The sequence below is a fragment of the Callospermophilus lateralis genome, chromosome 13 (assembly GCF_048772815.1).
Source record: "Callospermophilus lateralis isolate mCalLat2 chromosome 13, mCalLat2.hap1, whole genome shotgun sequence".
Taxonomy (NCBI): domain Eukaryota; kingdom Metazoa; phylum Chordata; class Mammalia; order Rodentia; family Sciuridae; genus Callospermophilus; species Callospermophilus lateralis.
Genome location: NC_135317.1, coordinates 48648342 through 48720430, shown reverse-complemented (window position 1 = coordinate 48720430; position 72089 = coordinate 48648342). Strand labels below are relative to the sequence as shown.

At 37.9% G+C, this 72089-nt stretch overlaps 1 protein-coding gene across 1 annotated transcript; it reads right to left on the bottom strand.

Annotated features, from left to right (window-relative positions):
• Positions 1–45638: 45638 nt before the first annotated feature.
• Positions 45639–66335, bottom strand: Ptchd3 (patched domain containing 3). Its single transcript, XM_076872896.1, has 4 exons — positions 65037–66335; positions 62884–63005; positions 49612–49757; positions 45639–47131 (listed from the first exon to the last, which is right to left on the bottom strand). The coding sequence occupies exons 1-4, from the start codon at positions 66333–66335 to the stop codon at positions 45639–45641; spliced, it is 3060 nt and encodes a 1019-aa protein (XP_076729011.1).
• Positions 66336–72089: the final 5754 nt, after the last annotated feature.

Sequence of the window (72089 nt, the reverse complement as noted above, 5' to 3'; positions counted from 1 at the left end):
TGGCTTTGTTGTTTGGTGGCATGTGGTGAGGCAGTATACCATGGGAGGAATGATCTCTTCACCTTATACTGGCTGGAAGAAGAGAGCCGAGGAGGACCAGAGACCCAATTTCCTCTTGAGGGGCATAACTCCTATGTCCTAATTTCCTTCCACCAGGACTCACTTCTTAAAGTTTTTACCACCTCCAATACTGCCTTGGGCTGGGGACCAAGGTTTCAACACATGAGCCTTTGGGGGATAATTAAGATAAAAATCCACCAGTTTTTTAGTTTGAATATAAATTATGAAAATTACTCTATTGATTCATGCTAAGAGGTCCTGTCTGCTAGTATAAATGCAACTCACCCAAACACATTGCCTTATGGGGAAATCCTTTAATCTTCGTGAGCTGATCTACCCATGGAGTTACCAGGCTTCTTCTATGACATAGAGAAAGGCCTGCTTCTGCTTTTTCAATGTGTACTCATAGTAAGGATGCCTATAAGTCAGCTGTTGGCATTTTCCTTTGGTCTAGTTTGCATTTGTTCTTTATATAGTAGAATTTCTATAAAATGGAAAGAATTTTGGGTGACATCTTGGCTCTCGCTCATCTTGGCTTATGTCTTTGTTAATCCAGCAATTTCTAAGAAGAATATATTTGACACCTCCCCTCTCACAGCACTGTGCTTTCTGGAAGCCAACCTACATGATGATTCTAATATTCTGGACCATCTCTCAAAGACATTTTCTGATTACCTTGTTGATTCCTAAAAAATGTTTTGAGCCTTTTACATGAATATTCTACCTTAGTGTTTGGAATTAAGATTTATCTCAGATCCAAAAATCAAGGTATAATCATGAAAAGCATTTTCTCAGGGAATTGAAACTTCTAATCTAAAACAACAGTACATGTGATTATGAGGGGAAGGTGTCTATAATTTAACAATATTCTGAGGGAGGAATAAAGAGACTATTTGGGTATTTCAGAACACTGAATGAAATGATTGCTTGGAGTGGGTCTGATTTGGGCATGATTTTTTTACATGACAGGAGTTGAATTTTTATTTTTACTTCTTTATAACCACAAGATGGCACTAATTTCCCATTTAAAAGTATGATACACTGTTTTTCATTTTTTTCAAGATTATAAACTGTTGGGTGAAATTTGGTTATAATTCTCCCTTAGTCACTGCATTAAATAAGAATCTATAACAGGAATAAGATATGTGGCTTGCATTTTTTCTATCATAGGTTAAATGTGGGGAGAATAACTCTAATGAGTAAGGTGGAATGCTTAGTAATTTTGTTCACAAATAAGTTACAAAGTAAGTTTCAAATTTAAAGCGACATACTAGCAATTTTATGAGGCCTCTCTCTTACAAATTCATTAGATTTATTTTATTTTATTACAAAAAGAAATAGCTAGGTAACTGCAGTTATTCATGAGTCAGTCAATAAAAATCAATAAATACTCTGGATATCTACTTGCTCTTCAGGATCAGGTTATTTGTCTTGCCTTTCTTGTATGATTTCTAATGCATTTGTGAGTTTTGATGGCCAAGACCAATAATCAAAGCAAACTGAAACTCATTTCTTTCCTGCTAGTTATTCTTGATTATTCTATAAATGAAATAGAATTTGGATAAACATCCTATGATTACATTTTCTGTGATGTTGGTTTTGAATTTGTAACTGTGGTTCACTTCACCCTTTGAATATATCCCTCCTTGCTCTGAGGCTTATTTTTAAAAGGACACTTTTTTCTCTCTCCTTCCCTCCCCCATTCCATAACAAGTTTAGGAAGATACTGTTATCTTTTCCTTCCTCTAGTTAATTGTCCTTGAACACACCCACCACAAGAAGGAGACGTTTGTCAGGGGATCTAGGAAGCAAATATCTCCCAAATTGAAGCAAATATCTCCCAAATTAACAAGTGAATCCTAACACACTGTCAGGGTGCACTGGGACCCCCTCCCAGAGCACACCTGGAATGCAACCCTTGAACAGCTTCTTTACAAACCCTGGGTTTTCCCTGATGTGCAGAACCACAGCCTCAGGGACAGGAGTCCCCTGTGTTTCTCCTTTGATTGCAAAGCAATAAACCTTCTTTTTCCTTTTTCTCAAAACCATCTCTTCATTATTAAATGGCATAAATTGGCATAAGGGACGAGGACCAAGCTTTCAGTAACAAACTGACTTGAAATTGTGAAATCCCGCTGTGTCAGTTTTATAGTTCTGAGACTCTAACCCCTGGTGAGTTTGGGACAGGGCCTGGAAATGAGATGGCATCAGACTAAGCATGTCTGTTATAATGATTTTTTTCTGCATTCATTTACAAATGTCAGAACATCTGCCCAAAGAACTTAAGGTAAAGATGGAATTTATTTTCTCATTTAACTGAAAAAGTTCACAGGTAATCTGACTACCAGTACAGTTGGATTCCAAACTCAAAAAAAATATTATTAGTGCTTGTTTTTTTTTTTTTTTTTCTCTCTCCATTTCTCCTCTTTGCCTCCCACTGATTTGGCTTTATGTACAAGCTCCTCATTAGAACTCCTGGAACTTTGAAGATCTCTGTGATTTAATGGCAAATAACTACAGAGGTTATGGTCTCAGAGATGTCTGAATCAAGCCCAGTGGGAAATAGTGAGTCCTTTCACTCACACTTGCACACCCTTGAACCAACATCCATAGCCAGGAGAGTGCTATGTGCTCATGGGCTGGGGCCTGAGACATGTGCTTCACCCTTGGAGCAGCTGTGTAGCCTACAAGAACATATGGACTAGAATGAAGGAGTAATCACAAAGTTAAAATATGGATGCTGATAAGAGAATGGGTGTATCAAAGGAATCTTGCCCCAGAAAACTTTAGCATGGCCTTGAGCCTCTGAATAAAGACTACTGGATTCAGAGGGTCTCTCTGCACTTGTGAAATGTTTCTTTTCTTCTTTTCTTTTTTGAATGTGTGTTTAAAAAGCTTCGGAAAATGACAAAGCGAACTGGTTTGTGACTAGGTTTCAACATGCCTTCTTAGGAAAACACTGATAAAATTATGAAGGCAGAATTCCCTGTGGTGCCCTCTCCCATATATTTTTCTTATCTTCTCTGTTAAGACCCTAGGGCTAAAAAAAAAAAAAAAAAGACCCTAGGGCTTCAGTTTTTCTCCTTTATTCTTATGTGTTCCAGAACTTTCTTATACTCTGCCTCAAAACTCACCTTTTTTGAATATCATTTTGCTTTTTGTAATTGAAGAGCTTGATATTACCTATTGAATTTTCAATCCTTTAATTCAAAGAATAACTGCAAAATTGATTGATTCTATGTCTACCCATGTAATGTATTATGCTATGGACGTATTGAGCACATTCAATGTGTTGTATTCATCTCTATGAATGATACTTAGCTCTTGATGGATATTGTTAAAATAAGGGGATGAATAGTAAAAATTTGAAACTTAACATATGTAATAATCTTTTCAGAGCTTATAAGCATTTGCCTATTCTGACAAAGATTCCTAATGTTCCTTCCTAATCATAGCTCTTAAAATATAAAGTACTTTATGTCATTTACAGTACTCTACCTGAAATGCAGTTGAAATTTTTAGACCCTTTATGTATAGAATTATACTTGTTGGGACTTTTTACTATTAGTAACCTTGTTTTCAGTGATGACCCAAAACAATTTTAAACTTTTTTTCCCATTTATCAATTTATGAAAACACCAATAATATTTAAGTATGTAATTCAAGTAGTTAAGAGTAGTTGATATTATATTGGACAATTACCATTTTAACTTTGTAAATTAATCAGATGTCTCTAACAAACATACCTATGATTAATCCCATATATATTAAATCTAATTTACTTATTTTCAAAAACCAAGATATCAGACAAGTATATTGAACAGCATTAGCCATCTCTTCCTTGTTAAAGAAAAGTCATAGAAACAATGGATATTAGACATTTTATAGACATTAACATTTTATTAGTTGTTTGACCATCTAGAAAAATTGTGAATTAGTAATTTTAAAAACATCTTTACTTTAATTTGTTTACCTAATTTAAATTGAACCTTTTAAATCATATGAATTAAAGGTATTTGGGTCCATAATATTTTTGATTTTTGAGTGCTCATTTACCTATATGTTAATTTTGATACCAAACACATTTAGACATGACAATATACCAGTGTATACACATACATAAAACAAATACAGTTTTTGTAGCTTTTAAAAACCTATTAGATTGAGAGCTAACTGTTGCAAATTGGCCTCTGAATGAAGCAGAATGTAAAAAAAAAAAAAAAAAAAAAAAAAACCACCTCTCTATAGTTGAATAAAAATAGGACTGATCAGAAAAAGTTTAACCAAGGTGCACAGGATTAAAATCATGAGCTCAAAAAAATATTTTAGTAAAGCACCATACAGTTTATTTCTGGCTCAGTCAAGTATGAGTTCAGGTAAAAGGCACTTTTTCTTTTTTTACCTAGGGTCTCAGACAGGTCCCCTGCTGAGCCTGATGGTGAGAAAGGAACTAAGGGAAATTGCTGTTGTGAGCAAAAGCCTTATGCCTAGGGAATTTTAAACATTTTTTTTTTTTTCTTTTCAATTGGTAATCAGAGAGGGTTAGACTTGGAACATTAGGAGATCTTATTTTCCATTACTTTTGATGAAGCTACTATGACAAGCTCCTTACTGAGATATGCCATTGACTGTTGAGCTGATCTGTCTACAGCTTGATAAGCTCGAGTTTGGGACCCCCAAAAGACCACCAGAGACCAAGATCGATATAAGCAGCAAAGAAGTGTTTATTGCGAGCTAGCTCAGTCCTCTGCACACACAGCAACTGGTGACGCTGAGAGGCTCCAAGCCCAGGGTGTGCAGCAGTTTTATACACTATTTGGGGACTTCACTTACATCATAGCATCTGTTAGAAATTCATCACACACCGGGGGAAAATCAAACAACAACTCTTAACATTGATTAGCACATTCACTGGCAGGAACAAGTTGGGTAGGGGTGATGGGTTAGTACAAGAGGGGGATTCCTTTGAACTGATTGGTTTAAGCCACAAGGGGAGTACTGCTGAACTACATGGTTTCCCAATAGGTTATCAACCACCATAAACTACTGAGGGGTCATCTGGCATCCCAGGTATTTTCCCTGTCTCATGCTGATTGGTGGCTGCTAGGGGGTTGCTTTGGGTCCTCACCTAACCTGAGTCAGGGACACATGGCGCTGCAGATCTCTCCTGTTATTTACAGACAAACAACTCAGCAGGTTGGCTATCTGCCTAGAAGTGCTCTGTGGGTGTTTCCAAAGACAAGGGCCACGCCCCCTTTCCTTGGACAGGCTTTGCTCTGAGGTAGAGGCTGGTTTCTCAAAAATGGAGTTACATCAGTTTCTCCAGCTGTCTGTCCAAAAGACATTCGTTGCTCCATTGACTACCTTGACACTCAGGACAGGACTTTGGAAGTGGCCATTTGGCCTGTGGGCATTCCTGTTTGAAATGTTTCTCCTCTCCACAACAAAAACAAGTCCCTTTTATGGCTTGGGGTACATGCCATTTGTTTTCTTTTTTTTTTTTAATCCAAGAAGCTTACTCCTCTTAGAACTATGACCAGTGCTTTAGCCTTTCCTGTCTCTACACTCCCTTTCCTTCTTTTCCTTCTGATCTCTGTTATAAAAGGTGGAGGTTGCTGGGGAAGTGGCTTAGTGGTTAAGTGTCCTGGGTTCAATCCCTAATTCAAAAAAAAAAAAAAAAAAAAGATGGAGGTTGCAAGCTAGAGGGTATCATCTAAGGATTGATCAGGGCTCTATGCCTTCAAATGTCTGGGGCTGACTGAATGATAAATGTCCTTTAAAAGTAGGTGGCCCTCTATGGATTCAGGATCCAGGGTGGAGTGTGTTCTTATTGCCTCCCTAAGTCTCTCCTTGAAAATAGCAGAACTTTCCTGAGGACCCAATGGGCTTTTGTTTGATTTTCCCGAGAGCCTCAAGGATTAATGTCTGGAAATGTCTAATTTTCGAGGCATCTTGTCCATCATTCAGATCTCAGGCAGGATCATTTCTGAGAATCACCTGTGGTCTAGATGGATAATTAGGTTTGCTTCCAGTTTGTGCTGCTGGGGCATGGGCAAGATGTAGGTCATCCCCAAACTGTTTGGTTACTGTTTAATTACTTCTAGGATGGCCTCCTTCTCATTGGAGGTTAAAGTTTGGTTAAGTAATAGCATAATGTCTTGCCAGGTGAGATCAAACACCTGGCATAGATTCTGAAATACCTCAATATATTTATCTGGATCCTCTGAAAATCTCCCTAAGTCCATCTTTATCTGTTTTAAGTCTTGGAGGGAGAAAGGGGCATGAACTTTAACTGGTCCAAATTCTTCCCTTGGCATTTCTTGGAGCATCCTGCCCCTTTTATGTATATTTGATTTGTTTGTTGATGCAGATGAAGGGGGGAAAGGGTATGGAGGACAGGACTGCTGATGGATACATATCAGCAGGAGATGGGCATCTGGGGGTCCCCCTGATTTTTTTTCCCTTGGTAGGTGATTCATTGACCTACTCCTCTCATGCAATGATTACTGAGGACAGGCCTGGCAGCATAAGAAAAGGGAGCACTTTTTCTTGATCATATGAGGGTCAAACTTATCTTAACTTCACAGTATGCAGGCTAGTGGTGAACCTGGCAACGCTGTTGAGAATGAAGCTCCTGCCCATCTGGGTCCTTGGAGACGTCTCCATGAGATTCTGGTGTTCCAGCATATCACCTCTCATCTCCTGGATCTTCCAATCCTAATGCTGACTGGACGGGCATGTGCTAAAGCCTCATTTTGGTTGTTGTTGTTGTTTGTTTTTGTTTTTAATATTTTTTAGTTATACATGGATGCAGTATTTTTATTTTGTTTATTTACGTTTATGTGGTTCTGAGGATCCAACCCAGTGCCTCACAGGTGGGAGGCAGGCACTCTATCGCTGAGCCAAGTCCCAGCTGCCTAAACTCTCAGTTTTTGCCCTGTGCCAAAGACCCTAGAGAAATCAGACTTAAGGACATTAATGATCTTTCTCCTTGCCACTATAAATTTCAAACTAAGACCCACCCACAAACAAAAGGGAAAAACAAAATAAAAACCTTTTTCTGCCTGTGAGCTACTAAAGGAATCTCCAGAAGGTAAGGGAACATCTAGTGGTCATTAGGCACATAACACTCTTTCCTGAAGGAGTTTATGTAAGGGGTTAATTTTCAAAATGCCTCCCTTTTGCAACTTAAAAAAACAAAAAACAAAAAACCCTACATTGAGCACATGAGCACATCTGAACACAAAAACAGTAATGAGGAGATCCTAAAGAACCTGTTCCCTTTTACTAACAGTTCTTAGCCCTAGAGTCTTAATTGCTAGTGTCAGATCGGTGAGGGAAGGGGAGCATCCAGGAGGGAATGGATGTGGGGGAGTGTTGCCTGGCCCAGACAAAGGTGAGTTGTTATTGGCCCTTTCCCTCAGTGCTGCTTACCAACTGGTCACACTAGATTCCCACTGGGGCAGTTGGGAAGGGGGTCCAGGATACGGACCTGAGTGGTTTGCCTGAGTGTAGCCCAAGCCAGAACCTTGTTGTGGTTCTAACCCTTTTATTCTCTTCCACACATCAAGGCAGATGGGAACTAGAGACACTGTCAATTGCTCTCCAGGCCTGGACAGAAGTGGGGGGCATGTAGGGGAGATTACCTTGATGTAGATCTCAGTGAGACCTCTAATTACAATACTGCCAATTATCAGTGATGAATTCTGCTTTCTCAAATGTTGAAGTTTGAATATTAGAGAAGTGCACTAAGGTCACTGTAGAAAGTTTTATTTTAAAAATAGTAACACAGACTTCTCCCAGGAGGGAGAAAGGGGCCATAGCTGGTGTTCTGGTCATCCCAAGAGGTGGGAGCATCCTGTCCCTTTTATGTATTTTAGATTTTCTTTGTTCTCCTGCTCTCTTCCCACTTACCTCTCTCCTTCCTGCATATAGGACTAGGCCCAGGAGAAGATGCCTGGGATAGCCAAAAGGTGAGAAGCAAATGGGCAGGAGGAGGGGCCAAATGGAGTGATCCAGCCAGGAAGCAGCCCAGGGGCCATTAATTATCAGCTCCCTGTCTGCTCAGTGGGTGCTTAATCAACAACCTTCTGGGAGGAGGAGTAGCAGCAGGCAATCTTGGTAATCAGGGCTCTGGAGGCATTAACATTTCAATTTCCCAGTGGTGTTCCCCAAATTTTTGGACCCAAACCAGCCTCCATCTTCATGATCCAACCCAATTGCCCATCTACACTGACTGCCTGTCTTTAATCCGTGTTTCAATATCATGGTTAAGGTCAATGCTGTAGCCCCTCTGAGGTAGGTAGTTCTGAAAGTATTGTGTTGTTGCTTATCAAGTTGTATCTCCTTATCTGATTCTTGATAAGCCTTGGTGAGTCTTCTATTTATTTTTTAGAGGTAGTTGGGGACAGACAGCTTTAGTAGTTCACAAAAATAATCTGACACAGAGCAATATGTGGTGATATTTGCATTTGCTTTTCTCTGAAATAGAATGCCAATTAATAGCTTTTATTGCATAAAGAGAAAGGGGCTGCATAGGTGAAAATTCATTAACTGGGATTATTAGCAAATGTGGGCAGTAAGTGGCCACTGCCTGATAAAGAAAACAGAGTTACTCAAGTAAAGTATGATTGGTTCTAAAAGACATATGACTGAGCTTCCTATTATGAATGCTGTTTTAAGGCTTGGTACTCTACATCCATGAGAACTTTCTCTGTGCACCTTCTGTGTATCACCTGCCTTCCTATTGGTCAGATTTCTTTTGGTTCCAAGTGACTCACTCAGGAAAAACTAGCTGAAGCAATTTATGAATTAATGAACTCACATGACCTAAAAGTTCAATGTTGGGATGACTTCAAATAACTGCATATAGATGGTCTACTCTTTTCCTCTGTGGTTTTTCATCCTCACCCACATCTGTTCATGTGGTAGGAAAAATTGCCCCAGAAGATTTTTATAATCATCAGTCTTAAAATTCATCATTCTCTCTGGAAAAGGCCTTAATTGCTTGGTCTGGTTACATAACCGTGTAACTCATGCCTGGCTCCATAAGCATCAGTGAATGTGTTAATCATGTTTTAGAGTTGTTATTTGATTTTCCCATGGTGTGTGATGATTTGCTAAGAGATGCTATGATGTATGTGGGGGTTCCTGCCTTCTCCAAAGAATGTATAAAACTGCTGCAAACCCTGGACTCAGGGCCTCTCAGTGTCACAAGTTGCTGTGTGTGTACATGGAGGACCAAGCTTGCTCGCAATAAACACCTCTTTGCTGTTTACATTCATCTTGGTCTCTGGTGGTCTTTTGGGGGTCCCGAATTTGAGCATAACACTGACAGGTATTGGAAGCTGCTGTAGAGCTCAACAGAATTCTGCAAATTTTACTTATATACTTATATATTTCAGTATTTCCAAATGTATTTTTTAAAAGATTAAGCCCACCAATATGATTCTATAACATGCACACTCAGAAAAATTCGAAATTTTATCCCATCCATGTAGGATATACCATGTATTCTACTATATGTATAACTAATTAAAACAAATCTTTAAAAAAAAATTTTAAAAAGAATAACAACCACAAAAAAAATTAAGCCCATTGTATTGACAGAGTGATTGTTCTTCTCTTTAGAAATAATTGGGAAATAGACTAATGATAGATCTGCTCCAGCCACTTTGTAAACATTTTTTGTTTTAGTTTTTAGAGAATCCAATCTGCTCCAGCCACTTTGTAAACATTTTTTTTTTTTTAGTTTTTAGAGAATACAACCTTGCATTTACATTTCGTAACCTATTTTAGACACCATTCTCAAGAATTTTAATATTTTCCCTCCATCAATAAAGATGTGGAAAGAAAAAGCTCTATCTGATTAAGTGGTTTGAACCTAGTATCAGATAAGAATCCTGACTTTTTTGGCATAATTTCTGTCCTGTTGATTCTTTTGTGGGGAAATCATGTAGAAACTAATTGTTATTTTATGTATTTGTTGGTACTAGGGATTGAGCCCAGGGGCACTCTACCATTCCTGCATCCCCAGCCCTTTGTATTTTTTTTTTCAATTTGAAACAAAATCTTGCTAAGTTGCACAGGCTAGCCTCAAACTTGTGCTCCTCAGCCTCCCTTATAGATGGGATTGCAGAAGTATGCTACTGTACCTGCTTAAAGCATTACATTCTCCTTTTTTTCCCCACATTTTCAATTGGTGCATTACAATTGTACGTAATGGTGGAATTTGTTGTTACATATTCTTATCTGCACACAATATGACAATATAATTTGGCCAATATTATTCCCCAATATTCCCCCCTTCTCTTCTCCTGGTCCCTTTTCTTTAATCTACTGATTTCCCTTAAATTTTCATGAGACTGCTCCTCTCAACATTTCTTTTTATTTTTCACCACTAGATTTCACATATGAGAGAAAATATATGACCCTTCTGAGTTTGACTTATTTCATTTAACATGTTTTCAAGTGTCATCCACCTTCCCATAATGACATTTTAGTTTTAATTATGGCTGAATAAAACTCTATTGTGTATATATACCACATTTTTTATCCATGAATCCATTGATTGACACCTAGGCTGGTTCTGTAGTCATGCATCACTATAGTATGATGACTAATTCTTCAGGATGAATACTGAGGAGTGATATAGCGATATCATATGGTGGTTCCATTCCTGGGCTTTTGAAGAACCTCCATACTGATTTCCAAAGTTGTTGTATTAATTTACAGTCCCATCAATGGTGTAAAGTGTTCCTTTTTCTCTACAGCCTTTCAATCATTTATTATTGTGTTCTTGATGACTTCCATTCTCACTAGTATGAGATAAAATCTCAGAGTAGTTTTATATATACATACATACATACATATATATGTATGTATGTATATATATATATTTGGTTGTAGTTGGACACAATCAATACCTTTATTTTATTTATTCATTTTTATGTAGCACTGAGGATCAAACCTAGGCAAGCACTCTACCACTGAGCCACAACCACAGGCCCTCAGAGTAGTTTTAGTTTGTGTTTTCCTAATGAGTAATCCATTGTTATTTGGAGAGGAGGAGAGCTATCTGAAGAGTTAGTACCATCATTGTAAATTTAAGTTTTCATTTCATATGATTAGAACAGAACAGACTAATACAAAAACAACTATGAACATTAGAAAAAGGAATGTTCCTTAAAAAGCATATTAGTAAAATATTTTTTTTAAGAGAGAGTGAGAGAGGAGAGAGCAAGAGAGAGAGAATTTTTTTTTTTAATATTTATTTTTTAGTTCTTGGCGGACACAACATCTTTGTTTGTACGTGGTGCTGAGAATCGAACCCTGGCCGCACGCATGCCAGGCGAGCGCGCTACCACTTGAGCCACATCCCCAGCCCCAGTAAAATATTTTTTATCGGTGCATTATAGTTGTGCATAATAGTCAGATTTTCTTGTTACATATTTGTTCCTGTACATAATACAACAATATTTGTCCTTCACAGTACTTGTAGTCACTGGCAGGATTACACCTTGCACCCTGCCACCATCCATAATGTTACCCTCAAGGTCACAAAAGTCAGCATTCTACCCCCTGACCACAACTTAACAACTTGTCACAGATGACATGACTATCACTTTATGCCATTTTCAACTCCACTAGTACTGGCAGGCTCCAGTGGTCTGGCCTCTCCTCTGTTTGCCATTCCCAGCTTAGAGTTTGCTTTTCCTTAATGGTCAGTTCTTCTATTTAGATTCTAGTTCCCCCTTTCCTTTTCCTTCCTCAGTATTTTACAATAATGATATCCCTTCTCTCTTTTGTAACTTTATCTGTACTAGTGCCTGGATCTTTCCATTAGTTTTTGAACATATTCAAGACTGTCTCATTAAAAATACCTGTACTCTGGCTGTCATATCCTGCCCTAGCTATACTTCTGTATTTTTCTTCTCCACATCTAAACTCCTTGTGAAATTATATGGACATAGCTCCATTTCCCTATCTCCCACTTGTTGCCTGACTCATTGCCATTGAGCCTTTGCCTATTCTCAACACTGTTCACTAAAGTTACCTTACTTCCAAGTGGTTAAATCCAATGCACTCTCCCTAATCATGCTTGAACCCTGAGTGTCATCCAATGTGGCAGACGACTCACTCCCTTTGAATCATCCTCTTTTCCTTGACTTCTGTGACCTAACCTTCTTATTCCCTTCCTTTTTCTCTGTCATTTCTCAATCTCATTTGAAGATTTATTTCCCTACTCAGTCCATGAATTGGCATTTTCCATTGATTGAATTTGCTCATCTCCTGAATAAATTCACTGATGTTTAAAGTTTCAATAACCACCTATGTTAGTTAAGATGCTTACAGATATAGGTCCTCTTCAGTCCTCTGAAACCTGACCTATATATCAGTTGCTATATTGACATTTGTACTTGGATGTCTCAGTGATATCTTGAGATTGGAAGTTTTAAAATGTATCCTTCAACTCCTAATCCATTTATACTTCTTTGATCCCTTAATCACTGACTTGCACTAATACTCATCTATATATATCAGCTTACTCCTCTTACAGTCCATCTATGAATTCCATTGACTTTTACCTCCTTACTATCTTTTTAATTATTGTAGTCTCTCAGTTTTCATACTACTCCAAGACAGTGTTACTTCACCTGCGATATAGTATATACCAGTATTAAAAAGGGGTCTTCCTGGGCTGGGGTTGTGGCTCAGAGGTAGAGCACTTGCCTTGCATGTATGAGGCACTGGATTCAATACTCTGCACCACATAAAAATAAAATAAAGGTACTGTGTCCACCTACAACTAAAAAATAAGTTGAATAGGGGGTCTTCCTATATCTGATCTGAATTCTAGGGAGAATTACACTTCCAAATAAATCTGATCATGCTATCCCTCAGACAAAACACTTCAATGATTCCCTCTACACACAGAATAAAGACAAAAATTCTAAACTTGATGATACCAGGCCTGTCCACTCTAGTTCTTACCTAAGACTCTGGTGCTCTCCTGCACCCTCACCTCTTTACACCACCCTCACCTCTACACTGGCCAAGCACTGAGACCAGGACAAAAGACAAGTCGCTGCATATTAAAGAAAAGGAAATGGGTATATTGCACTACCCCATTATTCAGTTGCTAACAGACTCCAGGGGAGGGGAAAAATTGCACTTCCCAACACAAGCAATCACCCCCTGGACAACTGCCTTCCTGCATTTTGGTTATTTTTGGTTACACAGGCGTGAAATAAAAGGAAAGCTAAAATATATAAAGGGGCAAGACACCCCCACTCCCTCAGGCACCAGGTCTGGTCCCCCTCCTCTCCAGAGGAGTCTCTCTTTCTCCTCTCTCTCTTTCTCTCTCTCTCTCTCTCTCTCTCTCTCTCTCTCTCTCTCTCTTTCTCCCCCACCCGCCCCGGCTGTGTGCATGTGTGTTCTGTTTTTTAAATAAAATTTACTCTCTGTTCTTGCCTCAGTATTTCTTGGATGTTTAATCTTCAACATTGGGGAAATGAGGACCCAATCTTGATTTTCAAGACCAGTATCAGCTGGGGCCTTATCCCAGATCATCACTGAAGTAAGCTCCACATCTTTCCGAGGTATGCTCCTCTGTCCATTTCTTTCTGGAGGATAATTGATACCCATTGGCTAATTAAAATCAGTTAGTTCAAGCTGCCATTCTATAAAACTCGGGTGAGAGGATTCATGATCTCAGCAGCTCCTAATCATCTGTCCTATAGGTCAGGCATATTGGGTTCTGCCAAAATCATTCCTCACTGTCCTATCCAGGATTGTAGCATTCTGGTATCAGTAGATAATGACCCTTTATCTTGGTTTGTCTTTGGATGTATGAAGAGGAACAAAGGGTTGAAACAACTGCAAGATTCTGGCTGGGGCCACTTCTGGGTAAATCTCAAAGGTTTCTGCCCAGACCTCCTCTCCTAACAGAACTAATAGGATATCCTGTGGTAACTGGTTGATCAAATGGTGCTGAGCAAAAGCCCCAGTGATATATACTTCTGGATGAGCTGAACTGCACTTTCCTGCATTTGCTCTCCCCAAGCACTCCTCTCCCCTCACCGATCAGACTCTAGCCATTGTGAGAGGAACATTTTACATGGAGTGGTTCATAAGGAAGTGCCTGGGTTCCCTTTGTTCACATATTAAACCTTTATAAGCCTGTAGGGAGTCTTGTCATTGTTGTTTCTGTGCTCCTGTGTGTTCCTCTAGCTTCTCTACTGCAAAAAGGGAGATTTATACCCACAGCCTTTCAATTCACCTTTGGCTTAGATTCCAAAGGGGAATAAGCTAAACATTCAGCAATCACTAGATGTCTTCCTTGCCCTCTGGAGATTCCTTTGGCCCATATTGAGCACAAACTTTTTTCTAGGCTTTAGTCCTAATGTTCTGCTGCCAAACATGTTTTAATACAAACTCTCTGGTAGAGAATCATGGCCATCAGATGAATATATAAATTTGAGTACCGTTCTACATTTAGCCTGTTCTGTAAAAAAGAAGCAAATAGCCTGAAATTCCTATGTGCAGGCTAAGGACTTCTTAGACCTTGCTTAAAAAAAATTGTGGCAAAAATATAATTAGAATCATTCTAAGTAAGGCTCAACCTCCTGTCCCAAAGTTCATTAGCTACTCAACAAAGACATATCATGATTCATTACAAAAAAGGTTCCATGTTCTCCCAGGGTTACAAGTCACATGTAAGTGTGGATAATCCAGAGGCTTGTATCTTTTTCATAGACACCCATGAAAAAGCAGAAGGGTTATGACCACACTGGTAATGTAGCAGTTAAATCCAGAATTCACATGTGGGAGAAGGTGCAAAAAGTGCTGGCATTAGAGGCTCCAGGAGGTAGAGACTCCAACATTGGGAAGACATTCCCTAGCCAGAGATAGTTCCTTGGTGCTTCTGTTCTCTTTTATTTGTGTCTTTTGTTGTTGTTGTTGTTCAGAGGGGAGGCTCATCCTCAAAAGTATTAATGGAGATGGTGTCTCATAATTTTCTGTATCCAAACCTGGCCTGATTACCAACTAAGGTAATAAAAAAAAATGGTCTCCAAAGGAAACATAAACTATAACACCACACCTTAAGAGACTGATTTTACAAAAGGAAAAAATGATTAAAATGCCCTATGTATGAAATATATTTTAGTATGGAAAAGAGAAGGAAAAAGAAATGTTTCTGGATGAGAATGTCTTTGTATGGTAAAGAAAAAAGTCACAGAATGTCTAAGTAAGTTGCAGAAGGTTGGTGGAGGGTAAATTTCAAAAAGTTTGTATATTACCAAATTGGCTATAATTAACACAATCAGTTAGTTATTTGAGATTTTTTTCCTAAGGTCAAATATTAATATACTTATATAAACCAAAATGTAATCCTCTATCTGTTGAAGTAATAAGAGTTTCTTAAAATATTAATCTGCTCTTATCTATCAAGATGATTTCTTATATCTGCCAAGTTCTATTATTTAGAAAAACTAGTCTAAAAGGAAACAGGGTTCATACAACTCTGGTTAAACAAAAACTGTTATTACACTACACTACATATTCTAAATTTCTCTTTAAAAGTTAACTTGGTTAATACAAGGACATAAGTGTAATTGTGGTGCTGTTACTGGCTTCTTTGTATACTAGATGTATTAATATCTTCCAAGTTTATAATTATTTAAAATATAAGGTTTGAAAGAACATTTTACCAAGTTAATGTTCTTCAACATTAAGTAAGATTTGGGATTTAAGAAATTATGTTTCTTGGTTCATAGCTACTATACGAATTCAGTATATTTTTACTCTAGTTAATTTCATTTTATATTTTTCTTGTAAACTTTATAAGTATTGTCTGTTAGTGCCTTATAAAATTGCAACTTCTAACATAATGACCCAAGTTAATTTGAGATAACAGGCCATCACCCATAGGACAGAGAAGATATAAAGCTAACTTCCAGTACTAATACTGACTCCAATTAATTGGAAGGGATAAATAACTGTAAAGTTATAGGCATTAAAATTAAAACCCAGTAATCCTACTTTAACACTGGTAAAATTGGTTGCAGAATGTTTAAGACCAAAACTTAGAGACTAAAGTTAAAGAAATAAAAGGGCCAAGAAAGAAAATAGCCAATATTTGGCTCTTATCCCTGAGGTCAGCTTGAACCCAGGGAATTAGGATACTTCTCTAAGGGCTTTGCAACTCTGGACCACATGACCTCCCAATAAGGGGGATCAATGAGACCCTAGAGAACAGAAAGGCCACCAGTGCACATGGTGCAAAGAGGAAGGTTGTTAGGGAATTGTCCCTGATGCTTCCAAGGGAAGACATATGGTCAACAATTCCTGTCATATCCTGGGAAGATGGCACTAGAGGAGCTAAGAGGCATGTCTTAAGTTCCCAAGAGTGACATCCTGAAGAACCTCAGCTGACTCTTAATAATAAATAGGAACAAGGTCAATTTGACTTGCTTGGTCTTAAACACCTAGCCAAAAAAAAGTTATGACAAAAACAGAGCCATACCTGGGCATTTAAAAGGAAAAAAGACAATAATTCTTTTAATGTAACTTAAGATGTACACTTCTGTCACACTTGATCTCTTTGCTAGTATAAATTTCATTCCAGTACTCATGTCTTTTGCTTTTCTCATAGAAGTACCCACCTCCCAGATAACTTTATAACCTGTTATTTCTAAACCATATTTCAAAACAGAACCCTCCACCAATCCAAAACTTTTCTCAAAGGGAAACATAAACTTCTTACCCCAATTTGCCTTTCCTCTCTCAACCTGAAACAGCCAGGGCAATCATTGCCCATTTACTCTTATAGCAGTAATGGTTTCCTTAATCAGAGGAAGGAATGAGACTGGAGCAAGGGACAGGTAGCTGATTACCAAAGAAAATGAAATGGATAGATAACACTTCCCCATTACCTGGTTGTTAACAGCCTCTTGGTGAGGAAAAGAATTGCACTTTTCAACATAAGCAATCACCTGATGGATAGTTCTTTTTCTGCCTTTTAGTCACTTTTGCTTATGCAGGCATGAGAAGAAAAATTAAAATCTATAAAGGAAAAGACACCCATACTCAACTCTGGACCCATTCCTCTCAGGAGGAATCTCTCTCTCTCTCTCTCTCTCTCTCTCTTTCTCTCTCTCTCTCTCTCTCTCCCCCCTCCCTCCCTCCCCCTACCGTGTGTGTGTGCATGTGTGTGTGTGTGTGTGTGTGTGTGTGTGTGTGTGTGTTTAATCTTCTATCTTCTACACCATGAGAATGAGGATCCAATCCTGATTTTCAAGACCAGTATCAGCACTCTAACCTCTATCACTGTTCTTTCTCTTTGGTACACATTCTGCCCCTAGTACTTACTAGGGTTGCTCAATATAAGCTTAAACTGCCCTTTCTCAGATTATCCTTCCCTGATCTCCATTGCATCTCTTTCTTGGAACTTACTACTGTTATAATTTACATTGGCATTTGTTAATATTGGCTAATATCTCTCTTTCTTAATGGTACAAGCCCCATGAGATCATGGATTATGTCATTTTTGCTAATAATTAAACTTTAATGCCAAGTCAAGGAACATAGTAAAGGCCCTATAAATATTTATTAACTGAAATGTTGCTTATATTGCTTTAGGGCCATTTTACAATATAAAGAAAATCCATACACTGTTACTTTTATACTTGGGAGTCATTGTGAAGTAGCTGGCAGAAACTCCTGCATTCAAAGAAGGGAGCATAGGGAGTCAATGTGTGTGTTCTATTAGAGGGGGTTTTGAAGACAACAGTCTAATTTCCCAGAATAGACAGACAGTTGTTTTTACTTCCTTTACTCTATAAAAAAAATTAAAATAAGATTAAGTGAAATAAATCTAGATCATTTTAAGGTAGAATGTCACACTGGACAGGGAACCAGGATAGCATTAGAGGATGGTTTAAATAATATAAGATTAACAGTGAATAAAAATAGTTGATATTGTTCCATACACACTGGAAAGCATACAGAAGTTTCAGTGTTACTAGGTTGGACTTTTAAGGAATTATTGGATCATAAATGTTCTAACCTTTTCAGTGGACTTGTCCACCAAGTGGATTGGTAACTGAAGGGATACTGGTGGGTGTGACCTAGTTGAAGGAAAAAGGTTACTGAGGGCATGTCCATGGTTACTAAGGGCATGCCCTGGAAGAGTGTGTCTTCTCTCCAGTCCCATCCTCTTTCTCTGCTTCTGTTTTCCATAGGATACGTAGCTTTACTCTACCATGCCCTCCTACCATGGGGTTTCTGCCTTGGACCCAGTTGACCATGGACTTAACCTCTGAAACCATGAACCAAAATAAGGCTTTCTTCCTCTCAGTTGTCTGTATCAGGCATCTTGATCACAGAAATGAAAAGCTGACTGACACAGAATGCCTCAGTCCATGTGAGGAGGGAGGTATTCGGGAAGCTTTCAGGTCACAACAGCAGATCCTCTACACACTTGTGGTTTGGGAGAGGTGACAAGGCCCATTGTAGAATGCTGCAGGTAGCAGCTTTCCACCCAGCCCTGACCCAGCCCACTTCTACTTGCTGTCATCCTTGCTCCTTATCACAGAGTTCAGATCACAAATTTCAAAGGCAGTCACCCTTAACTATTCTCTCTACAGACTGGGCAGCTGTGGCTCACATCAGTGCCCAGCACTTCCCCTAAATGTGTTAGTCTCACTCCTGGGCTTATATTGACTCATTGTTTAGGCATCCACCGGTCCACTAAAAAGCAAAATTTAAGTGGCTGTTGGGTCTTGAGAACACAAAAAGAAAGCCAACAAAGAACAAGATGTGGTAGAACAGGGAGTGGAGGAAAAGGAAAAATTAGTAGATTTCTAATCTACTTGGAAAACCCAAACAAAGCATGTTTCTTGGCTTGAACCTCTTCCCCACTCTCACTAAATCCACTGAGAAGTCCCAGGACTCTCTTAACGCCTTGGCTCACTTCATAGTATCTGTTTTTTTCTCCTCAAATTCTGAATTTGCTGGGCAGAAGAGCCTGGCTTCCCTGTACTCACTGAGAAACTTTCTTCCTGGTTATTGAAGGGGATTTTCTCACCACCCGCTGAGTCTCCACCTGTCTGGTGCTGCCACAGTCTCTTCCTTTTATTAATTTTCTCTCTATTTTACAAACTGTATTTCTGGCTCTCACCTGGTTGATAGCTCTCTAAGTTGCCTTCAGCCTTATCATGGCACTGCAGAACTGTTGTTTGGATTCATTCTCGGAGAGCAGCAACTACACAGTGGGTTCCTCTAGTCCACCATTTTTTCCTATGATGGAAATGTCCTGTTGAATATGGTAGCCACTAGCCACATGTAGTAATTGAACACTGAGCCACAAAAGGGGTCTTTGATTCATTTAATTGAAACTACTTCAAATTCCAAACCAACTGTGGCTTGTGGTTACCCTTTTCAGCACTTTTGAAATATTGGGTGCCTGGTGGTCAGGGACCACCAGTTTGGGTACAACCTGTGTTTTATCCCCTAAAGTGCAAATTCCCTCCCCCAGTTTCGCATTGGCTAAGTACTATAGGGTGCCCAATTTTCCCAAATGTCACTTAAGTTTTACTGTCTCTTATTGGGTTATTTAAAGAAATATAGCTTGAGTTGGCCCTATCTCCTTTTGCTCTCCTGTGGCAGGAAAGTCTCCTTGGCTTGAGTGCCTTTTGACACATACACAGATTATCTCTGTGGGTCAGGTAGGGGTGTGAGGGACCTCCTTCCCATCTCCTGTTTGTCAAGGGGTTGTGAATTTTTATACTCCAGTGCTAACTGCTTGTAACTTTTCATTCTTTTCTCCCTGTTAGCTGCCTTCCTTATATCCCAAGTCATTTTTATATTTAAAGATAAATACCTGATTCCAAAAATGGACCACTGAGATTTTCTATTTCTCACAGTGCCTCCTCACTTCTAACTAAGGGTCAAGATGAGGTTGATGGAGGAACCAGATCTGATTATAAAATGAAATTATAATAAAGAACAAATGCCTGGGGAAAGGGTTAATCTTTTCCCCTCCCTTTTGTCAGCCTTTCTTCAGGGAACCTAATTAACCAAGGGTCCCTATCAATTAGGTTACAAATAGCTGTCTCCAGGAGTCTCCCTTTTGAAATATAAACATGTCTGTGACAGGCTTTCAAGACCCGAGATTCAACAAGGTGCCTATAAAAAGAGTCCTTCTTCTTATACTTTCAAACTTTCTGAACTCTGTAGAAATGTAGCTACATCACTTAATTGCTATGCCAATTAACTTTTGTTTAAACTATAACCTCATTGACTTAGTTTTTAGAAACAGAGCTTAGGGAGATACACTCAGGTCATCTTAAGTTATTGCTGTCTGTGGTGAATGCCACTTCACAATAACACTCTTGAATTACTTGTCATAAATTCCCTGTGCATGGTCTTTGGTCAAGTAGGCCAAGAATTCAAACCCACCAATGTTGTCATGGTTAAGAAATGATGTCAAATTTCCTATAAAAGCCCCAGGTAACCTCAGCTTGGGCCCCAGAACTTCAGAGCACTAGCTTTTCTGGGTCCAAGGCATAAATAAACTTGAGTTCACCAACCCTCAGATTGGTCCTTGGTCTCTTGCTGACTGCAATTTCCATAACAAAGTCACAGAAACCTTGATGGTTTTCAAGTGAAGATCCTGGTGCCTTACTCCTTAACTGGATGCTGGCCAGGAGATGTACAAACTTGGTGGGTCTTCCCCATGCTGCTACCGGAGCTGAGGTAGAGCAGAGCCTTGAATCTGACTCATTAACCAAACTAAAGCATGATTGATGCCTAAAGAATTTAGAAGGCAGAACTTTTATGGGAATTATTCACTATCAAGGCCAAGAGGAAAGGCACCAGAAGGATTTATTTAAACCATTTGGGAGGTAAAAATACATTATCTCATGGATCAAGTAAATATTTCCAAGAGGATTCAGGTTTAAATGAACTGGACTTATCCAATTCTAGTGGGCAAGGGGACCTCAATAGAAAGAGGTTGTGTGGGGTGAGCCACAAAAGTGATCTTAAAGAAGTCAGTTGGATACTGTTGATGTTAGCAAAATTGCCCTATCTGATCACAGACCCTGGAGATCCCAAGAGCAGGCCCTACCAGTTAGCTCCCAGAATCCTAGGCTGGGCTGACCAGTGAGATAAATGTGATATGTACATACAATGTAATGTTATTCAGTATTTCAAAAAAGACAGAAATCCAGTTGTACTCAGTATGATGTGCACTAAGTTGATCTTTGATTTTACATACACACCCTTCTGTGTTGCCAACTGTAAGGGCCTTGCTTAGCATGTGGATGGCCATCTTAAGTAACAGCCACCATTTTAAGAAAAATTTAGCTTACCCACCCAAAGGAGTATCACCACTCCCTCATACCAACCTCACTCTTAACCCCTGCATTAGGACCCACCTGGCTCTAATCCTTGATCCTGCCTCATAAAAGTCCCAAACCCCTAAGCCTGTTTTGCCTCTCTCCGTCTATGGAGAGATGTGCCTTTATTTGTCAGCTCTGACAAATAAACTCCCCTGTGTATCTCTGCCTGGTCTGTCTTTCATCTCTCGCTCCTTGTTTTCCTTTCACCAACCATGGATGATTTGAAGATTTCTTCTTTTGGTCAGTTGAGGATGACTTATCCAAACTAAGGCAAATAGCCATTGTTAATTAGTAAATTTCAAAATTGCCCTTTCCTTCAGCCAGAGGCAAAGGGAACCGAGTGAGAAAAACGGGTGTGGAATACTGAGCTTTCCCCTAAGAAGCAATCTGATGAAAAGCTTTTGGTCCCAGAATGCTGTTATAAAGATGAATGAACGGGGAGTAGAATTCAAATGAAGGCAATAATGAAGGTTTTCTCATCTAATGGAGAGTATATTTCTTAACATTCCTGAAGTTAACCTGAAACTGTAAGCGTGTTTTCACATTTCAACAAGACAGTAAGAGAGAGCTGGTGAACCACAGCTTATTTGAAAATATTTGTCTGAGGATGAAACAAGCCATCAACTGGGTGAGAAATCTGAAAATATTATCTAAATGGGTATTGAAAGTATAAATAATACTTGTTTATTACGAAAAAAGAAACTATTGATTTTATTACTGTATTTTATTGATTTTATTACTAGCTTTTGTTGACTTTTTTTTACTAACAAATTTTTAGCTTTAATTGATTCTATTACTAACAAATTTTTTAGCAAAAGCCTTCAGTAATGTGTTTTACTTTAAATACCTTACCCAGAGTTATGAAATAAACTATTGTTCATTTTCTTAAGTTATCATATTTCTTGAGTACATCTTGGGAATATTTCAGAAATATCATGACTTGCCTTTTAAATAGTATTGATAATAGAGGAAACGAACTACTTTTCTTGGTCAGCAGTCTGAAAAATTCATAATACTCTGTCCCCTCCTTGACTCTTGAACCTAGCAGTGGGAGATTGCTCGCACATAATTTCTGTTCAAGTTGATGAAAGACACAGGTGCATTTTTAGAAGGAACAATATCTGAGGCCTGTTATTTGAATAACATTATTTTTTAAAAAACTGCTTTAGAGACATAATCAGCATGGGCAGAAGACAGGATCTGAGAAACCAAAGTATTGTGTTTGTTTATGTGGGCGTATATTGGCATGATTTCGCCAGTTACCTAGTTCAGATAAAGAAATTATTTATAGAAAAAAAAAACATTATAAGCAAAAAAAAAAAAAAAAGACTCAGTAAAAAGAGGAAAGTGAAATTTTTAAGGAATCAAAAAGAAGTCTTATTCCTTAATAAATCTGGTCTGGTGTTGCATGTGTTTGTGTGTGTGTGTGTGTGTGTGTGTGTGTGTGTGTATGTGTGTGTGAACAGTGGCTGCCACCTCAGTTGGTAACCATCTATTTTAAAACCATTCATGCCTACTAAGAGTGCCTTGGGCTCAACCAGCTTTATTCCAAATGTCTGTTTATTCAATAAATGATTTTTCTGAAAACCTCAATAACTTCATCATGGTTCACAAGTGATTCCTGGCTCAAAATTTAGTTGGCTTTAGGTTTTTATTGACTAGCTGTGTGTTTTTCCTATTAACATTTCTTTTATGATTTCCATGGCAGTTTAACACCTGGAATGCAGTTCTAGTTTTGGCGGAGGAAAACTCAATTATTTACTTATTTTATTTATTTATTTCTAGATCTTTAAAAATCATGACCTCTATGATTTTCCTCATCTTGTTACTGAAGATAGTTATTTGAATGATTGGATGGCCCCAAGGGCTTACTCAGCCTGAAATAACAAGTGTGTTTCATTTTGTTGGATCAGCATAACAACAAAGAAAAGAATAAATTGCACCATTCTGAATGTTAAGGAAGCCTCTGGACAGCTGGCCCATCTGTACAAAATGTAATCACCTATTCTCCCTTTGAAGCAAAATCCCCTACTTTTTCCTGTGTATATCTATGGTTAGATATTTGATTTTGTATATCCCAAACCTCAGTCCACTTCCCTGTGACCTGTGTTGTCTGGTACAGTGATTCCCCCAAAATGTTTGGGGCACATTGGAGTTGAGAAAAATGTCCTTTTAGTTGGATTTTGGTTTTCACATTGTGGAATTCCTTTATTTTTCTCTTTTGTTGTCTTTCAAAAAGATAGTTTTCTGTGAAACACGTTTAATGATTTCTGCACATACAAGCAAATCTTCCAACACAGCAAGTGTGTCTAAGGTCCAGAGAGCTTGGCTGGAGTACCTGGTAAGTGAAGATGTCTGTTATGTCAAAATAACGAGGTGCCGGCTTTTTATTACCAACCCCCTGGAATATCAGTTCTCTTTATTATTTTCTACTTACTAAAAATGAAAATCCTTACAGTGAAGCCTTAAATAAATTCTGCTAAAATAATTAAGTAATACTTTATGATTCAAAATCAATTTTGTTAATATTCAGGAAGTTGATACTGACTCCAAGCCATTTTAGCACAGAGAATAAAACAATGATTATGATTTGTAACATGTAGGAGTGCTGTACTTCCCTTACCCTTAGTCTCCAGGTTAATGAATGTTAGTATTTGTATGAGAAAACATTTCCATTTCTCTCCAGTGGTCACATACTGTAGTGGCCATGGCCCGCACATGGGGGGACACTAGCGGGAGTCCGCACACACACTTTCCTATTCAGTGGGAAGGATTTACATTGTCTTGCTGTCTTTCGTGTTAATTGTTGTTACGGTTCACCAGGAGAGTCATCACCTCCTAAGAGTATATTTGTATTTATTTGTCTTGTGTATTTTCTTCTTTAGTCACTAAGAGGTAACCTCCCTGGGGGCAGAGGCTTTTGTTTATTTGTTCATTTCTCAATGGGCAATTGAGAAATGGCAGAGTAGAAGGGTGCCTGCCACCATACAAGTGCTTGAGGAACAACTGTCACTTTTACTTCTGTGTATAAAAAGATGGAAGCATTACCAACTGCCCCCTTCTGCCCTCTTCTGAACAGTGGGTATTCTTAGTAAGAATTCATTCTTCCTAGCAGGACTGAAATGACTATGAGAACTATGGTTTTAATGGCTCTTTGTGGATGGTGACTTCATCTGCTAGCCCCTGTCCTGCCCCTTTCTTGAAGAAAGCCTGGGTAGAAGGATTGTGTCTCAGGGCATCAACTGTATGGAGGGGAGGTGACAAGACCTGTGGGAGCTTCTGGTCTGTGACTAGAGTTCAGACCAGAACCCCTTTAACAAAATCTTCAATTTTTAATCTCTCAAAGCTTTTTTCTTGACAGAGAAAAGAATATAGTATTTTTATTTATCTACATTAAAAAGAGAAAATGAACTGTTATTCTCTATTGATATTAGAAAAATAATTTTAAATCTATAATTGTCAGGAATATCAGCCTCCTTCTGGACAGTATTAGATACTATTATCCACAACATATATAAAAACAATAACAAATATAGTTATAGACTAAGATAAGATCAAAATAATAATTATGCCATGGATAATTTTTTTTTGTTTGCTGTGCTGGGGATAAAACCCAGTACCTTGCTCATGCTTGGTAAGCACTATGCCACTATACTACAAATGTCTTTTAAAAAGACACAGCCTGCCAAAGTTTACCCACAAAGAAATTGAAAACTTGATAATAATAGATGACAGAATAATCCTATGTATATTAAAAATAGAAATAATGCCAAAAAGCAATCTAGGTCCAGAGATGGTTTGATTGGTGAATCAAATCAAACATTTAAGGAACGTTTACACAAGTGGAGGAGGAGGAAAACCTTTCTCAACTCATACTAGGCCAACATTTTCCAGGCACCAAAAACACATTGCAAGAAAAGAAAACTGTATGTCAGTAATGCCCAAGAACACCACATAAGAATCTTCAACAAAATAATAGTAAATGAAATCCTGCAAAATACAAAAATTGATAATACTCCATGATCAAGAGGTTCTTTCCCCTAGGAATGGAAAATACAAATCAGGGTGATTCATCAAACTAAAGAATAATTGTATGATGCATAAAAAAAAACATGTTAGCCAAATTCAACGTCTATTTAAGATAAAAATTTTCAGCAATTAAGAATAGAATGGAACTTCTTCAATTAATAAACAGCATCTATACAAAACCTGCTATGAAACTCACATTTATGGTAAATGACTAGACACTTTCTCCCCAAAACTGGAAAAGAGCTGGGCACAGTTGTGCACACCTGTAATCCCAGCAGCTCTGGAAGCTGAGTCAGGAGGGTTGTGAGTTTAAAGCCAACCTCAGCAACAGCGAGGTGCCAAGCAACTCAGTGAGACCCTGTCTCTAATAAAATACAAAATTGGCCAGGGAATGTGGCTAAGTGGTCGAGTGCCCCTGAGTTCAATCCCTGGTACCCACCACTCCTCCAACAACAACAAAAAAAAAAATGGAAAAGAGATGTCTTGCAATTCATGTTGTATTAGAAACCCTACCCAATGCAAAAAAAAAAAAAAGAAAAAATGAGATAGGCAAGATGGGAAAAAAGAGAAAGAAACAGGATTTTCTACATAGAAAATCTAAAAGTATCTACAGGAAAAGCTACTAGAATTAATAGGTAAATTTAATAATTTTATGTAAGACTAAAATATAAAAATCAAATGTTTTATATACTAGCAATGACCAATTGAAAATTGGCATGAAAATTATCATTTATAACAGTATCACAAAACATAACTAAATAAAAGATGTGTGAGATTCATACACTTTAAACTACGAAGTTTCAGTGAAAGGCAGGAACCAAAGCCAAATGGTTGGAGAGACATTCTGTGTCTGTGGATTGTAAAACTAATAGTTGACTTTTTTCCCAATCTACTTTCAATGTAATTCTAATAAAAAGCCCAGCAGGATTTTTATAGAAATTGACAAGTAAATCTAAAATATGTATGGAAAAGGGAAAGAAGTTGACAAAATAGTTATGAAAAAGAAAGAGTTGGCAGATTCAAATTAACCAATTTCAAGACTAATTACAAAGCTACAATAATAAAGAGAGTGTGATATTGGAAAAAGGATACAGATACATCAAAAAAACAGAATAGGGTGTCTAAAAATAGACTCATTTGATATAGACCACTAATTTTGGACAAAAATTTTGGAAAAAATGCTAAGGCTCAATGGAAAAAGCATAACCTTTAAAAACAACCTGCTGGAACATTTAGATAGCCATACTCCAAAAATAAATCTTACCTGATCCATATGTCATTGCCACATGTGAATATTATCTTAAAATACATCATTGAACTAAAGGAAAAAATCTAAAGCTATAAAACTTTTAATAGAAATATAAAGAATATCTACATGACCTTGGGTGCACAAAGATTTCTTACATATGGCATAAATGCATGATTTTTATAAAACAAAAATCATATAGGAATTTGAAAGTAAAAACTTCTGCTATTCTAAAGGTACTGTTATTAAACAAAACAAAAAACCTGGGAAAAGATATTTGCAAGACATGTATTTGATAAATTATTTTTGCTAATAATAAAATATCACATTAAAAAGAAAAAAAAGAATATATAAAATCACTCAAATGGCAAATAAAAATGAAATTAGTGTGTTTAACTCTTTTAATTTCTGCTTTGCTGCAGAGTTTACAAATTATGGTGGGTGTTGTTTTTCTTACTGCTTAAATTTAAACACCTTAGAAAATAGGAATGAACTTTCTATGTGGGCTGAATCTAGAGGCCAGGATCATAGAAATCAAGCTAGGCCAAGAGACTGAGAATTTAAATGTGATGGTATCTTTGAATCAGTTTTCAAAACAGCCTGACCTAGAAGGAGGTGCTAGAGTTGTTCCCAGACACAAAGCAGGCTCTGAAACACCTGGAAGAGGCAGGGCAGGGCTGCCTTAGTTTCTGGGGGCTCTGGTGGACAACCTGTCCCCTGGACTTTTGTAGGTTCCAGAGGCTGCCTCCATTCCTTGGCTCGTGATAGCATTCCTCCACCTTTGCACCTAGGGGTGTCCTCTATTTGTCCATTGTTATATCTCTCTATATAGCCAGGAAAGTTTTTGGCTTTAGACTTTTTGATCAGACTGTGCCCACACAGATACTCCAGAGTAGTCTCTACACATCTAGGTCCTTAACCTTAATTACATTTTCAGTCTCTTTTGCCCTGTAAGATACAGTCACAAGTTGTGACAATTAAGATGAAGGAATATTGGGGGGGCATTATTCTGTCTGTCATAGCTGTTAAAATAAAGAGCAAATATTGATTAAATATTTTGCAATGGGTGGATCAGGCTGACAAATTCTGAACACATTAGTGAATATTACTATCATAAAAATAAGTCGATCTTTAAGTACATCTTGAGATAATAGATTAAAAATTCACAATGCTACCTTGCAAAAACAATAACAACAACACACAAAATACATATACAAAACCAAAGACCCCTCTGACTAAATTTATCTTATCTTTATAAAAGGGTCAGAGGAACAAGTTAAATGCAAAACAGAAAAAAATCAGCAAAACCCAAACTGTGTAAAACTAACTCTTCAAGATGAATTACCTGTCTCTTTTAAATAAATGAATGCCAAAAGAAAAAAAAAAGGAGGAGGGAGAATTTGAAGATTGTCTTAAGAGACATTCTAACCATTAAATTTATTTGGGTCCTAATTCAAACAAAGAGGTTTTAAAAATTATTAGGTAGGAATTTTATCAAAATACATGTTATCTTTTGTTTAGAGAAGTTTTAGGTTTGTATTACGATTCAGCAGAAATTTCAAAGAATTCTTATATAGCCCTTGCCCCCACATACTCACAACCTCTCTATCAACATTCCATACTACAGTGGTACATTCTTTGCAGTCAAGGAGTTTATGCTAGTATATCCTTATCACCCAAATTCCACATTTTCCATAAGGGTTCACATGATGCTATATGTTATATGGGTTTTAAGACACACGTGGCAGGTGCCAGATCCTCACTTAGTAAGCCAGGGCTCATGTTCTGTCGGTGTATACTGTGTGTGGCATTAACAATACTGACATAATCTGTCGCCAGTAACACAAGAAGGTTGCTGTGGTCTGTGGCAGAATGAGATCTGGGTGGCAGTTTTCAACACTTTACCTGTATAATAGCCATAGCTTAGGAGAGCCACATTATACTTCCCCATTTTGCTGGCCCACCCTGTGGGAAAAGCAGATTGGCAGATTAGAGCTCCCCACTCTTCCCTTCCAGTCATCCCAGCTGTCCTTTCCCTATTGGAAAGGGTTACGCTGAGTTGGTGCAGTGACACAGAATGTCTTTATTCCAAAGCTATGACTTCTGCAGGCACCTGTTGCCCCTGCTGTCTGCCCTGAATCTGTTGTCCTCAGTTGTCCAGTCTAGGAAGAGAGGTGAAGTCCTGTACAAACTTGGCATGCCTGAAAATGTCCCCACCGACTGAAAGGATCGGATGTCCCCAGCATCATAAGAGGGACCTAAGACTCTAGTATTTCCTAGTCCTGTTCCCCTACCCTTGTGGGAATCACATAGAGAGAAGTATCACTTACAGATTAGAGTCTGTTTTAGTCAGCTTTTTCACTGCTATGACTAAAGGATCTGACTAGCACAACTGTAGGGAAAGAAAAGTTTAATGAGGGCTCCTGGTTTCAGAGGTCTTAGTCCCTAGAAGGCCAGCTCGGGGCTCAAGGTGAGGCTGAACATCATGGCAGGAGAGTGTGGCAGAGGGAAGAAGCTCACATCAGGAAGCAGAGAAAGACTCTAGCTCCAGATACAAAATATATACCCCATAGCCACACTCCACCTGCCTCTAGTCACCACTCAGTTAATCCCATCAGGGATCAATTCACTGATTGGGTTAAGACTCTCACAATCCAATCATTTTTTCTCTGAAGCTTCTTGCATTGTCTCACTTGTGAGCTTTTGGGGGACACCTCTGAGTCAGAGAGCCATATTTGGTGTACTATGGCAGTCAGAAGTGCAAATCACCCCTAAGATATGCACTACAAAGGGAGAAAGGAAAAGGAATGGTTGGGTACAGTGTGAATTTGTTGCACAGCCTAATCAGGCAGCTGCCTGGCCCACCTCCACCCCAAGTTTCATGTGCTCAACATGTTCAGCAGGGCTGTTTTCCTTGTATGTGCATGTGGTGTTTAGTGTCCATATTGCGCAGGTCAGATGGGAGTAGTGCTCCACTAGCAGGCTGTCTGGATGTCCTTAGTTTCTGTTCCATCATTCAAGGCTCTGGGTAACAGGGTACATGTCAATTCCATCATAACCTCAGAGTAGGTCCATTGGCAGTTTGCTTGGTCAGTGAGGTATGTTTTTTGATTAGAGAGAAGTCTTCTGGGAATCTAAAAACATGGCATAAGTTCTGCTCAAGTGACTTCCCAAGTTCTCCTGTGGTCCGCATAAGTGACACATATTTATTCCCTCTAGGTAGCATGCTTTTGTCATAGTCCTTGTCCCCACACAGGAGATCCTTTAATAGTCCAGTAACTCAGTTGCTATTTTTCTGACCAGATGTCTAGACTGTTGGCAATGGCAAATGGGTTGATAGAAATATAGGGGTGGCCTACATATTCATCTCCATTGCATGCAGTTTGGCCCACTGGGAGGGCCAAACTGTTAGCTGCAGGGCAGGCTGAACTAAGTGGTCTGCAGGGCATGCTAAACAAATGTTAGCTGCAGGATAACCCACAGCACTCAAACCCCACTCTGTCTGGTCCTTAGGCCCAGAGCAATGGAGTTTGCATCAAGTCTGAACATTCAACCCCACTCAAGGCTGAGCACTCGACCCCCACCCCTACGGTGCAATGGAAATCCACATCTAGCCCCTGCCCCATCTGCTTGAAGGCAAAAGATGACACTACTGTATGATCCAATCACTGTAGCCAACAAGGCAGCTTGCAGACCCAGAGACCCCATTAGATTTGGGCTATAAAATCTCCCTCCTGCCAGGCCCCTTGATCTTGGTCTTTCTCTCTGTGTCTCCCTTTCTTGCTTTTGCTCTCTCTTTTCTCTCTCTCTCTCTCTCTCTCTCTCTCTCTCTCTCTCTCTCTCTCTTTCTCTCTCTTCTCTTTTGCACTGCTGCAGTAAAGATCTCTTGGTTGCTCTGAGTGTTGTTGTGGTCACTTTCCTTTCACAAACCATGTTCAGTCTCAGTCAAAAGATTATGTTATGGCTTGAATGAGGTGTCCCCTAAAAGTTCATGTGTGAGACAATGCAGGAATGTTCAGAGGTAAAACAATTAGATTATGAGAACTGTAACCTAATCAGTGGATTAAGAATTTGAAAGAATTACTGTACTGGATGTTAACTGGAGGGAAGGGGGTGCTGGAGAAAGTAGGTCTCTGAGCTCATGCCCTTGGGGATTATTCATTGTCCCTGGATCTTCCCTCTCCTTCTTTGCTTCCTAGCTGCCATCAGCAGTGCTCCTTCACACACCATTCCGCCATGATGCTCTGCTTCACCTTGGGCCCAGAGCAATGGAGTTGGCGGAACATGGACTAAATCTCTGAAAGCATGAGCCAAAATAAACTTTTTCTCTTCTAAGTTTTTTGTCAGGTGCGTGGATTCTAGCAACAGAAAACTGACGAATACAGATGGCCATTCTTTGGCCTGATGGCAGATGTAGCCCAGTGATACCTTTAGTTTTTCAGAACCATCAGTAAGTCATGCCATGATGTTGGTAGGCACATCTTTGATTCTTGGGCCCCAACTAGCTATGAAAAGGACCAAAAGTCTTATTCTGTTTTGTGTTACTGGAAAAGAATATCTCACCCTGGGTAGCATATATAAAGAAGATTGTTTGGTTCATAATACTGGCAGCTAAAAAGTCTAAACAGCATAATGCTGGCATTCTGGAGGGGCTCCTTGACTGCATCACATGGCAGGGTTAAAAATTTTTGTTTGTTTATTCATTTGTTAGTTTGTTTGACCATATCTAAATTTTTTTTTTTAATTTCCTGCCCAAGTGGCCTTGGCATTCAGGCTATGATAGGCTGTTGTTAGTTTCCATGCCCAAAAAGCTTGATTAGTCAAATTGATCTTTTATGTTATTCCAGGATGGGTTATAACACTTTAATCTATAGCAAGTTAGGAATTAGCACTAATGTCCTGCTGTCCACTTAGTATGCAGTACTGCTTTGGGTGAATATTCCATTGAGGTTTGGGTAGCTTAAGTGGCAGAAATGGATATGGCTCACCGCTATGGCTCCAGTTCTTAGCTATGAGGGGCATCTTCCCTCAGGGGGTAAATGTTCTGTGCACACAAGAGGACAAATATCAATGTTTATAATTTATACAACTGTGAGAATCATGGTCACTGGCACCCAAAATGGTCCAAAAGGCCCCACCCATAAGCATCACAACCAAATACTAGTGATTACCGCATGCATTCCCAAATCCTCCTGATGTCATCAGTCTAACTTTTCCCTGAGGGGTCCTGGAAATATTGTCATGTGGACTCCAATGTCCAAGAACACCAAACAAATCTGGATGCCCTTTTCCTCCATTTTCCCTTGACAGGAATACAGGGTCCCTGGTCCTATCCAGGAGACCTTGGTCCCATTCTTAACTGCCACTCAGACATGTGGATCTGCACAATGTCTCTCTATCAAGCAAACATACCACCAGGCTGCATAAAACATTCATGGCCTTTCTCCCTATAATGTCTTTAGATAATGAATCTCCCTTTCTGTGAAGACCCACATAAGTTCCCTTTCAGATTCTTCAGGGACTAAGAACTTCTTCCTCATTCCCTCTCAAAGTTCCTCTGACTACCTACTTCTCAGCTGTTTGGTTCCAAGAATAACTGATTAAATAAGTGCCTAATAATCAGAGGGTCTTGTGCCTCCCTTTCCTGTTTCCACACTGCTTTCTCTCTGCTTTAATCTGTGTAGCTAGCTCATTCACATCCACGGGATCCTTCCTTTCCAATAAAACATCCAGCCATGTGTCCAGATTCTGTGCCTCAAGGATGACATTTCTGCGGAGGGATAGGTACTGGGGGGAATATTGCCCCCCCACCATTGCACTAGAAAGCCATGGTCTGTCACAGCAGACACTGTTTCCATGCTAAATTTGTGAAGCAGGTTCACTTGTGTGCTGGTGACCACCTTTCCTGAGTCAGTGAGACAACATATTCATTCACAACTAGATATAGTAAGTGAATTTATGTCTTACACGTGGGAAGCAAGGGACAACAGAAGCCTAGGATTCATGGTGAGCCAGTAGCCCAAGACTCAGAAATGTGCCCAGGATGGATGGCATCTTGACAGCAAGTGCCCCACTTGCACCATAGCTGAGAGCCCTGGAAAGCAGAATGCCCAGGTTTCATACCTCAGGAGCAATGTGTATAAGGGCTTATGTGTGTAAGGACAACCTGTTTGGAAGAGGATGTGAGGCTGGAATAGAACCCAGGATACTCTAGATAGCTCCTCCTTATCTCAAGATGTTGCTATTAAAGTACGTTCTATAGTTATTATTTTTTTAAAAAATATTTTTTTAGTTGTAGTTGGACACAATACCTTTGTTTTATTTATTTATTTTTATGTGGTGCTGAGGATCAAACCAAGCACCTCACATGTGCTAGGCAAGCGTCTATGGCTGAGCGCCAGCCCTAACCCCTCTATAGTTATTCTTGAGAAATACAAACAAGAAAGATGGGAGAACTGGGTTGGTCCAAAGAACAATCTTGCTAGGTCTACTTGTCCCACTAGAGACATATTATAGTTGTTTTATATTATATTAAAACAACATATTATAGTTGTTTTAAATTCCTAGTCCAACATCCTTGCCATATCTGAAATTGGTTCTGGTAAATGTCTGCAAACTGTATTCTTTTGTTTTTATTAATGAGGCATATTACATTTTTTAAATTCTTTTTTTATTAGTTATTCAAAACATTACAAAGCTCTTGACATATCATATTTCATACATTTGATTCAAGTGGATTATGAACTCCTATTTTTACCCCGTATACAGATTGCAGAATCACATCGGTTACACATCCACATTTTTACATACTGCCATACTGTTGAGAGCCACAGCCAAAGGGGCCCCAGCAAACTTTCAGACTGCCAGCTGATGATTGGCTCACAGCAGCCCCAGCAACATCTAGGTGATTGGCTCCTCTCCAGTGATGCTCATTGGGCTGTTTCCCTGCCCTTTCAGGCCATGGAGCTGCTCATTGGGGGACTTTTTTGGCTCTGCCCATGCGACCCAGCCAATCGGCCTCAAGAGCAGGAGGATTGTGGGAGGTGGAGAGGCTGGTGGTTGGGGGAGTGGCTTGTGGGAAGCCAGTGGTGGCAGTTGGGGTCTGAGGGTTTATTCCTGAGGAGCTGTTTTGTTTGGCTGTGTGGTTCTAAAAATAAAGTTAGTTTCTTTTGACAAGTGGCTCCTGAATTGTGCCCAGCCAGACTGCGGCACCATACTAGTGTCTGTTGTATTCTGCTGCCTTTCCTATCCTCTACTATCCCCCCTCCCCTCCCCTCCCCTCCCATGAGGTATATTACATTAATTGACATTCTTATGTTGATCCATCCATCCACAACTGGGATAAACTAAAAGTCTTAGTGTATAATTATTTAATGGACTATTGGATTTGGTTTGCCAATGTTTTATTGCATATTCTTGCACTTACAGTCATGAATGAGTTTGCAATTTCCTTTCTCTGTGGTTATTTTTGTTTGGCTTTGATATTAAGGTAATACTGGCCTCACAGAGTAAGCTATAAAATATCTCCTATTTTGGAAAAGATTTTGAGGACTTTTAATTCTTCTTTAAGTGTTTGGCAAAATTTTCTAACTTGAGCCCCTCTGATCCTGAACTTTTCTTTGGTGAGAAGTTTATAATTACTGATTCATCTTCTTTTACTGTAAATCAAATTTGGTAATTTGTGTCTGCTATGGTTTGAAAATGAGGTGTCCACAAAAGCTCTTGTGTTAATGAAGGAGGTGAAATGATTAGACTGTGACAGCTGTCATCTGGTCAGTCTATCCCAGTTGGCATGGATTTACTGGGCAGTAACTGTAGGCAGGTGGGCCGGACTGGGGGGGAGTTGGGTTACTCCCAGCGGTAATCCCTGGAAGGGTGAAGCTTCACTGTGGCTCCTCCCTCTCTGCTCTCTGGCCACCCTGAGGTGAGGGCCCTTCCTCCGCAGGTGTTCTGCCTCACCTGTAGCTCAAAGCACTGGAGTTCACCAACTATGTATGGAAGGTCTGACTCTCTGTGAGCCAAAATAAATTTTCCTCCTCTGCTTTGGTCTTGTTGGGGATATTGTTGGCAGCGACAGAAAGCTAATCCAGGAATTCTGCATTTCATCTGGGTTATCTAATTGTTGGCGTATAGTTGTAATAGTCCTCTCATAATACTTTAAGATGTACCTTAATTGTCCCACTTTGTTAGATTTTCTTTTTTGGTAAGATTTGCTGGCTAAAGAAACAACCTTTGGTTTTGACGATTATCTATTATTTGTCTTGTCTTTTTTATTTCTCTGGTCCATTTTTTATTATTTCCTCCCTTCTTCTACGTTTATTTTTCTCCCCTTCTTTAAAAATCTATAAGGTATTCAGGTTATTAATTGATAGTCCTCCTTCCTCTTTCTCCTCTTTCTTCCATTTCCTCCTCCTCCTCCTCCTTTTTTAAATTTAAGCCTTACTACTTAGACCACCCTTATCTATGCGGGGTGGAGGATATATTCTGAGACTCAGTGATACCTAACTGTGGATAGTGCTAAACCCATTTTACATTATGTATCTTACTATACATATATACCTATGGTAAGTTTGTTAGACACAATTAGAGTTTAACAAAAATAACCAATAATAGACTAATAATAATGACTTGTTGTACCAACAGTTATTTAAAGCTTGGAAATATTGCTGGAACTTTCCATGTAATGTGTTCAAACAATGGTTGACTTGGGTGACAAATTGTGGTATGTGATAGTACAGATAAAGGGGGATTATTGGGGGAATAATTTCCCTCCAAGAACTACTTGTACTGCATTCCATGTTAGGATCTGGATGTGTGCTGTCCTCAGAAGCTCACGTATGAGGCAATACAAGAAAGTTTAGAGGTAAGATGATTGGACTATGAGAGTCTCAATCTAATTAGTGGATCATCCCACTGATAGGATTGGGATGGGATTAATTGGATGGTAACTACAGGCAGGTGGGAGGTGACTGAAGGAGGGGGTCACAGCAGGAGGAGGGGTGGTGTGCCTTTGGGTTGTTTTGTTCCTGGTGAGTGGGCTCTCTGCTTCCTTGTTGAGCTGCTTTCCTTTGCCATGCCCTTCCCCCACAGCAATGGAGTTGGCCATGTATCTGAGACCTCTGAAACTATGAGCTTCAAATGAACTTTTTCTCCTTTATATTGTTCTTGTCAAGTCTTTTGGTTGCAGCAGGAAAAACGCTGATTAAAATACCATGGTTTATAGTATATGGTGTTTTCATTTTCATTCATCTGTATTTTCTAATTTCCATTTTGACCCACTGGTTAATTATTAAGAATGTGCTCTTGGACTGGGGAAGTAGCTTGGTGCTAGAACACTTGCCTACCATGTGCAAGGCCCTGGGTTCGATTCACAGCACTGAAAAAAAAATAAAAAGAATGTGCCTTTTAATTTCCACACATTTTTCAGTTATCCAGTTTTCATCCTGTTACTGAATTCTAGTTCACTGTGGTCACAGAAGCTACCTCGTATTATTTCAATAATTATAAACTTATTAAAACCTGTTTTGTGCCTTTAGACGTGGTCTGTCCTAGCGAATGCTCCATGTGCACTTGAGAAGAATGTGTAAACTACTTTTGCTGTGTTGAGTGGTCCATATATAATAGGTCTAGTTTATTTACTGCCTCTACTTCCTCACTGGCCTTCCATCTATGTGCTCTACCTATCAATGAAAGGTAAGTATTGAAGTTTCACCATTATTATAGAGCTATTGAGAAATTCTTCAATTCTGTCAATATTTGTTGTTTGTTGAGTATATGTCATCTCTACATTTTCTTGACAAATTGACCCTTTATCAATATATAATGTTATTCTTTTTTTGGAATAGTTTTTGACTCTTTGGTCTCTTTATTACTATATCCAACTCAGTTTTCTTTTAGTTACTATTTATATGGAAATTTTTTTAGATTATTCAAACTTTCACTTCAACCTTTGTGTCTTTGGATCAATCTTTGTGTCTTCACTTTGTGTCTTTGGATCAAAGTGAGTTAGTTATAGATAGCATAGCATTGGATCCTTTATAAAAATCCATTTGCTTACCTGTGACTTTTGATTCTAGGGTTTAATGCTTTTACATGGAAAGTCACTATTAATAATGACTTTCATCTGTTTCTCGTGTGTTTTCACTCCTGCCTACTTGGGGGCTTAACTGGGCACTTTGTAGTGTTCTCTTGATTCCCTTCTCATTTGTTTTGTGTTCATTTAAAAAAAATTAGTTATTTAAGTGGTTACCATAAACATTGTAATCTTAAATTTATACCAATCTAGTGTGAATTGATTATAAGTCAAAGTTAACTTCAAAAGAATATAAAACCCTGAACCTACTCAGATTTGTCCCCTTTGTTTTATCCATCTTCATAAATTACATAACCATTATATAGATTTAGTACTAGTTTTATGCATTTGTCTTCTGAATCATGTTGTAAATAAATAAAATGTTACAAAGTGAAAGTACAATAATATAGTTTCCAGACTTTATTTGAAACTGATCTAATATCTAGTATAAATTTTGTCATTTTCAAAATATCTGACACTGTTGAAATACTCTGAAAGATACGTTACTATTTGTTATAAATGATGTTCAATTTGGAGCATAAACTTCTGAAAAGGTCAAAGAATTATTTAAATAAGTATAAGACAGATGGCACAAATGGCAAAGATACGCTATGTGACTTAAGTGGCAGCCTTTGTTTACCTGTTCTGGGGTTCACTAGTAGCACAGTTCTCAGGTAAAGCTTTTGTGAACCCATACACTTGACTTAGCTACCATTGCTATTGCCTCATTTCAAATGTAATGTGCATATGTATTGGTCCCTATAGAAATTAGAAGTGCATATAAGGAATGGAAAGTGCAAAAGTCTAAACTTTTCTACCCCATTTCTATTCTCAACCAGTGCTGAGATAGTGATGAGCCAAACCATGGCTTGATCAGGATGACTGACTCTACCAGTTGTGCAAATATCAAACTCATGTAAATTCCCAACACTTACCTTTGTTCTCCTTTCTATTAAAGGGTAAAAACCTCAAAGGTTCTGTCAGTTCCTTGAAGACAGACCTTTTGTCACTGTATCTGTTCTTCCCAGTGTGGCCACACTGATAAAAATTGCTTGTGAGAAACTGATGTGACTCCATTTTTGAGAAATCAGCTTCTACCTCAAGGCCTGTCCTAAGGAAAGGGGTGTGACCCTTGTCCTGGGAAAAACCCACAGAGCACACCTAGGCACATACCCACCCTGCTGAGTTGTTTATCTGTAAATAACAGGAGAGATCTGCAGCACCAGGTGTCCCTGACTCAGTCAGGCAAGGTGAGGACCCAAAGCAATTCTAGCAACCACTAATCAGCATGAGACAGGGAAAATACCTGGGATGCCAGATGACCCCCCAGTAGTTTATGGTGGTTGATAACATGTTGGGAAACCATGTAGTTCAGCAGTACTCCCCTCATGGCTTAAACCAATCAGTTCAAAGGAATCCCCCTCTTGTACTAACCCATCACTCCTACCCAACTTGTTCCCGCCAGTGAATGTGCTAATCAATGTTAAGAGTTATTTAATTTTCCCACGGTATGGAATGATTTGCTGTGTGATGTTGTGACACATACAGTATCCCCCCAAATCCTATAAAATCTCACTGAACAAAGGACCGGGACTCACTCCCTGGAATCACTGCGTTGGGAACGGTTGTGAGTCCAGGCTCAAGCTTGCATTGGATTCGGCTTCTGGAGGTCTATTGGGGTCCCACAAATCTGGCATTGCACTTGACCTTCACCATTGCTTTTCTCTTTGGTTAGAATATTGAAACAAGTGGCCAAACCTGGTCTGTTGGGACCACCAGGGACTTTATCCAAAGACTCAACACATTCAGCTAATGGGGTTGGTTCTTTCCCTTCCTCAAATCTATTCTCAGACCCAGATCACAAGGAACTGGGTCTTACTCCCTTCCTAGCCCAGGTTCTGACCTAAGTTCCAACTCCTCAGGCTCCAACACTGACTTTGGATTTTACTTAGGTTATGACCTCTTATACTCAGAGACACTCACAGCTTGGAATGTGGCACCTGCTAGAGCAGCTTCCATCTCTGAAGCCACTTCAACCCCTTGCCTTGACCATCCAAGATGCTTTGACCTTTGTGTTGACAGTCACTGGCAAACCCTCTCTGGGCTACCGGCAGGCCCTTGTACTGCCCCTAGTTCTGATTTCCAGTCCAACTGACTTCCAACTCCAGGCCCTGGACTTCAATGCCTCCAATAGGCATTTTACCTAGGAATCTTCCCACAGCCCGGGCTTCATTCCTTACAGGAAAGAAGGCTAATTTCTGGTAAGCACAAGTGAGGTTATCAGCATGTTAGAAGGTAGCTTCTAAGCTTTGTTATTAACAAGACAGCTCCTTGGGAATTGCTCTTGACAGAGTTTCACAAGGTTGTTTCCCTCCCTAACACTTTAACTTCCTCTCCCTTCACTGGCATTTGAAATTCTAAAGAGGTCTTGACTCTTGATTTAATTGCTGAAATGGCCCAATAATAGACAGAACTACCATCTCCACCCACCTGAAGGTTACCTGCAGAAATTCTAGGAAGTCTCTTTTGAGTTCTGGCTGCTTGTGGCCAGGTGATGGAGTCATCATTCAGGAGCATGTGGCTTGATCCTTTGTCTAATTGGCCTGAAATTTGTTTGCAGCTTCTCAATCCTCTTTGGAGTTCAATAAATACAAGAAACACTTCGCAAAGATGATCAAATGCATGCTTACCTACAGGACTCACAATTTATTGGGAGAATATGGCTGGTTCACAGTCTAACACACATTCTCTCTCTCTCTCTCTCTCTCTCTCTCTCTCTCTCTCTGACACACACACACACACACACACACACACACACACAGCAAAGATATGCTATGTGACTTAAGTGGCAGCCTTTATTTACCTTTCCTGGGGTTCACCTAGTAGCATACTTCTTAGGTATAGCTTTTGTGAACCCACACACTTGACTTAACTACCATTGCTATTGCCTGGTTTCAAAGGTAATGTGCATATGCATTGTCCTTGTAGAAATTAGAAGTGATTGTAAGGAATGGAAAGCACAAAAGTCTAAACATTTCTATCCCATTCCTCTTCTCAAAGGGTAAAATCTGGGTCTTTATACCTATACTTTTCTATGCATTTACATGCAGTCAAAGATATTTCCAAACATAACTTTTTCATAAATACTCTTGAGAAGATTTTTATGCAGATACATTTTTCGCCCAACATGTCAGAGAATCTCAATGTGTTAGTGCATGTAGATGTATGTTATTCTTTTCAACAGCTCCACACTTTTTCAATGTATGGATAAAACCCAAGTTAGCTAGAATTCTCTTGACAGACTGAGGATGTGGCTCAGTGGTAGTGCATCTGCCTGGCATGCATGAAGCCCTGGGTTTGATCCTTAGCAACACAAATAAATAAAGATATACAACAGTGCTTCCTGCTTTGTGAAAAAATGAATAAAAATTATTAAAATAAACTAATATGCACAGAAGTTTCATCAACTTATATTCTCATAAACAATATCTTAATCAACTTATATTCTCATAAGCAATAGTTTGTGTTCCCAAACCATATCCCATAAGATCAACAAAGTGTTTGATGTGTGTCATTGATATCTTACTTTGGATTACTTTTGAATTTATTGCTTAATATAATTATATTTCCTTTTAGGGTGAACTTTTCCTTTAGATTGATGGGATTTTCTTCTTGACTTATAGGAACCACTCATATACTAAAGAAAATGGCACTTTTCCTATTTTTATAGTTACATGTCATTACCCATTTTTTGCTGGTTGTCATGGCTTATGTTTTGTTGAATGGACTACTATTTTTCTTTCATGAGTTCTAAATTTTGTGTCATAAAGGACAGACTTTTCCCTTTTTGTAATTATAATTTTCCACTCCTTTTTTCATTAATAATAGACCCATCTGGAATTTACTTTAATGTATTACAAGAAGTTAAGAATCGGTAATGAGGGCTTGCTGTCAAACAAAAATCATGCTATCCTTTCCAAACTACAAAATTTCAACTGAACGATGGCTGCCCAACCATGGAGTATATTTTCTAGTCCTTTGTTTCCTTGCATGACCATGTGACCAGTAATTGGCTATAAAATATACATAGATGTGATGTGTTACTTCCAGAGAAAACTTTCAAGACATTTTCTGTCCATCCCACCACCTAGATATAGGCAACAGAAGGGCCAATTTGAAATGTGGTATCCTAAGTTGGCAGGAACCTGGGTTCCTGAATCCCTTGGATAAGACAGCTATATAGTAACTATTACATGAGTAAGAAACATATTCTATTGTGTAAGCCAGTTAAATGTTGGGGCTAATTTGTTAAAATGGCTAGTATGGCTTTACTAATAAAGGATCCAATGAAAAGGATCCAATAGCTGTCCCTAACCATCCATATCTGAGCATACTTCATTTTATTCAGTGAGCTCTCTGCCCACTGACATTGAAAGGGATGCGTGAGTTAAATAGCATTTGTAAAGAATCTGCAGGAAAGGTGCTTTGTCAATGGGTGATTTTTCAGAGTTAATCACTGTTAAAGTGAGAATTCTATTCAGTGCACCTGAGTCATCCACATCACTAGACTAGACCATGGCAGAATCTGAAAGTAAAAAGCAGAGGTACATCAAACCAGTCCAGGCTTATTTTAATTTCTACTATTATTAATAACACTTCATTTAAAAATAAGACATCCAGGACAAATTTTAACTAAACGTTTTACCGGGGCAATAGTAGAAAACCAGTTTTGGCTGCTGGCGACAGAGTTAACAATTATATTAAAAAATTACCAATGACCTAGACTAAGCAGAAGAGCCCTTCATTTGTGAGTATGAATAGATATAAAAGATTGCAAATGAGGAATATAGGAGAAAATGATTAAATATATATAATACTTGAAGAACTGAACTACAAATATTGGAGGATTAAGCCTGATGTTGAATTTTAAAATATTTAAGCATGGCAGCAGACATTTTTTTCTCTTTGCTGTCTGACTTTAAAAGTGCTTTGAAGGATCATTTTGCAAATCAATCTTGTTTTAAAATGAATTTAAATTTTGTTTTGTAAATGAGTCTTCTATTCATTTTTGTTGCAACTAGTTTAAAATCAGTTGTGAATCTTTAATTAAAAGTAGTCACTGGACAAAACACCAAACTTAAAAGTTTTGAAGCCTTTAGCAAAATGGGATTATTGAAAACAGATTTGCTTAAATGACTGCCATTTTTACCACCACAAATGTGAAAGAGGAAGTAAACAAATTAAACAAGAGCTCAAATACTGTACACAACTTAATTTTGAAATTTTATAATTGTTTCTTGTGTTTTCTCAATTTGTGAGAAAGCTTTTTGCCAAGTTTTGACTTTTAACAATAAATTTATATTCTGCACTGAAGGAGAAATGAACTGAAAAAGGCCTATTTTTTGTTTTTTGCAACATCGCTATTAAGTTTAATAAAACATTTGAGATAATAAGAAATAGAAATTATTTTATGGGTTTGCTTAAAATGATAATCACAATAAAATAAAGTAATGATGAAAATATTTGGAATATTTAAATATTTCAATGCAAAAAAATCCCATAATGAATAGCTGTCACATAGCAGAATTTTCTTTGATTGTCAGTCACCTTACCACGTGTAGCAAAAGTTATTTTTTTTTCAATAAAATATGGGCTGTAGCAAAGTCTACTGAAGGCATCAATAATTCAGATTTGCTAACAGTAATGTAAACTTGAAGAATATGACAACTGTATGAATTGACTAAAAATAATAACAACATATTTGCAACTGGATGCCCAGAAGGCTGAAATATTTCCAATTAGGTGAAAATTACCAATTCACAGATTCCACAAACTCAAAGATACTAAAGAAGTTTAAATAGAAAAAAAAAAGCAGTCAAATTGTTAAAAACCAGTAATAAAGAATATCATCAAAGTAGCTAGAAGAAAATAAAGGTGTAATTCATAGATAGAAATAATGTAGGAATGAGGCTGAATTCTAATCAAAGCATTGTATAAAGAAGATCATGCAATCACATCTTAAAAAGTGCTTAAGAAAATCCTCTCAACTTAAAGTTCTAAATCCAGTTAAAGAATTATTTTAAAATGAGAAAAAATAAAGATATCTCTTGATCCATGGATCAAAGAAAAACACAAGGGAAATTTAAATTTATTTTGAAATAATTATAAATATTCATATAAAAATGTGTACAAAAGGAAATTCATATCATTAAAAGTTTTCTTAGAATAAATAAAAGGGTTAAAAATCAATGGCTTAATCTACTGCCTTAAAAAGCTAGATAAAGAGAATATTAAGTCTAAAGTAGATGGCAAAGAGGGAGGAAGAGAGAGCAGATATTAATGAACTAGAGAAATAACAGAGAAAATCCAAAAGGCCAAAAGTTGGTTCTTTGAAAAATTTAATAACATTCATAACTTTTAGCCATACTGATCAAAAGATAAAACAGATACAATATAAATTACCAATATCGAGAATTCCACAGGGACCATCACTAGAAACATTAAAATAATAAGGAAAGGGCTGGGGATGTGGCTCAGGCGGTAGCGCGCTTGCCTGGCATGCGGGCGGCCCGGGTTCGATCCTCAGCACCACATACAAAGAAAGATGTTGTGTCCGCCGATAACTAAAAAATAAATATTAAAAAAAAATTCTCTCTCTCTCTCTCTCTCTCTCTCTCTCTCTCTAAAAAAAAAAAAAAAAAAAAAAAAAGGAAATAATCAGTTGACCCCTTTGCTGAAAAATGGGTAGATTCCTTACAAGATAAAACATCAAAATTGACCAAAGAAGAAACAGAACATCTGAATGGACTTGTAACTTGTCAACAAAAGTGAATTTGAAATTAAAAACAAAAAAATTTTTTTCCCAGGAAAACTGCAGACCCAGAAGACTTCACTGGTGAATTCTATTAAACATTCAGGAAAAATGAGGAAGAAATAACATCAACCATACATCATCTATTTTAGAAAATAGAGGAGGAGGAACACTTACCAGTGGATTTCCTGAGGGTAGCACAACCCTGATAAGAAAACCTGAGAAAGACATTACAAAAAAGGGAAGTGCAGACTAATATCCCTCACAAGCACAGGGAAAAAAATAAAATTAAAAATACTAGCAATATAAGAAAATAATGATATGCTATGACCAAATGTGGGTCATACTAGTCATGTAAGGTTTGTGTAATTTTTTAAAACCACTTACCACAAATTACTGTATTAACAGAATAAGAAAGAAATGACATGACTATATTAATAGATGGACAACAAGTATTTGACAAACTCATCCATGGTATAACATCTACACAAACTGGGAGCATAAAGGAGTTTCTTCAATCTGATAGAAGACCTTTATGAAAACTCCCTGATACTCATCATAAGGATAAAAAAGTGAACATGTTCCCTAGAAAGTTGGGAGCAAGGCAATTTTTTCTCAGCTTTTTTATTTTTTATAACATTTTATTGGATATTTTAGCCGGTGCATTAAAGTGAGAAAAAAGAGAGAAAGATTATAAAGAATTAAATAAAATGATCTTTATAAGCCATTACATAATTGTGTAGATAAAAACTACTAAAGAAACTATACAAAAATCTACAAGAGCTAATAAATGAACAGGACAAGATTACACAATGTATTGCATAACAAAATCAATTGTATTTTAAGTACTAATTTAAAAGTCTTGAAAAAGATTTTTAAATTAATATTATTTACAATGACAAATATTAAAAATACTTAGGAGTAAATCTACTGAAAACTACAAGATATTCTTGAATGAAATTAAAGACAACATTAAAATGGAGAAATAAATTATGGTCGTGGACTAGAAGACCTAATATTGCTAAGATATGTATTTTCCCCAAACAGGCATGTAAGTCATCATAACCCAGTGGAGATCCCAGAGGCATTTTTAAGAAATTGACAAATGACTCTCTAAAACTAACATGTAAATTCAAAGAACCTAGAGTAGTCAAAACAAGTTGGAAAAGAAAAATGTTGGATATTTACACATTCAACTTTAAAAATTAATAAAAAGTTTCAATAATCAAGGCAGTGTGGTATTACCCTTAGTGTAGACAAGCAGATCAATGGCACAGAAATAAAGCCACATACAAACTGTCCATGATTTTTTAACACAGGTGCAAAGTTAATCTTATGCTAAGGATTGTCTTGACAAATGAGGCTGGGACAGCTAGGTAGCTATTCTAGGAAGAAAATGAACCCCTATCCATATCTCCTAACAAACAGAAGAGTCTGGATCATAGACCTAAATGTAAAATTTTAAATCTTAGCTTTGAGAAGATGATTTTTTTTTAATAGTCTTGAAGTCGTCATAGATTTCTTAGGACACAGAAATCACTAGCCATGAAAAGAATGATAAATTGTATTTATAAACTTTAAAAACTTCTGTTCATCAAAATATACCATTAAAATGCATAGAAAAGCCTCCAATTGGGAGAATAAATAATAAGCTGCATTTTCACAATGTAATGCATGTAAAAAGTACAATATTATTTTATATTCCATTTATAGTATGAACAATATATGAAATACTTGAATTCCAGGAATAAATTTCTAATCTTATACTTGATTGTAGACACTATAATAAAGATGACAACACTTTCTAATTTAATAAATATATTTTAATGGAAGACTAATTAATTTTTCTCAGGATATGTTCAATAACAATTTAAAGTAGGATTTCCAAGTCAAGGAAACATGCCTTTGTTAAAAGTTATTAGACTATTCTTAATAGTGCATTTTTTTATCAGATTGGATTGAGGCGATTCTATAACTGGTCTTTGATTTGTCAGTGGATATTCAAACAAACCTTCAAAAAAAGGTTAAGAAGACTGGAATAAAAATTAGGCCATGAGCAGCCCCAAATACCATAACAAGAAACATAATCTTGAAAAATGTCCTGAAGATGTATGCTTTAGCTGTAGCTAAAACACACACTCCTATTATTGTTGAAATTGCACTTTGTAACACTGGATAGCCTAGCAGATATAATGCCTCAATTGATTTTTGGTTTACTGAAGTCTTAGTACTGGAAACAAATGCATAAGATATGTGTGCAGAAAAATCAAAAGAAAATCCTATACAAATGACAAGATTAATCATGGATATGGAATCAAGATTGACATTCCAAAATGCCATGAAACCTGTTACTCCCACAATCACAGAAGCAATAGCAAAAGTTACCCACAAGGAACACATTGGATGAGGAATTAACAATAAGGCAACAATGAACATAGCTGTCGACGCAACCATGATATTCCGCACAGTGTTTTCTATGATTGCAGCATACTGATCAAAATATATGAATGCCTGGTTATACACCATTAGAGGAATCTCACACTTTTCGGCTGTTTCTCGTAATTGGAGTAACATTATTTTCTTATTGGTTGAGGAAGAAACACCCATAGTCTGAATGAAGGCCCGGGAGGAAATGATTTCATTTGATGTAATATTAATATCATATGTAAAAACTGGAAATTTACGTAAAAAATGAGACATACTATTCATAAAAGTATCCTTATCATTAGGCTCCTGTCCATTTCTTTTCATATAATCCATATATGTGTGTAACCAAAACTCTGTAAGATTTCTATCTACATAGTCATTTTCTTTAAAATTTTCTATACATTTTTCCAATTTTTCCCTTACATCTTCATCCCAGTAGTTAATACGTTCAGTAATAATAACCATAACCCTGGGACCATAATCCGAAAAATAATCTTCCTCTACATTAAAATATGGTGTAATGTAGGAATCATCACTTGCTAGATTTCGGAGGTCTAAACCTTCCTGCACTTGGAAACACCCATATATGCTGCTTATGATGTACAAAATGTATATCACCACCACAAAAAACTTGGACATGGTTCTTGTGAGTACAGGACCAAAATAGTCTCTAAAGAACAAATTCATTGGATGGATATCAGTTCCTTGTTCATCTGGGACAGAAGAAAATGGGAGACAGCAGGCCTTTTTTAATGAGGAATATTTCTGATCTGGCTTTTTCAACCAGCGTAGGCAGAGTATTTCTCTTTTACCATCCAGGGCCATAAATGCTCCAAAACAGGTGATGTTATAAAAATAACAAAAGAGCAGGGTTGTTCCTGTATAGATGCAAAAGTATTGTACGGACCTGAAAGAACTCATAATCCCTGTATAGAAGGCCAGGACATTGGTGATGGTGGTGATTGTAATGGACACTGCCACCTTTCCATAGACACTGGCCATCCGCTCTTTTATGCTATCCATAAGACTGGTCTTCTGCCAGGCAGAAATCATGATAAACATATCATCAACCCCAACACCTGTTAGAAAAAAAAAAAAGAAACAGAATCTTCGTACATATTAAATAAATCAAAAATTTAAAAGATCAACCTTTTCCTTTTTCAAGGTCTTATTTATCTTGCCCATTCTCTGCTTAAACACTAACTTTTCTATGATGCTTTCTCAAGTTGCCTCTGAATACACAACAGAATTCACCACTCCATTCTCTGTATTAAGTCTTTGTTTTGCACATGCCCCCTATTACTTGCATGGTATACACTGGTCCTAGCCTTCATTTAAGGTGATTGAGTGATGAGATCAGGAAACCTAGCTGATTGAGTGTTAGCTCAAGTAGCACCAGCAATGTATCTTTGATTTCACTAGATTGCATAGAAGATCATTTTCTTTTGTAAGCCATTTTACACTAACATACAAATACAACCGGCCAACATTCTGTTACTTAAAATAGAAGCTGGATATATGTGTTGTACAGTTAACATCAGGTTATTTATGTGGTAAACTTGAATGGTATCTCATACTTTACAGACATAGACCCAGAAACCTAGACAAATGCAATTTCCTGCTAGTCTATTTTGGACATCTAAAATGCTAATAATTTCATTTGCTAAGGATAAGACATCATCTCACTGCTCCTAAGGCCAGTGCTCCTGAGATCAGAAATATGTACCACAGTAAACCTTAAGAATCCTTTATTTATCAATGCCTACTAGGCAATTAGTTCCTTTCCACAAAGACAATTCATGATTGGCCTGAAATAGAACAGAAGAATGTTCAAGGATTCTGAAGTCATCAATAAAGACTGGGAAAAGATTACCAAAAAAAGGGAACTAGAAGGGTAACATGAGCATGTTGCAGATAGATTGCACCTCCCTCAAATTTTCTACTAAAGTTCACACTACTTTCAGTCTTGTGAGGCTTTGCTTCCATGGGTATTGATATAACATCAATACTTGGGACTGAAGTGTAGATTTTAATTTCAATTTCTTTTTTTATGGAGTACATGTTAAATTTGGGAGAATACTGGGAATTGCAACCTGCCTCCAGTTTAGATGTTCCCTGGGTATGATCAAGATAGGATGATCCAAATGAGCACAAAGCTATGTAGTCTATCATAACCTGCACTGTGGCACCCTTATTGTCACCAGCTTTGAGAATTCCAGTTGTGTTCAGTTAGACAAAAAAAGGGAACAATTACAAGCACTAAGGACCAAGAATGAACTCATTGATATGTTAGGTATTTAAAAACTAATTTTATTACTTACAGAACCTTGTTCAGAAATTGTCCTCACACATTTCTTGTTTAAATTGCTGAAATCATATATGTGTGTGTACATACACAATTCTATATATACAGAGACTGTATAAAAATGGCTTACACTAAATCAGATAATTCACCTTAACTATAGATACTTATGGCTCCAGAATACACGGAGTGATTGAGTGTGTACAGAGGTGTTCCTTGAAGAGCCACCTTTGGACAGCACATCCACCACCTCCTCCAGGAAACCAAAAAATTATTTTGTCCAAGTTGCTTACGTTCCAAATTTTAAATACTTTTGATTTCTCATGCTTACTGTAAAATAAATTCTGAAGATACCATGCAGTTGACAAAAACAATAGAAAACAATTGTGTAATTCCACACTTCAGAGATAGCATCCGTTTAGAATTTGTCTTATGTAAGTATGCATACAACTATCTCTCCATTTCAAACAATCCTGCTTTATAACCAGAAATTTTCATTTAACTTACATAATCTACCTTTTCAAAAAGACTGAATATAATTCAAGTATTTCAGTATGGTATGTTCAACTTGACAAATCCCATATTGATATGGGATTGGGTTGTTTCTGATATTTTCTTATTCTAAATCATACCAAAATGAACATACATCTACTTTTTTTTAGTTGTCTATTCATTAGAAAAAATTCCTAGAAATGAAAATGGTAGGTCAAAGATGCTCCCTTTTTAAATCTTATGATTTGTTGCAAACTTGGACCAAAAAAAAATTAAAAAGTGTCAGTTTACATTTTCCCACAGAAGAATATGAGGGTGTTCATTGGCATACAACCTTCTCCAAATCTTCAATCTTGCTAGAACTGATTATTCCAATAAGAAAATAAGCTGTATCACTTTTAGTCTAATTTGTTTTCCTTGATTCATCCAGAAGTCAAGGGTTTTGTTTTTTCTTATATTTGCAGTTTTGTGTGTGTGTGTGAAAGAGAGAGAGAGAGAGAGAGAGAGAGAGAGAGGAGTGGGGAAGGGGGAGAGAGAAAGAGAGAGAGGGAGGGAGAAGAAAAGTTGCTGTTCATGTCCCCTGTCTATTTGTCTATTTGGGGTACTAGATTTTTACAATTCTCATGATACATGATTCAATATGATTTTCCTGTTTCCTGACACTTCATTTTGGATCTGTGCAGCAACCTAAATACAATTCCTTCCCTTATCTATCCCACCCCCCTATATACACCATGTGTAGCCTCACATTTTTTTTTTACTCACCTAGAATAAGAAATGGTGAATTTGCAACTATGATCACAAATGGCACCCCAATGTACAACATCAGGCCAAAGCCGCTCACCACTGCAAAGGCAGCAGACACCACTCCAAAGACTGCAACCCACATTTTGTTTCGTACACAGTCAAACCTGTAAATTTGGAGGGAAAAATCATGAAATTTGCAGTAGTAGCTTCCATACTGAAATTCCATCAATTGATAACATTCTTGAATTGGACAACAAGTCAGAAACCTCTGGGGCAATAATTTCCACAGCTGTCTGCAGAATTCCTTTAAATTCCTAGGTACTATCCCAGACCAAATGACAGAAAAAGGGGTAGAGGACAGAAACGTTGGAAATCTCTAATTTCATCAAACTCTCCTGGATGATTTTTATGTAGCAAGCCAAACATTAATACACGTACTAACATTTAAGAATTTCAAAGATTCAAATCACTGAAGATGGTTAACTCCACTCGGATCTTCAGTAGGGTGTGAATGGACTATAATTGTTAATGGAAGGATGGAAGGTATCTTAGTTTTTTTGTTTTTTGGTTTTTTGTCCTATAACAAAATCATAGTCTGGGTAATTTGTAAAGAAAAGAGGTTCATTTAGCTCAGTTTTGGATATCTAAGAGCATGATGGCTCCCCTCATCGTGTATAATAACATGGTGGATGGTGTCATAGTGGGAATAAATGTGAGAGGGAATGTATAGTATACATGGCAAGACAGGAAACCAGACAGATTCAGGAGTTAAGCTTGCTCTTTTTATAATAACTTGCTCTCAGGAACTAATTGGGGTCCAATGAAAACTACATTAATCCCTTCTGAGGGTGGTACCCACAATCACCTAAATACTTTCCACTAGACCCCACTTCTTTTATCTATCTATCTACCTATCAATCAGTCAGTTATCTATTTTGTTGTACTGGGGGTTGAACCTAAGACTTTCTGCATGCTAGGTAAGTCCTCTACCACTGAGCTACAATCCAGTGCTTTTTTATTTTTATTTTCTGGGGATAGGGTCTCACTAAGTTGCCCAGACTGGCCTCAAACTTGTGATTCTTTTATCTCAGCCTCCCAAATGGATGGGATTATAGATGTGCATGACTGTGGCTAAGCCCTACTTCTCAAAGGTCTTACTACCTCTTAACACTGCCATACTGGGACCAACCTTACAGTACATGAACCTTTAGAGGAACAAACTCAAATCATATCCAAACTATGGCAGAGGGCAAGCTATACCAGAGACAAAATACATATCCATTTATGTTTTCACTCACCCCTGAACTCAAGGAAGCCATAACACAATAGCTCCTGCATTTCAAAACTAGTTCAGTGCATATTGTGGTTAACAAAATATATGAAGGCATTGTTTTAAATCATTTTCAGGATTCTCCTCTATTGGTGAGGAGGGATCTGTGGAAAGATTGCTATTAATTTACAGAAAAGGGGTTAAAACATACCATATTTTGAATGTCTCAACCAGTAATTATTCCTTGTCAGACCAGCAGAAGTAAGGATATGTACAAGACATTTTAAAGTATGATTCAGTGCTGCTTCTCCCCTACAGCCACAATGTTACGTTACAAAATATTAGCAATAAACTTTGGTTTTAGATTTTACTTGCCAAAAATTAATTCAAAAAAATAGTGGATATTTACCTCCAGATATTTTAGTAAGGGAGAAAAATCAAGTTTGGATTGGAAATTTAGGATGAACAACTAAGAACTGGAGCCAGTGATTCCAAAACAGCAGGAATATGACAGCAGACCATCTTTAGGCAAGATCACATTTAAATAGCTAAAATGTCATATTACAATAAAATTCCTACATTGAGGCTATATTTCACTTTCTCCCAATCTGTTGTTGCTATGAATTCAATTCACAGTTTCAAATCAACTCACATAACACATATACATACAAATTTCAGGGCCAACAGTAAAATACTTAAAACTTTTTAGAATGAGTACTTTCTAAAAACATCAATAATGGTTGATAGGAGTTTAAGAAAATAAAAAAGATGAATAAGTCAGAAAGACTAGTAAAGGGCTGGCAAGTCCCTTTTCCATAAAGGGCAATCCCATGTATATATGATACGCTCATTCCCTTTCCTCCTTCTGGTTTCCAGAAAAAAAAAATTTTTTTTTGGTGTGGAATTTTCAGGAAAGAGGGGAGTGAAGTATATTGTTGGTTGAAGTGACTTTGACTAGTTGTTATGTTGACTTAGTCTCTAAATGACCTTTCTTTTAAAGTTCAGCAGACAATAGAAGGAAAGTTTTGAATGTAGAACATTGAAGGCATTTGACGAATATATCCCAGTCCCCAAGAAGGATACTGGTTTAAAGAGTTAATCAGAACCACTAAGGAGGAGCATTAGAATGTTAAGCTTCTGGGAACCAATTCTGTAAATTATAATTCAGTATGTTTATAGTGAAGTTGCAGAATCTTTGTGTCTAAAGATATGATTCCAAAGAACAGGCAGATTTGTGCTTAAAAATTGGCAGCAAAATAGCCAATTTTCTGAATTTCTTGTTTATATAGTAGGGATAGTCTAAATTAGAATTTATTATATTTATTACAAAATTCAGAAAATCATGTTTATGCTTGGCAAGGCAACTACATCTCACTTGAAAGGTAGTGGTATTATAATGAGTAGAAAAAGCATACAGAGTATTGAGAAGGGTTGTCAGGTTTTATCAAAAGTTGATCTAAGGGCTGGGGATGTGGCTCAAGCGGTAGCGCGCTCGCCTGGCATGCGTGCGGCCCGGGTTCGATCCTCAGCACCACATACAAACAAAGATGTTGTGTCTGCCCATAACTAAAAAATAAATATTAAAATTCTCTCTCTCTCTCTCTCTCTCTCTCTCTCTCTCTCTCTCTCTCTCTCTCCCTCTCTCACTCTCGCTTTAAAAAAAATATATTTTAAAAAAAAGTTCATCTAATATTTGGTGTAGGTTTTTGTCATTTCCAGAAAATTACAAAATGTTGAAATACCCTGGAAGTGCAATGTTCCACTACCTGTTATGGTGTGAACTCCAATGAAGTTCAATTTGGATCATAAACTTTTGAAAAAGTCTTATTATTCAAGTGACTTGTTCTTATGTGAGCACTTTGTTAAACACTTAAAAGTTGGAAGATAATAAATACAGAACCCTAAAATGTGTTTGAATAAGGGTCTTTCATCAGGTAAATGCACATATGCAAGATATAACCTTCATGTATGTGTGTCAAGACAGGCAGATTGGAATATGACCTATGGACTATCTAGGAGACTCCATTCAGAACACAGATAAGAGACCCTCAGTGATCCAAAAGGAAAAGAAACAAGACATGTTCAAGGAAATTACAGAAGCATTCACAGAAGGATCATTTTTTTTTTAATTGAAGTTCAGAGAAAGCATATATTAGACCATCAGGAAGCTCTCATGTCCTCAGAATTTTCTCATTCCATTTCCTCTACTCTTCGAGCATGCTCCAACTCACAACCCAGGTGAGCAAGACAGAGAAAAAGATAAGTGGTTGGGGAGGGCTGGCAAGTCCCTTTTCCCCATTAAGGGCAATCTCATGTAGTAAGCTCCAGTCAGTAGAGGTGGAAAAACTTAGCTTCAAATTAAGTCATCGCTTGTGTTTATTACATTGATGTGGATATTTTAATTCTGACTGGAGGGCTTTGTCTTACCTAAAAATTACCACAAAAGTCACAGAGCCAGCTTGAGTTTTCATGGGGAAGAGGAAGAATTTGGTTTACCTACAAAACTTAAAGGGAGACAGGGAGACAAATGTAAAGTTGATTTATGCTTATATTTCATGAGTCCTGTGTGTTCCAGATATTGTTTCCACAAGTATGGAAAGTGTTCAAAGAGGGATATAAACCTCTGCATTTATATCTGCATTCCTGTCCACAATCATTTGTAAAGATAAGCAAATGTCTAGATAAATCTATACAGTTAAATAATGTGATTTGTTCTTAGACCTACCTACACATGAGAAACAGGAAATTTTTAAAATATAAATTGTCAGATTAAAACCTGAGATATTTTGATTTAGTAAGGTAAGGTCAAATTTAATTGTGAGAAGATCTAGATTAACTCTCTTTGGGGATATGAGAATACCTGGGATCATTCTGTGAGGTTCCTTCTAAAAATTCTAATGTTTGCTGCTATTTCTCAAATTTTAGCTTTGTAATCACAAAAAATCAAATCATGTCCAGTCCAACTTTTAAATGTTTAACAAAGTGCTCACGTAAGAACAATGGAACTACTCAAGTCAATTGAAGAAGAGCTTTGTTTTTATGTAGTAAAAATTATTATTTCAAACTTACAGTAGAAACAGGACTTGCTTCTTGGTACTACACAGCTATCTGCCTTTCAAATTAAGTTATTAGTCATAACTGATGCAATACATAAGGTAGGAAAGATACACTATATCAACAAAAACTGGCTACAATTTTCTTCTATTCCACTATTGCTGAAGGACAAAATTTCAAAAATCATCAGGCTTAAAAACTAAGAGTTTAGCATTAGACATCAGCAAAAGGGTAGAGAAGGAAGCACTCATCTCCTCACAGAAACATCAAAAAATAAGCAGAAGCTGTTAGAACCAATTTTGTGAATTCTGGAAAAACAGTCAAAACAGATCACCAAGTGAGTACAGAATCCAAAGAAAAGAGCACTTCAAAACAGGTTTTGTAGTAATTTCACATGCCCATACTTACAAATGGTAAAGTCTTAAAGTGTCAGGGATATAAAAGTGGACATGGTATTCATGTAGTAGTAGTCTCAAGTAGCAGTATTAAAGTGGTGACATCCCATGTTCCCAGTGTGGAATGATTTCCATGGATCTGGAGGGAGCTGAGCTGACCTATTCACAAAATGATGCATACATCTGTTCTAACCTGTCTGGGGCTAACTGGATACAAGGCATTCCTCTATGTTCTTCCTAAATTATAACTCAGGTTGAAAGAGCTAGAACACCATGCAAGCTGAATCCACACCCCTCAGATTCCTGATCCAAATATCAGAGTCCAAACACACAAAAGACCATCTGAAGCAAAAGATGCATTTCTCTGGGAATTTAGAAGATTCAAAAACAATCTTGTTCACTGGGAAATTTAGAAATTCACAATAAACAGTAACTCTTAAGTTCAAGGAAGAAATAAAAATCCCCAGTAGAGTATTTTTGATAAATATAAAAAAAAAACAAGTACTACTTTATTTGGGGTATAACTCCACATTTCCTCTAGAGTCTATTAGACAAATAAATAAAAATACTCATTAATTTATGTTACAGGGCATACAATGCATAAAGATAAATTTGGGAACAACAAAAGGAGAGAGGACAGAGATGTATAAGAGTAGAGTTTTTGTGTCTGTGAGGTTAAATTGGTATCAGTTCAATGTTCAGTCATGAGATATTTTGGCTAACAATAATATAGTCAATAAGGAACTACATACATAATGGTGGTCCATAAGATGAAAGCAGCTAAAAAATTCCTGTCACCTAGTGTGAATATATAGCTGAAGAAGACACAAGGAAAAAAAACAAGAAGGAAAAAAAACCTCCAAAAAATTCCTAACAAAGAGATTAAGAGAAGCTTTGCAGACCTCAACAAGCTCCTTAAAAAGTTAGAAAATTTGGATCCCAATACCAAAGGTTTTGTTAATAGAGAGGAATGTTTATGGTGCATTAATTGCTTATATAAGCAATTAATGATGGGGAAAAAAGAAGCAAACCACTGTGGACATATTTCTGAAAAAAGATACCTTTTCAAGAAGAGCCTTTGACAAGCTCTTCAGATGTTCCAGAAGAAGGCACTGTTATCATTGGAGGTGAGAGCTCCCTGGGTGTAACTGCTGCTCAAGACATTCCGGTGGGACAAGATGTACATGTGGAAGACAGTGATACTGATAATCCTGACCCTGTGTAGACTGAGATTAATGTGTGTGTGTGTGTGTTTGTTTTGTGTTTAAGAACTAGTTTAAAAATACAAAATAAATTTTAATAGAAGAGATTTCAGAATAAGCATATAAAGGAAGAAAATCTTTTTGTACACCTGTACAATCCATTTGTTTTTGGTTAAGTTTATCACAAAAGTCAAAAAGTTTTAAAATAATAAAAAGTTATAAAGCAAAATGTCACAGTAAGCTAAAATTAATCCAGTACTGAATTGTTTTCTTTTGTTTTGTTTTTGTGAATTTACTATAGCCCAAGTGTACTTAGTTCTAAGCATTAATAGTAGTGTTGTAATGTTCCAGGACTTCACATTTACTCCCCATTAACACACTGATTCCCCCACAGCAACTTCCAAACCCGAAAGCTATGTTCATGGCAAGTGCCCTATACAGGTATAATATTTTTATCTTGTATATCACATTTCAACTGTACCTTTTATATGTTAAGATACATTTGAATGCACAAATACTAATCATTGTGTAACAACTGCCTATAGTATTTAGTGTAGTAATATGCTATTTAGGTTTATAGCCAAGGAACAATAGGCTATACTATATAAGTTTGTATAAGGTTACCCTGTAATGTTTGCACGACATTCAAATTGCCTAACAACACATTTCTCAGACTGTATCCACATCATTAAGTGATGTGATCATAGATTGTTTTAAATTTAGGATGCTATATCTAATCCCCATGGCAACCACAAAAAAAATCTCTTAGAAACATCATAAAAGGAAATGAGAAAGGAATCAAAGGAGTTCCCTAGGAGAATATAAACTAAACTTGGGAGGGAAAAACATAATGGGGGTCAGGGGAAAGCTGTAAGACATACAGAACACAAACAGAAAAATGAATGGCAAAGGCAAGTCCTTATAGCAATTTCCTTAAATGAAATGGATTCAACTCTCTAATCAAAAGACATCCATTCACAGAATGGATAAAACATGATCCAACTATATGCTCTCTATACAGACGCACTTTAGATCAGAGACATAAATACATTGAAAGTGAAGTACAGAAAGAGACACATAGTAACTGAAGAGAGAGTTCTACATTAATAGTTAGAAAATTCAATATACCAATTTTAATAATGAATAAAACATCTAGACAGAAAGCCAATAAGGACATAAAGAAAATGAAGAGCATTACAAACCAGTTAGAATCTGCAGAGATGTAGAAAATTCAACCTAATGATAGGAGAATATACATTCCTCTCACATGCACATAGAACAATTCCCAATATAGACTATATGCTAGTGTTACGATTTGGATATTAGGTATCCCCCAAAAGCTCAAGTGTGAGACAATGCAAGAAGGCTTAGAGGTAAAATGACTGGGTTATGTCATCCTTAACCCAAAGAGTGAATTAATCCCCTGAGATTAACTGAGTGGTAACTGAAGGTAGGCAGGGTATGGCTGGAAGAGGTGAGTCATTGAGTGCATGCCTTTTCGGTATATATTTTGTATCTAGTGAGTCAGTGTCTCTCTCTCTCTCTCTCTCTCTCTCTCTCTCTCTCTGGTTCGTGGTGCAATGTCTTGAGCCACTTCCCTATACCACACTCTTCCACCATGATGTTCCACCTCACCTTGAGCCCTAAGGAATAAAACTGACTATAGACTGACACTGACACCTCTGAAACCATGAGCCTCCAAATAAATTTTCCTCTTCTAAAATTGTTCTTGTCAGGTATTTTAAACATTGCAGTGAAAAGCTGACTAAAACAAGCATCATCTCACTATGTCCTCACATCATTGAAGGAGCTGACAAGCTCCCCCAGAACTCTTTCATAAGGGCACTAATCTCTGTCTAGTCATCTCGCAAAGGCCTCAACTTTTCATACTATCACTAAGGGGATCTTTCATCATAACAATTTTGGAAAGGCACAATTATTCAGACCATACCAAGAAAAGTGGAAAGATTTAGAAGAGAGAAACAAAATGCCAAGTAGGTATGACAATTTCCTTGCCAGCGTACCCCATGTTGCTTAGAGGCAGGACTCGTGGAAACGAGTCATTACCTTGGACATTTGCAGTGACATTGCATGTATGTTTGAGAAAGGTGACCTTGCTCAAGGACCAGGGCGGATCTGGGTTTAGGGCGGATCAGGGTTTAGGGCTCTCCTTGGGTTTAGGGCGGTTCCAGGTTTAAGGTGTACCCTGCTGGGAATAGGGCATATCCTGCTGCCTCAGGCGTGCCCACTCCTAGAGCTCCTTGAGTTCCTTGGGATTTCCCCCAGAACGTGTTTTTCGCCAGAAGGTGATTGTAGTGTCAGTGTGAGTTCGGGAATAAAGAATTGCTGTTTGAATCTACAAAGCTGTGAGTGGCTCGTGATTTTGTGCCCAGCCAGACTGCAGCATTTGGTGGCCTGTACGCAGAGCGTCTGAAACTTGGAGGTAAGTGATATTGCTCGCCCCTGAAGGAGAGCAAAAGAATGGGTGACCATTTCAAAAAACAATGTGTTCTTATTTTGATTTATTTTGTTTTTATTTCAAGTTGCCTGTTCCTAGAACTTTCTCAGGCAAACTGGGGAAAATGGTTGACTCAAGGTTTAAAGTTGTTTACCCCTGAGGAAGAAAAATTGTTAGAAGAAGGAGGCATCCCAGTAAGACCAAGAACAGTTAGGGCATATGTTGATACAAAAAATGTAGCCCATGGCTTTTTAAAGACGAGTAATTAAGTATTTCAATGGGACCATCATGGTATCCTGTAGAAGGGTTTTTCTTCAACAAGAAAGAGATGGCTAGTTCTGTTTACTACAATTGTCTAAGATCTTGGTTTTTACAGACATCTGATTAATTTACAAAGCTAAAGTGTTAAAATATCAACCACTAAATATGAAATCAAGTACTCTTTACTTATTAAGTTCCATAAGGTAATATATTTAAACATTATGTGTGTTTTCATAAATTGGTAAATGGAAAAAGGTTTAATATTGCTTTGGTCTGTGTCTTTGCTGAGACAAGGTTACTAAGAGTTAAGATTCTATCATGTGTAATTTATATACAAAGAGTATAAGAAGTTTCAGTTGGGTTTCAATTATAGTATTATAGTACCATAAAAAAACATGAAAGTATTTCATCTTATTAAAGTGGAGTAATTTGTCTAAATTTAAAATTTTTATAAGGGTTGTTTCAGAATGTGAATGTATAAAAGGGTTAACGGCTAGAAAAGAGATATTAAAAGATTGAAGATGTGAAAATATATTTTAATATGGAAGGTTAAAAGAAAAAGAAATGTTTCTAGATGAGATAATCTCTGTGTGGTAAAGTAAAAAAGTTGTAAAATGCCATTTAAAAAGATTTTTAGGAAACTAGACTTACTTTAAAAGCTTGAGAAAGGAAGAAAGAAGAAAAAGGTATTTGTACATGGCAGATTGAGACAAAGCTTCTTAATGGAGTAAAAAAGGCCTTTGGTTGAAGGGCAGCCATGTAAACTAACATTAAGCGATTTAAACAGAATCTAAGCCTCACTTAAAAGAGTGAAGCTATAGGTGGTGAAAAAGTACATTTAAAAGTACAGTATAGATGATAATTGGAAGGCTTTAAAAGGTTAAATTGAAGGTGGTTAAGATGCCTTCATGATGGAGAAAAGATTGCATCATTCGAAGCCTAGTTATTCTTAAAAGCATTACTTAAAAAAAAAACATGAAAATGGAAAGATAATAGGATAAAAGATATTTAGATAAAGAAGATTAAAAACTTGAAGTGAAAACTTAAAAGACAGAAGTACAGAGAGTTAAAAAAAAGAGAAGATGTAGGAAGATAGAAAAGATGTAGGAAGATAAAAAAGATGTAGAAAGACAAGAATTACAAAATGGTTAAAAATGTCAAGTAAAGGTATTTCAGATAAAAAATACAAAAAGCTAAGACAAATATTAGATACAGATATTCAAGATAGAATTAAAATGTATTTATTAAAGCAAAAAGAGGGAATTGGAAAGGGGTATATACCCCCAAAGATAAACTTAAAATAACCCTTTTTACTCTAAACTTTTTAAATTTGGATTCATCAGGACTTAGTGCTGCAGAAAGGCATATGTATCCAAAAAATGTACATAACCTAAAGTACTTTGGAAAGATATTCTAACAGGACAATGGAAAGGTCCTGACCCAGTGATTGTCTGGAGTTGGGGTTCTGTTTGTGTTTTTCCACAGGGAGAATAGCAGCCGATTCCAGAGAGATTAACTAAAACAATTTCTACAGATCAAAAAGAAGATGATTTGACTCAAATCCATAACAGCTGATATCCAGAACTCCAGCTTGGCCATTCTTACATCTGCAACAGTGATTAACCAGGATGTTTTTTTCAATATCTATTTTATTATTGCATTTTTCCCACATCATAAAGTTCTATTTTATTTTTTGAGCTCATACAAACCTAGGTTAATGTTTTTCTGATCAGTTTTATTTTTTGACTGTGGAGTTTTTAAACATTGCAATGGAGATTTCACCTAGGTAAAGCTACAAGGCCTTTACTATTGTCTTATGTGTTGTACGTTTGTGTGCACATTTGTGTTTTGTGTTGTATGTCTGTGTGTGCGTATGTCCATATTTCATATATGAGGAGCGCTCATGAAAAAATGGATCCGAATTATTTTTTTTCTATTCACGTGATTTAAATGGCTTAATTTAAATCAGGTAAACAGCTGTTAAGGATTGTTTTTAAAGGAGGTTAACTGATCTGTTTGTTTACTTTCACCTTTCCTTTTCATTATATTTAATAATTCTTTTCAGGATAATGTCTCTTTAGCATCATTGCCAGAATTCCTATCTTCATCCCAGTGCCGGTGAAGGCAAAGATAAAACCAAACTACAGCTTCTATGATAGCTATCACAGTAAACTGTATAAACTGATGCATCAATGAATATAACTCAACAACTAATGCTCAATCAAGGAGTCAACTTACTTTGGGAGGAAACGGACATATTGATAGCTTCCTCCGCTTTGAACTGCTTGCAGAACTTGCCTGGACTATGTAACTATGGTTTGGTGCAGCGAATTGTGGTAGTGCTGGCATATCTTTGCTGATGGTGTCACCAGTGATGCAATTTTTCCAAAGAAGCCATCAATTGGCTTGGCATTTCTGTATCCTCCTCCCTTCTGCTAGTGACGGTCTAAACTTTGGGGGCCAACAGAGGTGAGGCAAAGAACCTCACCCCCCCACTGGCACCAAGGCCAAATTTGGGGGCCAACAGAGGTGAGGCAAGAACCTCACCCCGCCACTGGTGCATAGGCCTATCCACAAGTATGGCTGTATGCTGGACCGGTAGTCAGTGACGGGTATGATCCAATTGCAGTGGTATCAACCTAAGACAGGAGGCTGACGCCTAAAGGTCAGTTTTCCGATGACGGGTAAGAACCATATGTTGAATTGGACAACCTACCAGGCACGGTCCTTAAGCCACACTGCTTGTTGTTTAATTAATCAGAAGAGGGGAGATGCTGAGAGCCATTAGCCAAGTAGGTATGACAATTTCCTTGCCAGTGTACCCCATGTTGCTTAGAGGATGGACTGGTGGAAATGGACTTGCTTTGGACATTTGCAGTGACATTTAGCCAGAACGTGATTGTAGAGTGCCGGTGTGAGCTCGGGAATAAAGAATTGCTGTTTGAATCTACAAAGCTGTGAGTGGCTCATGATTTTGTGCCCAGCCAGACTGCAGCAGGTAACCTAAACAAATGAACAAATTCCTACCAACACACAAACTACCTAAACTGACTCAAAATTAAATAGAAAATCACTATAGACATAACAATTAAAATTGAACCAATAATCATAAAACACCCAAAAAGTGAAGTCTGGGACCAAATGGTTTCACTAATTAATTCTACCAAACATCCAAAGAGAATTAACAATGATCCTTCTCAAACACTCTCAGAAAATTGAAGCAGAGGGAACACTTCTTACACTGATATCAGAACCAAAGACCTAACAAGAAAATTAGACCACTATCTCTTATTTATACAGATGTGAAAGTCTTCAACAAATTCTAGCAACACAAGTTAAAAACATAATAAAATAGTTCTATATCACTGTCAAACAGGATTTACACCAGAACGCAAGGGTAATTCAACAGGAGAAAACCAGTCAACATAATCCATCACATTAATAGAACGAAGGAAAACACGTAATTTTCTCAATATATGCTGAAAAGGCATTAACAAAATCCCACACTGTGATGTTAAAAAAATACTCAATGACTAAGAATAGAAGGAAGATTTCTCCAAATGAGAAGGACATTTATGAAAATTTCACAACTAACATCATATTCAAGACTGAAAGATGGGAAGATTTTCATTTAAGATTAGGGATAAGGCCAGGATGCTTGCTTTCACCACTGATATTTAACACTGTTCTGGAAGTTCCAGCCAGAGAAATTATACAAGAAATAGAAAATAAAAGATATTCAAATAAGAAAGAAATAGAAATATCCCTTTTCACAGAGTATATGATCCCATATACAAACATTCCAAAGAATCTACAAGACAACTACCAGGGTTAATAAATAAATTCAGCAAAACTGCAAGATATAAGATCAACACACAAAACCCAGTTGTTTCTATACATGTGCAATAAAAAATCCAAAAAAGAACTAAGAAAATAATTACATTTAAATATCTCTAAACAAATTCAATGCCACGAATAAATTTAACCAAGCAAGTGAAAAGACTTGTACATTGAAAATACCAAACATTAGTGAAAGAAACTAGACATAAAAAGTGAAAAAACCCCTAGCTCATGGATAGGATGGATAGTTCATGACATTTATTGCTAAAATGTCAATCCTACCCTAAATAATTTACCTTTCAACACAATTCCTATCAAAATTCCTTTTCTCCTGAGAAATGAAGAAAACAGTTCTCAAATTCCTATGGAATTGCAAGGAGCCCCAAATGACCAAAATAATCTTGAAAAAGAACAAAGTTGGAGGACTCAATATTATTCAGACAATATAAAGGAATGTTCTGATACCTGCTATAAGATGGGTGGATCTTGAAAACATTATGATAAGTGAAATAAGCCAGTAAGAAAAAAAACAAGTCTCTAGAATAGGTAAATTCATAGAGATAGAATTTAGATTAAAAATTCACTGGGACTTGGAGGAGGGAGCTACTGTGCATTATTGCATAATGGGCAGAGTTTCTGTTTGAAGTGATGGAGAAATTTGGAAATAGATGGTTGCACAACAGTGTGGACATAATTAATATCATTAATTGTACTACTAAAAATGGTTAAGATAGCATATCTTATATAATATTTATATTTATCACATCTTTTTACAAAGTAAGAGATAAAAAACTAATAAAAGTGTCTTACCTGTAGCATGAAATAATTGCAAATATTATGATTAGAAGGTAGGCCAAGTGAAACAAAGGGACCACTGTCATAGAAGTTGCCTCAAATTCCAGTTGTCTGGAAAGTGATGTAAAGTGGACCACCTGCCACAAAAATATACTCAGGTAAATAGCTTTGAATTTCAATATTGTATATGAGTTACAAACACTATTGAAATACTTTAGCTTATTGATAGAAACATAAAATTTAAGATCAAAATACATGGGTTATAATTTTAGAATAGAGAAGATAATATAGACTTACTTCTTCCCACAAAATCTGTTGAGCTTTCCAAACTCTTTTAAAAATTGAATATACCCAAACTGAATGTTATTGAAGTTGTGAAATCATGTCTTCCTTAAAAACTAAAACGTGCTCTCTCACTCTCCCCCTCTCCTCTCCCCTCTCTTCCCCTCTCCCCCTCTCCCCGTCCTCCCCCACCCCTCTCTCTCCCCCCACTTATCTTCTCCAACTGGCTGCCACAGTCCCGCTAATAAAATCTCGGACAGGTAAACGGTTGTTTGGGCTTATTGAGTTTACGGGGCTTTTCTGCAGTTCCTACACTGGTGCCGAAACCCAGGATGGGGATCCCCATCACTCAAGGTGGAACCCCATTCCCAAACTTCGAGCCCAACAGTTCCTGTCGTAGTCCACTCCTCTGATCACCTGCCTGACATCCACCACCGGCCTGCGAATTGGGATTACCAGCTACTTGCCAACGAGCTGGACGACACTCACGTCCACTCATCCCAAGAAACCTCCACCAAGTGCTGAAAGATGAAGATACAAATGACAATTCCTCCGAAGGGCCATCTCTACCCCACCATGCCAAAGAAATAAGCCCTTGGTTTTCAGCTTTATATGTTCTAACTTGCCTTCTCCTGGGCATAGGCCTTTTTCTACCAGCCCTACAGACTAGATGACATGCCAGAAATTAATGCTGTTTCTTTTCATAGCTGCAGGGCACATTCATGAACTTCTCTCCGGAGGAAATCCATGCCTTCAGTGCATGGATATGGGGCCTCCTGGCCCTCCTTCTCCAACCAACTGACCTCCCTCCCTCCCTCTAAAGGACACCCCTTCTCAGCAGGAAGTAGCAAGATAGATTACAACGCCCCCAAACCAATACAAAAAAGGGAGGAGTGTTGGTAAAGATGGCACCCAGAGCGCTTCTATTCTGGGAGCTCAGGTCCATGGCACTGAATGGGTGCGAACCATCACCTCCAATGCCTGTGAGTTGTGCGAACTTTGAATGGCACACCTCCAATCCCTGAAGTGGAGCGAACTCTCAGCCAATGAAGAAGTAACAGCCCACTTGCCTTGCTCTTTCTCATCCTGCATTGAGCCCATAAATATCAACACCCTGGTCGTGTTAGCTCTCTCTCACTCTCCCCCTCTCCTCTCCTCTCTCTTCTCCTCTCCCCTTCCCCCTCCCCCCTCTGCACTCTCTCTTGCTCCCTCTCTCTCGACCCCCTCCTCTTCTGCGACTGGCTGCCACAGTCCTGCTAATAAAATCTCGAACAGGTTAAAAAAAAAACTGAAACATGTGTTTTGTTTTGTAAATTTTTACTAGAATGGTATCTTTTCTTATTTTACTTGCAAAAGCATCATTTCAAGAAGGCCTGCTCTTCAGAAGGTCTTTCCAGTGCGTGTCCCACTTTCACCAATACTGCCAGAGCCAAAATTACCGAACACCTAAAAGTACCTTACACTAAACTAGGTGCTTTATCTGTAAGCAACTTGAAAAATGGTGAGCTAGTTATCTTCTTAATACCATGGAACTTCCCTCAAAGTCTCATTTTAATCCCAATGAGCTCCAAACAAGTTTTAAGGGGCTCTGAGAAATCAGAAAAGACTGTCTGAAGGTATGATTTTTCCAGGTAATTTGATTAAAACAAACCCAAAATGAAATGTGAATCCTAAACGTAGGATTTGTGTTATGGACCAGAATATCAATAATTATTTATAATTTATGGTATCCTTCAATGTTAATTAAGAAAGTTGGATAAAGGGCCAAATGCTACACAGCACACCCAGCTTTGAGTCAAGGTCCCCCTCAAATAGGAAATACTATTGTTACTGTCCTTCCAACAAGCCTTTCTCATACTTCCCACCTTCTCTCAGCTTCCCTGTACCTGGATATTTTTAAAGGCCAGCTTCTCCTTAAGGTTGTAAAATTCGTCCAGAAAATGAACCAGCCACTCCTTGCTCCGCTCGCTGTCCTCCTTGACTTCGGTCTTCAGATAGTACAAGAGCCTCATGGCTTTGGTTTCCAGAAGTAACTGGTTCTGTCCTACAGCATCGCCCAAGGTATTTCCACCAAAGAAGCCAGCCAGGTAGATGAAGTGGTTCTTAAAGTTATGCATGGGGAAGGTGAATGTTTTCAGGTCGAGGGATTTGTTCCTCTGCCAGACGTACAGGAGTGGGTTGGAGGGCACACAGAAGGTCTTGTACTTGGCACACACCTCTCTGTAGTGGATCGGGGCTCCATTTTCCTTTGTCACACTCAGAGTCTGCACTGCTTGGTCTAATTTACTAACTTCCTCAAAGATCTCTGATTCCAGCAGTGTTTCCTTGTTGGAGACCACCAGAATGGAAGCGAAGTTGGTCTCACTGCTGCTCCTGGTAGAGGAGAAGCGATACGAGTCATTGGTGGTGAAATGTGCCTGCACAAATCGCCGCTCGGCCTTGGCAGGGCTCCCGATCGGAGTGTACTGCTCCTCGAGGTTTTCTTCCTCCTCCTTGGGCAGGTAAATGAAACCGATGCCAAGCGCAGCCGTCAGCAGGATGGGGACCAGCAGGAAGATCCAGGGGTGTGAACCCACACACCATCCCAGCCGTTGGAAGGCGCGGGAGAGCGGCTTCTCGAGGCAGTTGGTGTGGCAACGAGTTCTGTGGACTGTCTCAGTCTCTTGAGTTATCCTCGATGGCTCTCGCTGAGGGGTCCTCAATGAATCCTGGGGCGGCTGCTGCGGCTGCTGCGGTGGCGGCGGCGGCGGCGGCGGTGGCTGCTGCGGTGGCGGTGGCGGTGGCGGCGGTGGTGGTGGAGGCGGCGGGGGTTGCGGCGGCGACGGCTGCTGGGGCTGCAGCTGCGGCTGGGGCTGCGGAGGCGGCGGCTGGGGCTGGAGCTGCTTGGATTCCTGCCTCAAGGGCTGTAGCCGCTCTGCGCTCTGCCCTGAAGCCCAGCTCGGTTGTGACTCCCGACCCTCCTGGGCCAGCAGCTTCGAGGCGTCGAGCAGCGGCCGCTGGGGCCTGGGCAGCTCCGGGGAGTCGGGTCCAATCCCGATCTCCGACCGCTCCGTGAACTTGCCCCCCGACTGCCCCTCCTTCGCAGGCTCGGGTGGGGGCTCTGGGTTGACCGGCTCCTCTGGCTCCGGCCCCACCTGAGTCTCAATTTCCGCCCGAGGCGCAACCTTAGAGGAACTAAGACTCATTTCCAGGAGGCCCAGGAGGTGTTCTCTTGCGGGACTGCGGGTTAAAGAGTCACTCCCATCTCCACCACCCGACGGTTTCCTGGAGAAATTCTAGGAAGTCTTTGAGCTGGGAATTCTCGCGCCCGGAAGCTAGAGACATCCTTGCAGAGCACGTGGTCTGACCCCGCCCTTAACTGGCTCGAGACTTGTTTGACGTTTGTCAATTCCCGCGAAACACAAGAAACACTTTGCAAATGGGATCAAATGCGTGCCTGGCCTAAAGGACTCATAATTTAGGGGGTGGGGGGCGAGAATTTGACAAGTCCTCAATGACCATTTACGGGCACACAAATGGAAAAGAAACATTGTGTGTCTCAACTAGCATCCTGTCCTTTCCTGGAGTTTATCTAGTAGCAATTTTCAGGTAAGGGTTTTTTGTGAACCTCACACACTTGACTTAGTTCCTATTGCTATTCGCTGTCTTCATAATGCCTTGCTCTTGTAAAAATTGGAGGTGAGGACATGGAATGGAAGTGCAAAAGTCTAAATCTTTGTATCCCATTTCTCTTTTCAAAGGAAGGGCCAAATGTGATCTTTATAATTACGCTTTTCTATGAATTTCCATGCATATCAAAGACATTAAAAAATATACCTTTTTCTTTAATAGTATTACAAAAGCTGTTTGACCAATTACATTCTTCATCCAGTATGTCAGAGGAGCTTGAGGTACCTGTCACTACATCTAGAGTCATCTGTTCTCTTCAACTGCTCTTCATCTGATTTCCAAAGTATGGATGAAACCCAAGTTAGCCAGAATCCTTTTGATGGACCCATAGGTTTAGAGTCATTTGCTGCTTTAAATAGTGCTCATGGAATGAATGTATTTTATTTAACCCATATATAGCAACCATATCTGTGAAATAATTTTAGAGTAGATTTACTAAAGGAACAGTCCTTTAAAATTTTTATAGCTATTGAGAAATTAATATGCAAAGAAGTTGTATCATCTTATATCCTCATAAGCAATGTATGAGTTGTTGTGTTGCCACAGTGTGTCCCACAATGTCAGCAAAATGATTTGTGCCATTGGTATTTTTAGTTTAACTTTGAATTTATTGTTTAGTGTCCTATTTCCTTTTGGCTGATTTTCCTATTGGAGGACTGAGATTTTCTTCTTGATTTATAGGATCCACTCATATATTAAAGAAATTACTAGTTTTCCTGTGATTATAGTTACATGTCCTCATGGCCCCCTCTACTTTTGCTAGTTGCCATGTCTTATTTTTGTATTTGAATTAGCTAATGTTTTTCTATTATGAGTTCTAAATTTTGTACCATAGTAGTCATACCCCTCTTCTCCCTTTTATGATTATGATTGCTATGGTTTGACTATACTTATTCCTACAAAACTCATATGTTGGAACTTAAGCCCCATTTTGATAGTTGGTAAGACTAAGCTCTCATGAATGAGATTATGGACCTCATGAGTCTAGATGCCCTTTGACCCTTACCTTCCAACCATGCGAGTGATACCACCTTGGTGAGTCCTGCTTCTTCAAATGTTGAAGTATAACATCAGAAAAAAGGCAAGTGGAGAGTAGAAAATAAGAAGCTTTATTAAGGATAGTAAAATAGACTTCTCCCGTGTGGTAGAAGGGGACCCAAAGGCAGAATCCTTGGTTTGGGAAAGTCATGTCCCTTTGATATGTCTAAAATTTCCCTTATTCTCCTGCATTCTTCTCCCTTATCTTGTTCCTTTCCCCTTATCCTGCATAGTGACTGGGGGATGTCTGTGGAATGGCCAGGGGGTAGAGTTGGTAGGCTGGAAGGGCCTAAGTAGAATGCTAGGCAGGAAGGGAGTGGTGGCCCAGGGGGCCTTGATTAGCAGCTCCCTATCTGCTCAGGAGTTGCTTAATTAACAACCTTTTTGGGAGGAGGAAGTATCAAAGGGCTTTGGAAACATGAACATTCCATTCTCCTAGGGGCTGTTTCTGATTTCCCAGACTCAAATTGGACTCCACTTTCTCCATCAGACCCAATTTACCTAGCTACACTAACTACCTATCTTTAAATCTGGCTTCATGAAGACACAGATTTTGTCCCTTTCAACATGGTTCCATCTTGAAGGCAAAGACTAGGTTCTTACCAGACACAAAACTTGCCAGTGTCTTGATTGTGGATTCCCAGCCTCCAAAGAGCTATTCCTAACCACTTGTATCTGAGGAAGCTTTATTTTATTCAATGAGCATTCTGCCCCACTGATATTGAGAGGGAGATGTTAGTCACATAGCATTTGTAAAGGATCAGGGGAAGAGATGGTTTATCATTTGGTGACTTTCAGGTTTAACTACATGTTAAAATGAGAATTTAATTCAGTGCTCTGTGTCATCCACATCAGTAAAGCAGATCATGGTAGAATCTAAAAGTAAAAAGCAAAGGTATAACAAACCAAACCACATTTGTTTTAGTTCAACTATCAACAACAACAGTTTGCTTAAAATAAGGCATCCAGAAGAGCAGAAGAAAACAGTTTTGGCTTCTGGAGAGAGAATTAACAATTGCATATGAATTTATCAATGATCTACATAAACACCAAAATCATTCTTCACTTATAAATATGAACAAATAACCAACATCTGAGGAATACATGAAGAAGGAACAAGATGAGATAATAGAGTAACCAAAGTCCAAATATTTGGTGGTTAAACCAACCTTGAATTTTAAAATATTTAAGCACTATTAACATGTACTTTTGTCTCTGTTGCCTAACATCAGTTTTATTTTACAAATGTTTAAGTCTATGAAAAAGCACTTTTAAAATCAATAATAGTGCCCTCCAAAGTTATTGAACTAGTTTGCAAATGAGGTCCCTGTTTATTTTTGTTGCAGTTTGTTCAAAACCAGTTGTCTTTAATGAAAGTGTTCAGTGAGTGGAATATCAAAGTTTTAAAATTTTCAGCCAACTACAATTAATGAAAACAAAGATTATAAGAGAAACTATTGAAATTACCACTACAAAAGTAAAGGAAGGACCTGAGACAATTAAGCAATGAAGGTCAATCACTGTAAAATATTTAATTTTGAAATTTTATCAATTTTTAGGCTTAACTTGTAAAAGGAATTATTCAAATATATATTCTGTAACACGTAGAATAATGAAAAGCCCTGTTATTTTGTAGCATATCGTTTAGTTTGGCAAAGCATTCAAGATAATCAGAACCAGAGATAACTCATTTTATGAGTCTGATAAAATATTTCTCTAAAATGAACTGAATGAAGTAAGAAAAATAGTCCCCATATATGCTGGTTTCTTTGTTGGGTCAATTTGACTAGGCTACAGTAACTAGTAACTTAATCAAATGCTCATCTGGGTGGGTGTGCCTATGAAGGTATCTTAAAATGTTACTAACTTCTATAATCAGTTGACTTTAAGTTAGTATGGAGTTAAGTGTTATGGATTTACCCTCCATAATGTGGGTAGACTTAATCCAATCAGTTGAGAAGACTTAAGAGCACACAAGTTTTCCTGGAGAAAGAAATATTTCTACCTCAATTGCAACATCAGCCTCTACCCAAGGATATCCATCCTATTGCCTTCCATATGGATATTGGCTTTGGTTTTGGCAGCCCCCACAACTGTACAGGCAAATTCCTTCATCTGTGCCATATATGTCCTACCTAACTACCTACCTACCTACCTATGTAGAGGTATCCTGCTGGTTTTATTTCTCTGCAGGATCCTGACTGACACATATTTTGTCAAGAGTTATTCTAGCTGGGCATCGTGGCATACACCAGTAATCCCAGCTGCTTGGGAGGCTGATGCAGGAGGATTGACGGTTCAAAGCCAGCTTCAGCAAAAGCAAGGCACTAAGTAACTCAGTGAGACCCTGTCTCTAAATAAAAATACAAAATAGTTCTGGGGATATGGCTCAGTGGTTGAGTGTCCCTGAGTTCAATCCCTGGTACCCCCCCCAAAAAAAAATAGTTATTATAGAGGAATGAAATATTTTTCTTTTGCTCTTTTTTTCAGTGGGGGAATACTGGAGGTTTAACTGAGGGGCATTTTACTACTGAGCCACATCCCCAGCTCTTTTTAATTTTTTTTTTAATTTTGATACAGAGTCTCGCAAAGTTGCTGAGACTGGCCTTGAACTTGAGTTCCTCTGAGTTGCTGGGATTACAGTGTGTGTATCACCACTCAACCAGGGTTTTATGAATAAAAAGTGAGTTTTCTGGAGTTGGTGCTCTAATATGATTTTATTTAAAGGTACTAATGATTCTGTTTCCAGTGGTAAAAAGGGCACAGATATTTAAATTATGACCTGATGTTGCAGTAAGTATTTTAAACAATCTTATTGGATATTCCTAATCCAATGTTTATAAAAGGCAAGCTTCTGTATGACCATGTATTTGACGCCTTAAGGTATTTTAGTCAAAATAACTAGTTTAATAAGGTTGACTGGTTCCTAATTGCACTGAAGAGAGGGGAAAGAAAGGGATGTACTCAGACCATCAAATTTTTATCTCAAGTTTTGTATGAATGAACTGAAATTTCCAATATCTGCCCTTAAGAAAATACTTATTTCCAGTATTCATAGTACTGAAGTTTCTGAAAAACAAACCTAAAGTATCACTCTATGAGTGGCTGAATTACAATGCAAATTGAATTTCCAATCTTGCAGGATCTGTTAAAGTGAGGACATTGATTGGGAAGGAATACGATCCTGGAAATCAGAATGATGACCAAGTTACCATGTGATCTGAGCGGACCCTACACACCTAAATGTTATTTGATTCAGTAAGCCATAAACATGGATGTGCATAGCAACAATCTGTCATCACCTAGAAGTGATACATACACGAGCTGGTTGAGCGCCTCTGAGGCACTGGGGAGTTACAGGAAGAAGTGGCTCAAATACTCAGAGCCCTCTTCCAGCTGTATTACCTTCTCTGTCCCAGCCCATGCTATGGTCTCATGGGAGAGTTTTCTGTGATAAAAGAGAAAACTCAAGTGTGTGTGTGACTTCTTCCCCCGTTTCCTGGATGGGTGGCCATACACATCTTTAGTTATGCTTGCAAATTAATACTTCTGCTATCATCTGTTGCATTGGTTTTCTTAGGTTTTGTATTCTAGGTTTCTAATATTCTTTCAGGAGCTCTGTAAATGTAAACCCAGGAGAATAAGGGAATGGGACAGAGGACAACAGTAAATGAGAGATGCAAACAGTAGTAACTGACCTTTAAGATAAAGATAAAACCTGTCTTCAGGCAAAGACAAGTAATAGTAGGCAAGTAATTCATAATCCTAAAGGTGTGAAAGTTCCCTTTCCTGTTTTTTAAATTTATTCTTTTTAGATATACATGACAGTAGAGTGTATTTGGACATATTATACAGATATGGAATATAACTTACTCTAATTATAACTTATTCTAATTATAATTTATTCTAATTATAATTTATTCTTGTGGTTGTACACGATGTGGAGTTTCACTGGTTGTGTATTCATGTATGAACATAGGAAAGTTATGTCTGATTCATTCTACTGTCTTTCCTATTCCCATCCCCCACCCTTTATTTTCATTCCCCTTTGCCTAATCCAATAAGTTTAATTCTTCCTCGCCCCCACCTTATTGTGTGTTAACATCCAAATATTAGAGAACATTCAGCCTTTGGGTTTTTTGGGATTGGCTTATTTTACTTAGTGTGATAGTCTCCAGACCCACCCATTTACCAGCAAAAGTCATAAAGTCATTCTTTTTATGGCTGAGTAA

Excerpts from the sequence above, each read along its gene's own strand:
- Ptchd3 (XM_076872896.1), bottom strand. The coding sequence starts at position 66,335 with ATGAGTCTTAGTTCCTCTAAGGTTGCGCCTCGGGCGGAAATTGAGACT. Across the intron at positions 63,006-65,036 it reads TGGCCTTTAAAAATATCCAG|GTGGTCCACTTTACATCACT; the intron begins GTACAGGGAAGC and ends TTTTTGTGGCAG. Across the intron at positions 49,758-62,883 it reads GCAATTATTTCATGCTACAG|GTTTGACTGTGTACGAAACA; the intron begins GTAAGACACTTT and ends CCAAATTTACAG.